This window comes from Schistocerca nitens, chromosome 8 (genome assembly GCF_023898315.1).
Source record: "Schistocerca nitens isolate TAMUIC-IGC-003100 chromosome 8, iqSchNite1.1, whole genome shotgun sequence".
Lineage (NCBI taxonomy): Eukaryota > Metazoa > Arthropoda > Insecta > Orthoptera > Acrididae > Schistocerca > Schistocerca nitens.
Genome location: NC_064621.1, coordinates 399,637,798 through 399,709,886, shown reverse-complemented (window position 1 = coordinate 399,709,886; position 72,089 = coordinate 399,637,798).

Here is a 72,089-nt window from a genome sequence, read left to right as displayed (position 1 = left end):
GTGACCGTGTCCTTCCTCACGATTTCCCTAACGTCCAAGCGCCCGCTCTTCTCGCAACCCCCGTGGGTCCAGCACATCTGTGACAAGCGGTTTCGCCTCCATTGTGCACCCTCGACATCGTCTCCTAGTCTAACCTGATATGGATCCCACATATGACGCAAACATCTGCAGTTATTCTTTGAATAGCAGAGGTCCAGCGAACCTACCTCCCTTTGTGCAGCTCGCTGTTTGAATTGCGGCGAACGGGGCGACTTCTCCGCTGAAACGGGATTCTATGGACCACAAAGGCCTCTGCCTCGTACAGTTATGCTGAATGGGTTCGTTGGCGCTAGAAAGTCACTCTTTCTGCTGTGAGAAACACTCCGTTTTTCCACCTCCCTCCTCCTCCCCTCGCCGCCAGGTCATAAGCGTTACGTGGAGATCAGCGCTGTAGTAGTTGTAGCATGCAAATACTAAGGCAAACATTGTGTTGGCAGCAAAAGGAAGATAATTTAGATGTAGATACCATCTCCGGAACACGACTCACTTCCACAAGCTACTTAATTTTGTTTCAGTTCAAATTGTTCAAATGGCTCTGAGCACTATGGGACTTAACATCTGAGGTCATCAGTCCCCTAGAACTTACAAGGGAACCTCCCCATCGCACCCCCCTCAGATTTAGTTATAAGTTGGCACAGTGGATAAGCCTTGAAAAACTGAACACAGATCAATTGGGAAAACAGGAAGAAGTTGTGTGGAACTGTGAAAAAATAAGTAAAATATACAAACTGAGTAGTTCAAGGGAAGATAGGCAATATTATGGACGGTTGGAACACAGGAGCTCCGTGGCCTCGTGGTAACGTGAGCAGCTGCGAAACGAAAGGTCCTTGGTTCAAATCTTCCATCGAGTGAAAAGTTTAATTTTTTATTTTCAGTTTATGTGACAAACTCTTATGTTTTCATCACTTTTTTGGGAGTGACTATCACATCCACAAGAAAACCTAAATCGGGCAAGGTAGAAGAATCTTTTTACCCATTCGCCAAGTGTACAAGTTAGGTGGGTCGACAACATATTCCTGTCATGTGACGCACATGCCGTCACCAGTGTCGTATAGAATATATCAGATGTGTTTTCCTGTGGAGGAATCGGTTGACCTATGACCCTGTGATCAAATGTTTTCTGTTCCCATTGGAGAGGTACGTCCTTTCGTCTACTAATCGCACGGTTTTGCGATGCGGTCGCAAAACACAGACACTAAACTTATTACAGTGAACAGAGATGTCAATGAACGAACGGACAGATAAAGAAAGTAACATCTTCAGTCGATGGAATGCTTGAACGAAAGACCTCTCGTTCAGCAGCTGCTGACGCTACCACGGGACCACGGCGCTCCTAAGCTCACAGTGTCCATTATGTTGCTTATGTGGCCCATGGACTACTCAGTTTGTATATTTTGCTTATTATTTCACAGTTCCACACAACTTCTTCCTGTTTTCTCAATTGATCTGTGTTCAGTTTATCAAGGCCTATCGACTGTGCCAACTTATAACTAAATCTGAGGGGAGTGCGATGGGGAGGTTCCCTTGTTAGAACTGCTTAAACCTAACTAACCTAAGGACCACACACACATCGATGCCCGAGGCAGGATTCGAACCTGCGACCGTAGCGGTCGCGCGGTTCCATACTGAAGCGCCTAGAACCGATCGGCCACTCCGGCCGGCTTGTTTTAGTCGAGACTTTGTGATAATGCATTCATTTTGTTATTGAATGAAGCTATAAGGTAGGGTAATAAACCTTGGGTCGTCACCGATGCGAGAGTGAGACGTAAATTACCACTCCCTTTGTACGCGATTAGTTTTGGGTCTGGTTACTTTTAATGTAACACCTTTCAATTCCCGGGTTCGATTCCTGGCGGGGTCAGGGATTTTCTCTGCCTCGTGATGACTGGGTGTTGTGTGGTGTCCTTAAGTTAGTTAGGTTTAAGTAGTTCAAAGTTCTAGGGGACTGATGACCATAGATTTTAAGTCCCATAGTATTCAGAGCCATTCGAGCCACACCTTTCAAGCTGTAATTATTGGTGGTAACCAAGATGGCGGTGAGAGACAGGTTTAGGGTTCCCTTCCTGGAAGGTAGATGGCGGTTACGACCAGCCAGGTAATGTCAGTCTAACAGATCTGGAGTGTTCCCTCAGTACTCGCTCTTTGTAGCAATGGTCATTTAGGGTGGCAGTAGGAAATAGTGCCTACTCTGACAGTCTGCTGGTTCATTGCCGAGTCGCAGTTTTTAAATAGGAACTTTCAGAATCATTTAGCGTGACTCTTGGTGTGCTCGAGCAGTCCGCTTAGTTAGTGTCCCTCACAGAGTACTTCGTGATAGGTACCATGCTGCAGAAAGTCTGGCTCTAAGGCTTCACGCACTTACAGCAGTAGTGAGCGCCTTTGAAAACAATTACGAATTTTACTGTTCGCTAGACAAGACTCACGTCATCGGAAGACTGTGTGCGTATCACTGTGCGATGCTATGGTCTTCAGGCTAGGTAGCACGCCTTCATGCTCCATTCTTTCTCCTTGTTGCTACTATTTCTCCATCTCATTTCAATCCTACATTCGATTCCTTGATATGATTTCGTAACTTTTATTTTGAATTGATGCTTGATTACTTGTAAAATTTGACACCGAATACTAGTGCACTATTTCCTCCCGATTTCAATCTTTGATATTCGTTTTCCTGTTTGTTTGTGAATCTGATACACAGAATACATTTCAATTAATGAGTCAAATATATCACATTTATGACTGTGGATCGGCCCTTCCTGTTCATATACCTCCTCATGATAAGCCTTGACAAATCGATATTCAATCTGCGTGATTCATGCAATCACGTGGTTCCAAGGCCACGTGGTGCGGTATCACCTTCTTTTAGAAGTCCTTGTTAGAGGAAGTGGGGGGCAGGTGAGAAGTACCGAATTCAACTTGTCTGTCACTTATATTAACAGACAAGTAACTGTGGGTGTGGGTGTGTGAATTCCTAAGGGACCGAACTGCTCGGTCCCTAGACTTACACATTACTTAAATTAACGTATGCTCAGAACAACACACAGACCCATGCCCGAGGGAGCATTCGATCCTCTAGCGGGAGGTGCCGTGCAATCCGTGACATGGCGCTTCTAACCGAGAGGCCACTCCGCGCGGAGCAGGTACGTAGGCTAAATAATACATCAGATTATGTGCACATTGTCTTATTCCATTTCCAGTGCTATCCCACAATATGTTTGCCATTGAAACTTTCAATTCAGTCGTTTCCAGACCTAGGCACAAGGTGCTTCCGTGATAATGATGAGACCCTCTTATATCTGCCGTCCCTTATCAAGTCGTTCTTACGATCGCCAGTAGTCAAACCTGTTCCAACACCCCACTTTTGATGTGACTGGTACACAACGTACAGAATACGATGCATTTAGATTTTACTTAAGCTCGATAAGGGAGTGCACCACAACCACGAAAAACACTCCCATATCGTAACACCACCTCCTCCGTACTTCGCTATTGGGACTACACATGATGGCAAGTAACGTCCTCGAAGCATTCTGCACACCGAAGCCTTTCCATCGGATTGCCACAGGGTACAGTGTGATTCCTCACTCCAAATCGCTAGTTTATAGTCACTCACAGCCCAGTGGCGCTGCTCAGTGCACCACCTCAACCTTTTTTTTTTTTTTTTTTTTTTTTTTTTTAAACCCTGAGTACGGAAAGATGTGGCTTATGAGGAGTTGCTCGACCATTGCACGCCATTTCTTTTAACTACCTGCGGACAACGTGATGCGTGGACTGGTGGTAGTATTTTGGAACTCACGAGTGATTCCTGCCGCTGAATGCATGCGGTTTTGTACGGGGTGTTCAAAAAGTCTGTCCGCAGTGCCGTATGAATGTTGGCCGCGCGCCTGCCTGGGTTACTTCCCTTCAAGTGGACTCTCCCAACATTCCACTGTCTCCACGTTTAAGATTAGTTCTTTTGTTCGTTTGCTTCGTTTTCGTCACTGTTAAAATGCTAACCTTTGAAGAACGTGTGTTTTTAGTCAAACAAATGTTCAAAGATGGCGGTAAATACACAGTTTCAGTTCGTCAAACATTTAATCAGTTTGTCCGGAGACAACACTCCCACATCGCCATACTGTGCCAGATTTGATTAACAGATTTCGAAGTACGGGTTCAGTGACAGATCCTCCGAGAAGTGGTCGTCCTAGCGTTTTGTCTGAGGATAAACTACTCGATATTTCCCATAAAATGTCCATGAGTCCGAACAAGACAGTAAGAAAACTCGCCAAGGAAATCGACGTTAGTGTCGGAACGACTCACGCAGCTCCAAGGAAAAAGTTAGAACTTTTCCCATACAAAGAGACAGTCGTGCAAGAACTGAAAAATACTGATCATGCCAAGAGACTGCATTATTGTCAATGGTTCAAAAATTTCGTTCAACAAAATGGAAGGGATATTCTTAATGAAACATTTTTCACTGATGAGGCATGGTTTCATTTATCCGGGTACATGAACCCGCAAAATTCTCGTATGTGGAGTACTGCAAATCGACTGTGTAATCATGGGGGACCACTTCCTTCTATGGCAAAAGGAGTTTGGATTGCAATTTCTAGACGTCGGATTGTGGGTCCCACATTTTTCAACGAAACAACAAACGCGCAACGATACTGTAGTGATATTCTGTACCCATTCATAGGAGAACTTGTGTTAAGTGAAATACTGAACGGTTATTTTCAACAAGATGGTGCAACCGCGCATACAGCTCGCGTTTCAATGTCACTGCTTGCTGGTGTTTTTGGTGCTCGCGTAATTTCACAGGGGCGTTGGCCTCCACGATCGCCTGACCTAACACCACCTGACTTTTTCTTCTGGGGTGCAGTGAAAGCAACTGTTTATAAAAATCCAAAATCCATCGATGAATTGAAAACTCCAATATCCACCTTCACTGCTTCTGTTACAGAAGAAATGTTACAGCTTGTGTCTGGAAACATGATTAGACGAACTGAATTGTGTATTCAACAACAGGGGAGACATTTTCAACATTTAATCTGAAAATTTGTAAGTAAAAATGAATATTCAATAAATTAATAACTTGTATTTCACTGAGTTTCATTTCGGTATATTCAATGTGGCATACGGCAGGCGCTGCTAACAGTCATATGGCACTGCGGAGAGACTTTTTGAACACCCCTTACAACCACCGTCTGCAGTGTCGACGCTCCCAGTCTGTTAGTACATGACGTCTGTCGGATCTTGCTTTAGCTGTGGTTGTTTCTTCGCGTTTTCCCTTCACAGTCACATCACCAACAGTCGATCTGGTCAGCGTTTGGAGGGTTGAAGTGCCCTTGGTGATCTGTTACTCAGGTGACATCGAGCGACTGGTCCACGTTCGAAGTCAATGAGTTCTACTGACCTACCCATTCTGCTGTTACTGCTCCTCTACTGACAACATAACTCTCTCCCTCCCTCCTTTTCCACTGGCGGTCCGCCTCACGTGACATCTAGTGGCCAGTTTCACATTACACAGAGGTGTCCGGCTAGTTTTGATGAGATAATGTACGTACCTAAACAGTTCATCAACGTTCTTCAGCTCTGTCGTTCTGCAAGCCAACCGTCTTATTATTGATATTTTGAACATTGCTGCACTACAGTAATGGTTACCGTACAGCAAGAATAAAAGACAAACAACCATTTGGAGTGAACGAAGGTTTTCAAATAACCTTGACAACGGTTTCGACGGATTTACACTCGTCTTCTTCAGAAGGACAAATAAACTTCACATCCGCCGGCCGGTGTGGCCGAGCGGTTCTAGGCGCTTCAGTCTGGAACCGCGCGACCGCAACGGTCGCAGGTTCGAATCCTGCATCGGGCATGGATGTGTGTGATGTCCTTAGGTTAGTTAGGTTTAAGTAGTTCTAAGTTCTAGGGGACTGATGGCCTCAGATGTTAAGTCCCATAGTGCTCGGAGCCATTTGAACTCTATAGGTGGCTTTTACTGATTGAAGTGCTAATATGAAGTTAGTTTGTCCTTTTAAATTCGTCGAAATCGTGGTCAAGGTTTTTAGAAAACCACCATTTATTGCAACTGGTTGGCTCTCTTTTATTCCTGCTGTCTTAATTTTGCATATTTTCTTTGCACACGATATGATAGTGGAATTAATTACATCTCCTGGTTCTCAGCCGTTTTTTCAGTTTTCTTTCTGTGTTTTGAATGGGGTACCGGTGCTTGTGAATAACTGTGTGTGATGCATTATTTGTGTTGAATTCAGATCTAACAACCGATATGGTTTACACCTCAGTGTCTAAACATGAGCCAATAATGGGCAGCTCAGAAAGACCAAAATATTCTCAGGCAAAGTAGGGATTCTATTAAACAAGGAGAAAGGAGAATTAAACACGATAAGAAAATGTACTGTCAAAAGACATTGCAGGAACTACGAGGAGGTCTAATGTTCGGTTGTCACTGGGCGCAGGTGGCCTATGACTTGCCTAAGGAATGTACAGGGTCTCCATAAAATACCCCAATCACTCAAAAAAATAAAAAATAAAATCATAATTTGGAAACCATTATAGGTAGAGCACGGCGGTTTGTTGTAAAACGTTTAGCAGCTCTCGAAGTGTGTGGCTGTGCGGCACTCGTCCATCATAGAACATCAAGGTAATACTCGAATAATGTCCATGTATTGGTCACCTTTGCAGCGTTAACAACTGTGTTTGCTTCATTGATTCATGCAAGAAGGGTAGCAATATCATCGATAGGTGTTGTGCACCCGATCTTTGTCGTAATCCCCCTCCCCCCCACCCACAAAAAGAAAAATGCCAATGGAGCGACGTCGGGTGGACGCGTGAGCCATGCAATGAGACCATCATTACACTGCGCGTCTCTTTAAAGTTTTTGAACCCTCTCCCTATGCATGTTTTTTCCGGTGGTACCCTCCCATACACTCTTCGATAAATACGTAGCACCGTTATCACAGATTTGAATTCTGCAAACCAGGTGGCATACTGCTCCTTCTCCTCGTTTATCGTCATTTTGGTGCACTCCAAGTCAAATCTACAACAAGGGGAAAGAAGAACTTTGGAAGCTGCCAACGTTTTACGGCAACGACGGTCCTCAATCGCTAATAGTTCCCAAGTTATGATTTTTTTAAATGATAGCGGGACTTTTAGACGCTCTGCACTATGAGATGGAAGGCGTCAGAGGTGCGATCAGAACATCTGATTTACTCCAGTGCCTAAGGGCGTTAAACCTGGGCGCCCGGGAGTAGAAAGGACGTGAACACAGAGAAAAATCTTCTATAGCTTTGGGTCGAAGGATACCGCCAAAACAAACTACGCCAGGTAAAGATTCATATACTGAGGTGACAAAGATCATGGGATACCTCCTAATATCGCGTTGGACCTCGTTCTGGCCGGTGTAGTGCAGCAATTCGACAAGTTCTTGGAAGTCCCCTGCAGAAATATAGAGCCACGCGTTCATAATTGAGAATCTGCTGTTGGTGCACAATTTTATGCATCAACTGACTTCCCGATTACGTCGCATAAATGTTCGATGGGATTCATGTCAGGCGATCTGGGTGACCAGATCTTTCGGTCGAATTGTCCATAATGTCCTTCACACCAATCTCGAACAATTGTGGCCCTGTCACATGGCGCATTTTCTTCCATAAAAATTCCATCGTTATGTATTAACATGAAGTCCGTGAATGGGTGGAAATGTTCTGCAAGTAGCCGAATGACCCAGTACACCCCATGATCAACACAGTCCATATCATTATGGAGCCTCCACCAGCTTGCACAGTGCCTTGTAGACAACTTGGGTCCGTGGCTTCGTGGCGTCTGCGCCACAGTCGAGAACCCTACCATCAGCTCTTTATCATCATCATCATCATCATCATCATCATCATCATCATCATTATCACCATTCGTGACAGCGGTTAGGTAGGACTGTCTACAAAGTGAACTCTGTAAAAATTGGAACTTTGTATGGGCGTTGCTGACCACACAGTTGAGCGCCCCACAAACCAAACATCACCATCATCAGCTCTTTCCAACTGGAAACGGGACTCAGCTTCAGTCGTCGAGAGTCCAACTGATACGGTCACGAACCCGGGAGAGGCGCTGCAGGTGACGTCGTGCTGTTAGCAAAGGCACTCGTATCGGTCGTCTGCTGCCATAGACCATTAACGCCAAATTTCGGCACACTGACCTAACGAATACGTTGGTCGTACGTCCCACATTGATTTCCGCTGTGCTGCTTGTCTGTTAGCACTGACAACTTCACGCAAACGTCGCTGTTCTCCGTTGTTAAATGAAGGCCGTTCGGCCTCTGCGTTGTCCGTGATAAGAGGTAATGCCTGAAATCTGGGACTCTCAGCACACTTTTGATACTGTGGATCTCGGAATATTGAATTCCCTAACGATTTCCGGAAAGGTATCTCCCATGTGGCTAGCTCCAACTATGATTCGACGTTCAGTGTCTGTTAATTCCCGTCGTGCGGGCATCATCACGTCGGAAACCTTTCCACACGAATCACCTGAGCACAAGTGACACCTCTGCCAATGCACTGCCATTTATCTCTCTGTATAAGCGATACTACCACCACCTGTGTATGTGCATATCTCTATCCTATGACTTTGCCACCTCAGTGTATGTTCGATTGCAAGTCCAAACGACGAACGACACAGGGAGAGGCCGCCACACTAGTAACCTTGTTACTGACAAGGGAACCTCCCCATCGCACCCCCCTCAGATTTAGCACAGTGGATAGGCATTGAAAAACTGAACACAGATCAATTGGGAAAACCGGAAGAAGTTGTGTGGAACTGTGAAAAAATAAGTAAAATATACAAACTGAGTAGTTCAAGCGAAGATATGCAACATTATGGACGATGGGGACGAGGGAGCTCCGTGGTCTCGTGGTAACGTGAGCAGCTGCGGAACCAAAGGTCCTTGGTTCAAATCTTCCATCGAGTGAAAAGTTTAATTTTTTATTTTCAGTTTTTGTGACAAACTCTTATGTTTTCATCACTTTTTTGGGAGTGATTATCACATCCACAAGAAAACCTAAATCGGGCAAGGTAGAAGAATCTTTTTACCCATTCGCCAAGTGTACAAGTTAGGTGGGTCGACAACATATTCCTGTCATGTGACGCACATGCCGTCACCAGTGTAGTATAGAATATATCAGATGTGTTTTCCTGTGGAGGAATCGGTTGACCTATGACCCTGCGATCAAATGTTTTCTGTTCCCATTGGAGAGGCACGTCCTTTCGTCTACTAATCGCACGGTTTTCCGATGCGGTCGCAAAACACAGACACTAAACTTATTACAGTGAACAGAGATGTCAATGAACGAACGGACAGATAATAACTATGCAAAAATAAAGAAAGTAAAATTTTCAGTCGACGGAATACTTGAACGAAGGACCTCTCGTTCAGCAGCTGCTGACGCTAACACGGGAGCACGGCGCTCCTAAGCTCACAGTGTCCATTATGTTACTTATGTGGCCCATGGACTACTCAGTTTTTATATTTTGCTTATTTTTTCACAGTTCCACACAACTTCTTCCTGTTTTCTCAATTGATCTGTGTTCAGTTAATCAAGGCATATCCACTGTGCCAACTTATAACTAAATCTGAGGGGAGTGCGATGGGGAGGTTCCCTTGTGAGTGAATGCTTTACTCGACTGCGGGGCTCGGCCGCAGTAGGTTAGCGCACTAACTGGAGGACCGTCAGAAGAAGCAACACGGGAACACCGCTGCTGTCAACGGCGGCCGCCGGCGCTGTTTAGCTTGGAGCGTGGCGGCCGAAGATGAATGAGCGCGCCAGCAGTCGCGTCGCTTAGAGCGCCAGCTGAGATGGTACTTAGCCGCCGCATCGTAAACGCCCGCCGTGGTAACTGATTTATTGAGGAGATACACGACGTAAGTACCGCACAGGAAGAAACCAGTGATAGCTGATAGCGTGAAATAAGTAGAAATAATTCAAAAGCCAAGATCGCTTAAATACTGTTTACTGGATAACCGGTTTCAACACACTAAAGGTGCCTTCATCAGATCTGAATGTAGTTTAACGTTTATAAACCATTTGGATATAACGGTACATGAGGCAGACCAGCTGATAGAAAATCATTGTCGCAAAAAACTAAAAAACAACTGTGATGCCGACCGTTGTTACTCGAGCAAGGGTCATGTACCAAATAGTTTTATCTTGTGACTTCGGTTTTACATATCTGATGGAAAAAAATGACAATTAGAGCAGTTGTTTCTTAGTTTTTCATGACAATGATTTTCTATCAGCTGGTCTGCCTCATATATCGTTGTATCCAAATGGTTTATAAATGTTAAGCTACATTCAAATCCGATGATGGCACCTTTAGTGTGTTGAAACCGATTATCCAATAAACAGTATTTCAGCGATCTTGGCTTTTGAATTATTTCTACAAGAAAGTGATCTCCCCACTACGCACTATGTATTCACCGCGTGAAATAAGTGATAGCGATCGAGGTACAGTCGAGGTGGAAAATGGAATTGTCTTTTAGTAGCCTCATCTTAGAAAACCTGTGAATAAACAAACACAACATCGGAAATTACCATTCTATAATTATTTTTGCTAGTTATTGCCAGAACCCTCTCCTCTCCCCCTCCCCCCTCCCCACCCCCCGATTGTTTAACCCTCTTACTACTAGGTTTTTTTTGTTTTGTCTCGCTCAGTACCACTGGGTTCATGTAGAACCCAAGTAATTTACACAGGTTATACAGGCAGTATTTTAATGAACTAACATAAATACATACATTACAGTTGTTCAGTGTACCCGCAATGAAATTTGGAAATTTGTGGTAAGGTCTTATGGGACCAAACCGCTGAGGTTATCGGTCCCTAATCTTACACACTGCTTAATCTAATTTACGCTAAGGACGACACACACACCCATGACCGAGGGAGTACTCGAACCTCCAACGTGGGGAACCATGCGGACCGTGACAAGAGGCCCCAGACAGCGCGGCTACCCGTAATGATTCTATTTTCATAAATATTACATTCGATACACAAACACAAATTTAGATTGGGGTTATACTGACCACAGTCGTGCTCAGTGCAAAAAACTATGAATAAATTTTACAAGGGAGATATGATTTTTCCAGTGTGCGTATGGGGTCATATTCACCCCAATGTTACTAGGAAGGATACAACAGATAATGCAAGAAACCCTAACAATATGTATAGAAATAAGCAGGAAATAATACACTCCTGGAAATTGAAATAAGAACACCGTGAATTCATTGTCCCAGGAAGGGGAAACTTTATTGACACATTCCTGGGGTCAGATACATCACATGATCACACTGACAGAACCACAGGCACATAGACACAGGCAACAGAGCATGCACAATGTCGGCACTAGTACAGTGTATATCCACCTTTCGCAGCAATGCAGGCTGCTATTCTCCCATGGAGACGATCGTAGAGATGCTGGATGTAGTCCTGTGGAACGGCTTGCCATGCCATTTCCACCTGGCGCCTCAGTTGGACCAGCGTTCGTGCTGGACGTGCAGACCGCGTGAGACGACGCTTCATCCAGTCCCAAACATGCTCAATGGGGGACAAATCCGGAGATCTTACTGGCCAGGGTAGTTGACGTACACCTTGTAGAGCACGTTGGGTGGCACGGGATACATGCGGACGTGCATTGTCCTGTTGGAACAGCAAGTTCCCTTGCCGGTCTAGGAATGGTAGAACGATGGGTTCGCTGACGGTTTGGATGTACCGTGCACTATTCAGTGTCCCCTCGACGATCACCAGTGGTGTACGGCCAGTGTAGGAGATCGCTCCCCACACCATGATGCCGGGTGTTGGCCCTGTGTGCCTCGGTCGTATGCAGTCCTGATTGTGGCGCTCACCTGCACGGCGCCAAACACGCATACGACCATCATTGGCACCAAGGCAGAAGCGACTCTCATCGCTGAAGACGACACGTCTCCATTCGTCCCTCCATTCACGCCTGTCGCGACACCACTGGAGGCGGGCTGCACGATGTTGGGGCGTGAGCGGAAGACGGCCTAACGGTGTGCGGGACCGTAGCCCAGCTTCATGGAGACGGTTGCGAATGGTCCTCGCCGATACCCCAGGAGCAACAGTGTCCCTAATTTGCTGGGAAGTGGCGGTGCGGTCCCCTACGGCACTGCGTAGGATCCTACGGTCTTGGCGTGCATCCGTGCGTCGCTGCGGTCCGGTCCCAGGTCGACGGGCACGTGCACCTTCCGCCGACCACTGGCGACAACATCGATGTACTGTGGAGACCTCACGCCCCACGTGTTGAGCAATTCGGCGGTACGTCCACCCGGCCTCCCGCATGCCCACTATACGCCCTCGCTCAAAGTCCGTCAACTGCACATACGGTTCACGTCCACGCTGTCGCGGCATGCTACCAGTGTTAAAGACTGCGATGGAGCTCTGTATGCCACGGCAAACTGGCTGACACTGACGGCGGCGGTGCACAAATGCTGCGCAGCTAGCGCCATTCGACGGCCAACACCGCGGGTCCTGGTGTGTTCGCTGTGCCGTGCGTGTGATCATTGCTTGTACAGCCCTCTCGCAGTGTCCGGAGCAAGTATGGTGGGTCTGACACACCGGTGTCAATGTGTTCTTTTTTCCATTTCCAGGAGTGTATTTTCATTGTTGCTGGTGTTTTATATAACAGCTGTTCAACATAACATTCATCATTCAATTTTCATAAATTTTGCATTCAGGAAACAAACGATCAATTTAAGCTGGGGTCAAACTGACCATCAACAAACTTTAAGGTGTTCTAAACATAAAAGAGAACGAAGCATCATTGAATACAATTGACTAAGAGAGAGAAAGTCATATTTTGAAAATAATAGTTTTGAAAACAAGGGAAATACACATTTCCAACGTGCTTATGATGTCATATTGACCCCGGTAGTATTGGAGGGTAAAACTATGTATAAAAGTGCTTCAAACGTCTGATAACTTTACAAATGAGTTAATATCTTAAATATTCCACGTTAAGCACGTACATCCGTTATTACTGAAAACGGAAAACCTTATTTATGTTGGTGTTGTTTCTTTCGGATTATTCACTTAAAGACTAATGAAAGAAAAATGTAAGCACCACCGCTGCGGCCACAGAAGGGCTAATCGGACCCGACTGATCGCCGTGTCATCTGCAGTCGATTGCGTCAAGCGACATGCGGTGTGGATTGGTGTCGAGAGGTCAGCAAACCACTCTGCCGGCCGTTGTCGGGCTAGCAGTCCTGGTGTCGGTACTTCTCAATAAAGTTTCGTAAAGTTACGGTTATCTTCAGTGGTATACGTGGATAATCTCTGGAAAATATTTTGCGAATGGAGATAGCGGTAAAGAAGTAATAAGTAAAATGTCATGCCTGATGGTGAAGTTTTACCCTATTAATAGCGAAATGTAGTAAGCAATGAAACTTTTTCCTTTCGTTATTCTGTGGAAGGTGTCAGCAAGAAAAAGTTTCGAGAAGGTTTTAAATTACGTGTAAAGTTCGTTAGAAATCGCTAAATGCTGACTTTCTCAAGTTCTGGTGAATATAGTCAGGGTAACTGTCGTGCCGCGGGTTATGCTGCCTGAAGACATGTACACAGTTTCTGACAGTAATGTTGGTCTCATTGTGTTAAGCCTGTAGCGTACGATTGTACTTCTTATTGAACAGATAATGACAACACTGTCAATAATGTTATGAATTCTCAAACTTCGGTTGCCCCTGCAAGCCATTAGATAGGCAACTTGCAACTGAAATTGGATGAGGGAGTGACCATCTTGCCCACTTCGTAATATACAGGGTGTTTGTTTTAATTTAAGACCACTAGATTTCTTGAAAACTACGTATTGTGCGAAAAAAGTGGTCTAGGTGAAAAGGAAGCATTAGCAAGATGGACATCTGCCTGCGCTACAATTGGTCATCTCCTAACCACCCCTCCTGCGTGGGCAGGGTCAACTTTGTATTTTCAAATGGAATCATCCCCATTTTTATTGCATATTTGGATTCTAGGCCAAAAAATACGTGCGTTTCACCCAAACAATTGCTTCTCATTCGTGGTAGATGACGCTATAATCAACAAATATCAAGAGTTCCCGTTTTGCATTTAAGAACCGTCGTATTTATACCACATTTCATTTAATTGAGAAATGTAAACATTTTTTGGAAATTTGATTGTACAGTAGAATATGGCTAGCCATTTTAATGTCTGGTTATAAAAAAAAAGAAACGCTTAACGTGATCCAGGAACAAAGAAATGGACGTAACAAGTAGTGTTCTGTCCCCAACACCATGCTTGATCGGTGAGTCCCCTGGCAAAGGTTCACATCTATATCGTAAATGAAATGTGGAATCAAATGCCCCGGTTCTTAATTACAGACACAGGCACACTTGATATTCTCCACTACAGCGCCATCTAGATGAATGTAAAAGAATAATTTGAGTAAATAGTACATATTTTATTGGCGTAAAATCGGAACAAGCAATAAAAACGGGCGAGGGGTTCCCCATTACAAAAAAAAAGTTCATCGTGCCGACGCAGGACCAGGTGTACCACAGACAGGTGTATCCTTTACCATTATTATCTCTTCACCTAGAATAGTTATCTTCGTACGAAAGTCGTTTTCGAGATATTTAGTTGTCTCAAGTTAAAGAAAACACCCGGTAGATAACAAAAAATGGTTCAAATGGCTCTGAGCACTATGGGACTCAACTGCTGTGGTCATAAGTCCCCTAGAACTTAGAACTACTTAAACCTAACTAACCTAAGGACAGCACACAACACCCAGCCATCACGAGGCAGAGAAAATCTCTGACCCCGCCGGGAATCGAACCCGGGAACCCGGGCGTGGGAAGCGAGAATGCTACCGCACGACCACGAGATGCGGGCAGATAACACCAAATGTGATTCAAACACAAGTTATTTCTTATTATGGTTGCATTTATCTTGCTATGCTGTACTCTCTCTCTCTCTCTCTCTCTCTCTCCCTCTCTCTCTCTCTCTCTGTCTGTCTGTCTCTCTATCTCGAAACAAACGTGAAAAACCGGGCAGATGTAACTGAAAGAAATGAGATTATTAGGCCAGCAGTGGAAAGAAGAATGAACATATAGAGAGAGGAATGAAAATTGCTTTCTTTTCTCCTCGCTTCATGTTACCAGCAGCGTAACGACCTCTGCTGAACTACCTTCACGTGCAGCACGGCGATTACGGTGTGCAGCTAGTGATTAAAGAAAGAGCGGCCCGACGTAACGACTCGAGCCACAAGTTTGGAATTTACACCGGTAATAACAGGCCCTTATTTGGCACCAGACGTGCAAAGTAACCGAAATCGTCTTTGTAGCATTTACCACGAAAAAGGGTATCATCGTCACTCCCAACCCTGCGTCCCAGTGGACCTCCAATTACAAATGTGGCAACACTATCAGCCACTCGATCAAATAACCCACCGTAATCGAAGCGCAGCAGGTCAGGAGCGTAACGGTGTGCTGAATGTTCCGTCTTGAGGCCACAATTCACTTCCTTTCTTTTGAATTAAAATCCATATATTACGTCTTCTCGTAACTGCGCGGCAAGATCTATTGAGATGACGGAAACAAATGTACATAAGGAGTAAATGCATTCGAATTTTGCTAGAGATTATTTATCTTGACCTAGGAACATTAAGACGTAGTGAGAGGTAAAAAGATGCCATAAAATAAAAATTTAATTTTCTTCCCGATATACACTTCCCGGTCACATTATTGTGATCAAGGCGTCATCGTGTGTAACCACTCACAGACAGCAGGTGGCAGTGCTAGCAGGGGAGGGAGACGCCGGAAACAGGGCGCTTGTTGTCGTATCGCGGAAACGGAGCAATTTATTTGACATCTGTGATACGCCCGCTAAACTCGCAGGGCATAACAGATAGATAAGATTGTGGAAAGGTCCAAATAACGTGGCGGTCAGTTTCACTTCAAACTTGTAATTTATTGTAATTTAGTAACACATTTAAACCAAAACGGCACATAGCTGAACCTTTACAACTACGAGTTTCAAAATCCACTTCTTTCACGGCTGAAGGCCTCCAAACAATAAATCTTAAAAATCAACAAGATAAATTTCAAGTGACTGAAGACACGCAGTTAAAATTTCAATTAATATATATATATATATATATATATATATATATATAATGGCTAGGCTGAAAGCCTCAAGGAAAAAGTGGATAGAACAAACGTAAACAAGGTGCAATACCAACGGCTGAATGCTACAATTAAATTTCAAAATTTTGAAATATATTACCATAATCTTTTAAGGCAGAAGGCCGCAATGTTTTCGCTTAAGGGGAAATTTTAAGAATAAGACTTTAAGCGGCTGAAGGCCCACAACTGATTTTCCAAAAATTCAAAAAACCTTAAACCTTTAAGTTTTAAGTGACTAACAGCGCGCTAAATGAAAACAGTAACTTTCAGCAAATATCTACTTGTCAGACTTCAAACTTACTTATACGGACTGAAGGCCCTTGATTTACACGAAACACAATAATTTTATTTTTCCTTTAAAGCATTGTCTATAATAGATTACCAACAGATCATTAAACACCCATGAAAAGGACAACGGCACTCTGACGCCACCGGAGGGGGGGGGGGTCGGGGTGGGGGCGGGGGGAGGGGCGGGGGGGGGGGGTGAGCGCTGTCCTCGGAACATTAACGTTCACTTAGGTGAGACAGGTGGTGGGCCCAACTACACTTGATCCGTCGGTAACCCAACCAAGAGACAGTCACGGACCGACCGACCAAACGACTTGCTAGCCACCAATCAGTACATGAAAACTCAATGACTAAACTGTTACGGATGTGACTATCAAAAATGAAGTATGAATTAAGCTGTCAAAACTAAACAACATATAGACTGCGACAACAGGTGAGGAAAGGACACTGCCTGAAATTACTTTAGTGGTCAGGGCAAGTAACCAGAACACTAACGGCCACAAGGCAGAAAAATCTGCTCGTACACTTGAATTTGAAATAAGGTAATATAGTTAACTCCACCCAAAAAAGACACTGCCTGAATTTACGTCAGTGGCCAGGACAGGTAACTGGAACCATTACGGCCACAAGCAGACAATTCCGCTGGTGCACTTCAATTGTAGTGAACCAATATAGTTAATTCCACCTCACGTCAGCTCGATTTCACCACTACAAACACTCAGTGTTGCTCACAGGAAAAGGTCCCCAACAGCGAACCACCGAAACGAACGACACAACATGAACGGACGTGGCTTGGGTACTTAAGACACCACTCAACTTTGACGTCCTGGGTCGGTGAGCCATGAAGCTCATAGCGATCGGGCAGCTCCACACACGCTCCGACACTGCGCAGGGACCGACAGCGGACCCAGCCGACTTCACCGGTCGGAGATATCCTCCCTGGTCCTCACGAAACGACCGACTGCCCGGACACCCCCTAGCCGGAAGCTATATGTGCAAGACCAAAGATGGTACACGGTGCAAATATCGATACACATCGCTGCTGCTACACGTAAAAGGAGGAAGAACCATGGCATAACCGCAACAACGGTGGGAACCAAACACAGATAGACAGCCAAGTTCAAGGAAACGCATAGTTCGGAGTGAGCACAGCTCAATCAAAAAGCGCATGATTATTGACTTTCGTAAGAAGGATGAAAGCTTATCTGAAATAACTAAGTTTTTAAACTGTTCTCATGCAGCCATGGTTAATGTTGAGAGGTGGCAAGAGCCCCCTCTCATATTACTGTCTTACTCTAATTCGATCTTCCTCTCTAATTGTATGCGGTGAAAAGTCGCTATTCCTTCACACGCTGACTTCCCACGCAGCGTCTCTCGTCATCCAGGTGGTCCGGTGATAGGCGGGCTCTGCTGATCTTAAGAGGGTTAAGCCGACGGGTGTGAGGGAGTCGAGTGAATGCTTTCCAGACGCCGACATTGTCATAAGAGTGGCGGCGACACGCCCACAGGGGCCTGACGGAGCGGCTGGGCTAGAGATTCCGTTACTTCGCAGAAACATTGTGAAAACCGTTTCTGGCGGGCTACCAGCGAAGCGTGGGAATGACTTGTGTTCCCAGGCAGTCTTGGCGGGCAAATTCCCGCGCTTTCTGCAAAATCGTAACTGTGATTGGCTTGCTCAGGGCATTGCTCCGTGTCGTAGCAAAATCGGCGCAGTAATTGGCGCCAAGAATCTCCATTGGTGGAAAGGTAGTGCTTCGGCAATAGAGTGGAATTTTCCGCCGGTTTTCGAGTTGCTGACTGGAACGTTTAACCACGGCCACTGTCGTGGGGGCGGGAATGTTCTGTGTTCGGTTTGTACGGGTGCTCTTGTGAGAGTCGGCTCTCGCCTTTCAGTCAGAGTAGGTTACAAGACTGAGCTCACGGTGCTCTGGACAGCCTGCCTTCCGTTGGCTGTCTAATATACTTTTATTTAACTGTAACTGTTTGACGAAGTTGCTGAAGTTTCGACTTCAACGTAACTTTCCTAGTACAGTTGGCAATTGAGCGTTCTGCGTACAAGCGGCCTATGTTGTCTGTCTTGAGCAGTTTTGGGTAAAGTTTACTGTATCAGAGTTACTGTGTGACTACGCTTGTTGAAATCAATCACTGTACCGTCAGTGATTGTGTGGCGAGCCTTCTTCGTCTCCCTCAGAGGCGCATTTGTATGGCTAGGAAGTCTTTAGTCAGGAACAACCAGACCAGGGGTTTACTCGCGACATTATCATCACCACAACGGGACGTCAGAGCAACCAGCCATCGCCTCCGGTACGCCAGATCGTGTTCTTGCAGTTAAGAAGACAGCTTGGTAATGTATGTCCGCACCACCGGCAGATTAGGGATTTTCCTAGGTGATAATCAGAGCTCAGCAGAGCGCGCACGTTCGTCTTTTTCTAACTTTGTTCTGTGTTGAGTGTTCATTGTCTGAGTTCTCACTACTGTAGCAGCAATTAATGTTGGGTTGACTGTGTGTTTCTCTTAAGATTTGAGTTGCAAGGAATTGGCTCCACATACCACTTCGTCATAAATGTCACAATCTAGTTTAGGGACAACTTCACCTTCACAGCATTTATTTGAGTATCCAATTTGAGCCAATTTGAGATATTGTAAATGTTTCATGTGTTTTGTTTATTATTTTGAGTTTAGTCATAATAAATGATATTGTTATTTTGGACAGAACTGTCATTCTGTTAATCAGTAGAGCAACCCTTTCATTTCTCACTACTTTTATGAAACCTTCCTTTATTTAACTTATTTATCAAATTAAATTATTGCAGGTGCCAAACTCTTTTCTACTCCACTTGCAGGGTCGATTACAGTCAGTTAGCGTTTCTTTTTAATCCGTGTGCAACAGCAAAAGTCGGAGTTAGAATATGGGGGGGGGGGGGGCTTAGAGCATCATAGATTCTAGACGAATTTAGTGTTAAATACACTGCTAGCCCCGGCACCTCGCAAAGTGTACCCTGCCCGCCAAAATGGCGCTATCGAAACCCGGTACCGAGGCAACTGTGGTGGACCACGGGCCATAGAGGACAGGAGTGAACGACGGTTGCAGAGATGTTTACGGATGGATACATCTGCCCAGGTAAACCAAGAGGCTACCAACTGTGTCCCCTGCACGATCGTTCAGCGAATGTTGCGTATGGGCCTACGCCAAAGGCGCCTGGTTCTTACTCCAGTGCTGAATGCCGCTCATCGTCGAAGAAGGCTGGAATTCGCACGGCATTGCCGCAACTGAACGACCACTGAGTGGCCACAGGTAGCCTTTTCAGATTAATCACGTTTTATGCTCCATCAGACAGGCGGCCGTTGATGGGTCCGGTGTAAAACATCTGAAGGCAAACACCTGCAACAAACGTTGGAAGGATCTTGGATGTGGGAGCGTTACCTCTTCTGCTTGTCTTCATGCTTGCCAAATTCTGTCTTGGCCAACAAGCTCACGAGATCGCTCCACAATTCAGAACATTTGGAGCATTAGGGACACAGCCCTCCAACCAGGTCGGGGTTCTCACGATCTAGCGCGCCAATTTGGCATGGTATCCATCAGGAGGAGATCCAACAAATCTATCAGTCAATGCCAAGCCGAATAACTGCTTGCACGAGGACCAGAGGTAGTCCAACATTTTATTGACTTGCTCAATTTGTGAAGCTCTTTCTCTTAAATGAATCAAACAATTTTTCTGAAATTTCAATCCTTTGTTTATCTATCCATGTGTATCACATCTACTGATTTCTGTCTCATTCGAATATTTCCTTCACGCTGCATTGTTTCCTTTCTTTCTTTCTTTTCCTTTTTGTCTTGTCATGTATTTACCAACAACCGATCACAGCCGACAAAGTATCCGACGAAACTGTTGATGTGGTATTAACAGTTTCAGTACGATGGCCAAATCGCAGCTAACATGTGAACAAGTCACTACTCTAGTACACAGTAAGGTGGAAAGGATAGCAATTCATAAAGTCACCCAGAGCCTTCGTGTGAGGGGTAAGCGTCTAGCGCCAGCCGCTGTGACCGAGCAGTTCTAGGCGCTTCAGTCTGAAACCGCGCGACCGATACGGTCGCAGGTTCTAATCCTCCCTCGGGCATGGATGTGTGTGATGTCCTTAGGTTAGTTAGGTTTAAGTAGTTCTAAGTTCTAGGGAAAAGATGAACTCAGATCTTAAGTCCCATAGTGCTCAGAGTCGCTTGAACCATAAGCGTCTAGCGCATCAGTAGGTGAATCAACCTTCCGCAACTGATGATGCAAAGTCCGACGAGGGGCGTGCCTCGGAGACTACTGCGACGATACCTAATGGTTTTCTGCTGCTGAGTTGCTCTTCTAAACAGCATCTCATACGAGCAGATTAGTTGCACATTTACCTGTGGTTACTCGTACTTTGGGTGCTTCGGCTGCACACGTCTCTGTTTCAAAACAATAGCTCAATGCAGTCATAGAGTCGAGCCGAGCAAATCTCCTTTCATGCCCCGCAGCTAATTCGCTGCAAATAATAACCTGTAGCTGTTATCCAATAGTCCATGCATTCGTTAGCATTTCGAGTTAATGAAGTACACACAAATACAAAATAAAAGTTACATGAATAATTTAATAACAAGGGTCCCATTCTAATGTCTGTGATGTAGGCGACAGAGAATTCTGTTGAATAATGTTTACTCAGGAAAGGACAGGAAGGGACAAGAAGTTGTCCTGCGATATTCAGTTAAAATACAGACAGAAAATATCCTTATCAAATGCAGTGAAGTTACGTTGAGAGCGTTAAGAGAACGGTAGCAAAACCCCCTAATGAAATTAAATAAAAAATACCCCGAAACAAAGTCCATTTCGTAATAACAATACACAAAATATTCACGAGCTCAGTGACAGTGACAGGGCATGATGAGTTACTAATTATAACATGCAATACAAATAATAGTAATTAATACTCTGTCTATCATCAGTTCCGTAGTACGAGTCGAAAAAGTTGGAGTCCTACTTTGGAGCACATTCAGGCCTCTCGAAATATACAGTTCCTTCAGAGGTTAAGGTATCGTAGCGGCCGTTAACCGTTCAGAATCAAACACCTCCGCGATCGAATACTACTCGTTACCACGTGCAGGTCTGCCTCCTTCCAGAGCTCGCGTAAAAGTGTCTCTGCACCTGATCTCGCGTGAAGTGGCCTCGTGACGTCGTCCTCCCGTCGACTCTCACCCAGCCAGGAAAGAAACTTCAGCTCTCCTCAGTACCGGCCTAGACGGGCGAATAACACGCCCACATATTCGTAACGTCACACTAACAAGTCGTTCCTAGCCATCCTGCTTGAGCATTTCTGTGGTACTTACAGCACGATGCCGGCCGCGGTGGCCGTGCGGTTCTAGGCGCTCCAGTCCGGAGCCGCGCTGCTGCTACGGCCGCAGGTTCGAATCCTGCCTCGGGCATGGGTATGTGTGATGTCCTTAGGTTAGTTAGGTTTAAGTAGTTCTAAGTTCTAGGGGACTGATGACCACAGCAGTTGAGTCCCATAGTGCTCAGAGCCAATTGAACCATTTTTTTACAGCACGATGATGGCAATAGCAGGGGATCAACGTATAGACTATGCACATAGTTCCTCCTGGAATCTTCCCCACAGTGTGTGAAATCCGGCGCTTTTGCGTACGTCATGCTGTGGGCAGTTTTTAACCTTGCGATAATCCGGCTACATGTGATGTCGTCCACACGTGTTCACTGTGTCATCCTGCTTTTCTACTACTCGAAAATTGTGTGCCAGTCACACACGTCATACTGTTAGAATCATTGTACGAAAGACCTCTACACTCATGGACAGCTGTTAGTACATAAATCATTCTTGTCCCGATGAGCCACGTTTGTCTTGCCACAGGTGTTGTCCACGTTGTGTCGTAAGCGTTCTGCATAGTTTTTGTCGATCTCAGTATCGACTGTAATGACTGCAGACAGTGCTATGTTATACAATATGCAACAGGTCCAAGAGCGAGCCATGAAACTGAGAGACGAAGAGAACAGAAGTCGGATTAAGAAGGGCTTAAGGCAGGGATGAAGTTCGTCTCCTATTCAGTCAATATGTATATCGGAGAAGCAACATTCAAGGTGAAAGTATAACAATAAAAAGATTGGCTGATGACATTGTTGTCTAAGACAGGAAGAATTACAGAGCCTTTTAAGTCAAATGAACATTGCGTAATAAGCAAAGCACAATATAGATTGAGAATAAATCAAAGGTACACTAATATACTGAGGAGTAGCAAAAATGAGAATAGCAATAAATTTTACATAAAAAGTGGGGACCATTAGACGAAGGAATTCTGCTATCTTCGAAGCAAAACATACAAAAGAAATTTGCAACCAAAATATCTCTTTTATCAAACACAGGCCTTAATTGAGAAAGAAAATTCTCAGCATGTACATCTGGCCCACAGCTTGACATGGATGTCAAAAATGGACCGTGGAAAAGAAGAAAACAAGAGAAATGGTTCAAATGGCTCTGAGCACTATGGGACTTAACTCCTGAGGTCTTCAGTCCCCTAGAACTTAGAACTACTTAAACCTAACTAACCTAAGGACATCACACACATCCATGCCCGAGGCAGGATTCGTACCTGCGACCGTAGCGGTCGCACTGTTCCAGACTGTAGCACCTAGAACCGCTCGGCCACCCCTAAACAAGAGAATCGAAGCGTTTCAGCTGTAGTGTTACAGAAGAATGTTGAAAATCAAAACGATTCTTAAGAAATAAGTAGACTCTTCGTGAAGTAGTGAAAGAAAGAAATATGTGGTAAGCAGTGACTAGATGAAGGGTTAAGAATGTGTTAAGTCATCAGGTATAACTCCCATACTACTAGAGGAACCGGAGAGAGTATACTATGTATGGGAATGCTGAGACTGGACTACATTCAACAAATAACTGAACATTTTGGGTGTAAGTGTTACTCTTATATGAAGAAGTTGCTACAAGAGAGGAAACAGTGGTGGTAGCATCAAACCGGTCAGAATACTTTGCTTTAATTAAGTTGTGCCATTAACATTTTTCTCCCCTGTTTCATTTAGTATCTCTTCATTAATTATATGATCTTCCCACCTTTTCTGAAATGTTTATCGTTCACATTTCACTTCCGTGGAAGACAACACCATAAACATATTCAGAAAAGAAATTCTAATACTTAAATTTATGTTATTTGTTAAAATATGACTCTTTTACAGAAAGGCTTATTTTGCTACTGCCATTATGCCATGGCCCACTATTTTGCTGCCAATATGGTAAAACTCTCCTGCTAGTTGCTACGCTAATTCTGTCAGTACTGACTGGTTTAATTAGACTACATTGTTTTGCCCTCGAGTCTTCCCAACTCGCTATCTACTCAGTGCAACTGATCTTCCAAGTACTTTCATCGGAAAAACTTGAAATATTTATGCTGCCGCCGGAAAATTTAATTGTCTTTTGAAATTTCTATTTAGTTGCTGCGTCTACTGGCTGAATAGCATCGGGAGTTGGCTACAACCTTGTCTCACTACTGCATCCCCTTCATATCATTCGATTCGTATAACAATAGTCTGATCGCTCTGCAGGTTATATATAACTTCGCTCCCTTCCTTTTACCACTGCTATTTCAGAATTCCAATATTGTCAAAAGGTATCTCTAGACTACAAATGCTATAAGACTAAGCTCGCCATTTTTCAGAATATCTTTTAACACAATTCGTAGGGGCAGTATTGCCTCGTGCCTTCTTACATTTCACCGGGACCCAAACTGATCTTCCTCGATGTCGGCTTCAACGAGTCTTCCGGTTCTTCTGTAAATACCTCGCATTGCTATTCTGCAACTATGACTTCTTAAGCCGATTGTCGACTACATTCACACCTATAAATACCTATTTTCTTCGGAACTGAGATTATTACGTTCTTGAAGCCTGAGTGTATATAACTAGAGGCTATTCGTCTGTCTCCCTGCTCAATATGTGTCCTGCATACCAGATGAAAGAGCTTTGTCATGGCTGGTTCTCTCAAGGATTTCAATAATTCTGAAGGAATTGTGTCAATCCTTGGTGCCGTGTTTCGACTGAGGTACTTCAAAGCACTTCTCATCTTCATCAAGCTGCTCTTTCCTTTCCGTGATATTATCCTTAAGTTTGTCACCTTCTGTATATTCCTTCTATGTTTCACACTTCTTTCTTTACTTTGTTCTGACTTGCCATTTGTGCTTTTGATATTAATACAGATGTTTTTCTTATCTCCAACGATGGCTTCAATTTTCCTATGAACAGCATTTATGTTTCTCATAGTCATCCATGCTTCTACAACTTCGCATTTTTCCTGTGGCCATCCCCGTTTCTCATTTTGCAATTCTATTTTGTCTCATATATTTACATGTATTCACTTCCTCTTGCTTTTCTTATTTTCTGTTTTTCTTTCCTCCCTTGCTCGATTAAAACCAATATCTCGTATGTTACCCATGGCGTATTCAACCACAAAAGCATCAGTATTACCTATAATTATAACCACTGTTTTTTTTACCTACTGGGAAGAAAGAAGGTTGGATAATATCAAATCAACTTCTGAGGATGACTTACGAACATTAATGAGGACATGTGGATCTGGCGGACAAAGATTTCCTATCTTTTGGCCTGTTCTCGTGACGTACCAAGGGAAGCACTACTGCCTTCATGAGAGTAGTGAGGGCCGAGTAAGGGCCGGCCTTGTAACCAAATAGGCCGCACATTTTAATATAAATGCGCCACCAGGTCCGGCACCTGTCCACGCCGCCATTACAATATCAATGGCCACCACCCTGCTCTTCCCTTCACGGCATCCCGTCCTCTGCTCAAGGGCGTGCTTTGGCGCTGCGCTGGTCGGTTACAGCGAACTGCCTTAGCCCACACAACTACTAGTGTCGACAGTGGAGTAGGTTTCCGACCTGGCTACTGAAGAAACACGGAGCTATACAGCTCTAAAAAGGAAGTATTCGAATGGGACGGAAATTGATAGACGTGATGTTCGTACACAGACAAACAAACACAGCGTAATTGGGAAGATTTGTTCAATAGAAAGAGCTACACAAATTATGGAAGTCAATAATACGTGGGTCCACCTCTGGCCCTTATGCAATCAGTTATTCGACTTGGCAGCAATTGACAGAGTTGTTGCATGTCCTCCTGAGGGATACCATGTCAAATTCTGTTCCGTTGGAACGTTAGAGCATTGGATGGCCCTGGCCATAATGCTGCAAACGTTCAAAACTACGGAGAGATCTGGCGGTATTACTGGCCAAGGTAGGGATTGGCAACCACGAAGACAAGCAGTGGAAACTCCACCGTGTGCGGGCGGACATTATCTTGCTGAAATTTAAGCTCAGGAATGCTTCTCATGAAGGGCAAAAAGACGGGGCCTAGAATACTGTCGACGCACCGCTGTGCATTAAGTGCGCCACCATTCGCTGGACATCGGGGCTTAGTTCGAAGTGGGACTCATCAATGAAGGTAATCCAGCTTCAGTCACTGAGATTTCAGGCTGAAGACGTGTCTGGAGGCGCCCTCGACAGTGGCCCACCAAGCTGACTGTGTCTGCCATACGGTCTGACAACCACTAGTGACGGCCTAGGGTATCATTTCTTTTCATAATAGGACACCCTTTGATCGCTATCCATGTCGCTCTTACAACACACGTCCGTCGACGGTATTCTACGCCCTTTTTGTTGTCGTTCTTGGTAAACCGTTCTGGGCTAACATGTCAGCAAGACAGTGCCCACGTACACACGGTGAGAGTTGCGACTGTGTTCGAGTTTGCCAAACCGTGCCTTGGCCGGCAAGGTCGTCGGGTCTCTCCCCAATTGAGACCTTCTGAAAAATTAAGGGCACAGCTCTCCAACCATCTCGGGACTCTGACGATCGAATACGACAGTCGGATAGAATTTAGCACGACATCCCTCAGGAGGGCATTCATTAACCTTGTCAATTAATGCCAAGCCGAAAAACTACTTGCAGAATTGCCAGAGGTGTACCAACGCGTTCTTGACTTGTTCAATTTGTGAATCTCTTTCTCTTGAATAAATCATCCATTTTTTCATGAAATTGTAATCATTTGTTTGTGCATGTACAGCACATCTACCGATTTCCGTCCCATTAGCGAAAATTCTTTCGTGGTGAGTCGTTTCTTTCTCTTAGAAAGTAATAATAGTGAATGATAACCATCTCAGTTGTATAATAGCATATTTACTGTGCCACAATCGGTTACGTTCTTATATCAGGTTACCGAGTTGAGTACATGACATAAATGTTCTGATTGTCGTTTCATGACTTAACACAACCCGGCAACTTGAAGATGTTCTAAAATCCAAACTGTCACAGCATAGTAAATGTGAAATTATACAGCTGATGTGGTTTTCATTCATCATTAAAATTTGTCAGCTGTGGTTCTCAACATGTAGTCAACAGGTTCAGCTGTTGGCCACTACCCACAAATTACATGGACGAGTATGCAACAGAATTGGCACTGTCTTTTTAAAGGTAACTGAGAGGGTTTTATCGACCAAGAGAGAACGAAATGCCGGCCTCTGTGGCCGAGTGGTCTAGGCGCTTCAGTCCGGAACCGCGCTGCTGTTACGGTCGCAGGTTCGAATCCTGCCTCGGCCATGTATGTACGTGATGTCCTTAGGTTAGTTCGGTTTAAGTAGTTCTAAGTCTAGGGGACTGATGACCTCAGATGTTAAGTTCCATAGTGCTTAGAGCCATCTGAACCATTCTGAGAGAACTAAATAGCCTCCACACAACCAGTTTGGCCTCTAGGCGTCCAACAGTGTAGTGTGGGAAGAAGGTGCTCAACGGGATATCTGAAATGAAGCGTGGATCGATGGCATCTTGTTCTCTTCAAAGACGAGTCGCAGAGTCGCTGTCGGCTGGTGATCGTTGTAGAAGAGTGCAGAGGTGATCTGGTACCAATAGACGCCTGGAGCACGCAGGTCCACTCGCCTTGATGGGTAGTCATGGTTTTGGCCTCTCATCGCTTTTGAGGGTAATTCGCAGTAGCTTAATTGTCCCTTCAACCTATACTTCGTACCTACTGGCAACATTTCGAAGATGCGTTCGTCTTTCAGAAGGACGACGCACCACAACGCGCCCACATAATGAATACCAGCCTCCAGGAGTTAGGAATCGACGAAATGGAGTGATCTGCGATATCTGCTGACATGAAATTAGACGAGATGGCTTGGGTCCAGATATAGCTGGCGGTATGTCGTGACTGGAACCGTATACTGAGAGACTGGGTGATCTTAGGAGGACCACCAACCAAAAGTGGGACATGCTCGAAAGGACTGTCTCGATCACCTTGTACACGACGTTGCAAAGAGGATTCAAGTATGTGACTACACGATATTGACTACTACATAGCAGTAGATCTTGATTTCATAGAGCGCGCATTCCAGCAGGTTGCTCTGACCGGTCCTGATACCGGATACCGGCTTCGAAGCTTGGCTCATGGCAGGAATGATTCCTCGAGACCGGAGCAACGACTCTGAAATGAGTCGCAAAGAATGAAAGATAAATAGATAAAATTGAATAGAAAACGTATAGGTAAATCTTTAATATTTCGATGGAGATCTGCATCACATCACTTTTCTTAGCCATGTAGTTCTTGTTGTGACCAAATGGGTATCATGCTGCACTCAGCAATTATAGGGGAGACCAGGGTACGTTTATGTACGGAGCACGTTTACGCAGAGCACTTTATTCAGCAGCTATTCTTGCTATGTTACTACCGCCTGATGAAGGTTAGTATTGCCAACTACTGAGGACTCCCACAACCTCCATGGCACCAGCTGAGTGAACGTCCTAGCGCAAGGAACATATTTGTGTTTTTGGGCAGTGTAAGTAATTTTGTTACTCAAATGTTGAAGACCCTAGGGATCATACCTTTTAGATTTGAGAATAGATAAATGTATGTTCGTTTACAGTAGATTAATCTACAAGGTAAATTTGCATAATTTCAAAGAAAGAATGTTACTACTGTAGTTTCGAAACTAATGCAAATACGGCGATGGGGCACATTTACGCAGTCCTGTTGGGGGACGTTTATGCATTATTTTGCATTGCCATCCCAAACGATACCCCAGTCAAGAAACTAGCACTTGGAAACGCAATCTAAAAAAAGTATTAAGGCAAGAGGGATGAAAGTTGGAAATTACTAAAAAGCTATTTGAACCTAATGAATCTCAAGCAGTAAGAATTAATTATTGAGGGCAAGGACTGATAGGATCAGCAAATTGCTAAATGCAAGATCAAGGAAAAATGTGGGTAGACTTTCTTCTGATGTCATCATTAGTGTTATGCCCAAAGATAGGTTTTCAACATGGTTGGTCTCTTAGCTCTCCTTTTTCCGGTCATCCTCTTCAGAGCTGCGTAATTCCCGCATCCCTTTATGTCACCTATCATCTTGTGTATCCTCCTTCATCTCAATCCTCTCTCATGCACCAGCTCTTCCAAAACCTCTGTAAGCAAGCATTCCCGTCTCAAGGAATATCCCATCCAGTTTTTCTTCCTTTCTCTTACAGCCTTCAGCAGTCTGATGAAGAGAGCTGCCTTTGTACTTACTGCCTGAAACGATACAACCAGTTAAAACCAAATCAAGAATCATTCCAGTGTCTTAGACGTAAAAGGTGCGCTCGTCACGATTGTGCCACTGGAAACACGTTATTTTTTTGCACATAAGTTGCAGCTCTGGCAATGATGGCGAATAGGATTTTAATTAACTTTCAAACTTGTATGTAGGTTATATTATGTTAAAAGGGGTAAGTTCGCCAAAAATTTGTTTATTGGTAGCAGTTTTTTTTGTATTTTACCATTTGATTGCTGTAAGTAAGATCGTAGCTTTCTTTACTGCCAATAGAACATATTTTGAAACCTTCACTAGTGTATGTTATTTACTCATTATTGTGTCCTATTTATGCATGAACGTGCTCCTAGAATTGCGTAAACTTGCCCCGCACCAGAGCACGATTATATACTCGACTTGAGCCTACATAAAATTATGTATATGTCTGAATTTATATTTTAATAACCATGTTATAAAACCGTATAATTTTAAATACGATAAGTCTAACCACAAAATTTAAAAATTCCGAAAAGAAATCCGCTTAAATGCGTGTCTCCTCTACTATAAATACACTACCGTATATTTGATAGTCTGATTTCCGACGACTAAATGCGATTCTTGTACCTTCTTCTAACGATCCACTACATTTTAAACCATTATCCAAGCTCGTAACTTGTCCACGTGACATAAGGCTGGGACAACACAGGCAAGTAGATAGCTGAGGCAACTAAACCCTAAGAACCATAGCAGCACTACATGAAATACCCAAACTAACTGCAACTATACCAACTACTTACAAGTTGTATTTTAGCATTTATGCTTTGATATTATTTTGGGACAATGACCATCATTACACTCTGAGTGATAATGTTCAAGTGACTCGTTGTATAAATAGTAGTTAATTAACTTTGTAATTCAGATGTATCTGACTAGGACGAATGCTGCCAACCACGCTGTTGAGAGCCCTAATTTCTCACAAAAGTAGCTAATCATAACTCAAACATCACAAAAAATTAAAAGTTCCATTGATAGATATCCACGTTTCTATTCTCTGCAATTATCCCTTGTCAACGTGTTCGCCGAGGGAAGACGCCAAGCATCAGAATCTCTACACGCCTAACAATATGGTTGAAGGAGGAAGTCGGCCGTATGAAGGTATAATGTAGTTGTAAGGACAACACCTCGATTATCACCGGCTGCACGTCTGAATTAGTCACTCATGCAGTTCTGGCTCTTAATATAGAATAAATGCTCATCACAGTGTGTTGGGGAAGCCTTGTGAAGCACTCAAAACACATGGTCGGATGTCAAAGCAACGTCGTTCATGTACATATCATCGGGGGGTATGTAAATCATTAGAGTTGAAATTCTCTGTGACAAGTGAAACGGGCACCAGAGTGCATTAATGTTGTTGCCAGGCCTGGTAGTGCATAAAAGGGGCTTGATCACTGTGACCGGCCGGAGTGGCCGAGCGGTTCTAGGCGCTACAGTCTGGAGCCGCGCGGCCGCTACGGTCGCAGGTTCGAATCCTGCCTCGGGCATGGATGTGTGTGATGTCCTTAGGTTAGTTAGGTTTAAGAAGTTCTAAGTTCTAGGGGCTGATGACCTCAGAAGTTGAGTCCCATAGTGCTCAGAGCCATTTTTGATCACTGTGACGCTGTCAAGGACGCAGAAATTCCGCATACCCGTTTGGCACAGCATTATCAGCGCCTGACAGAAAGGGGCCTCATTGTCAGTTTCCATTTGGCCGGCTGGACGAATTGTACAAGGCTCCCCTAACCACCGCAACACAAACGATTGCTTTTGGAGTATTGCCGTGATCTGGAAGCATGGACTGCTGATAAATGGCTTCGCATTCTGTTTAGCAATAAATAACGGTTCTGCCCTACACTGGATGACCACCGTCGGCGAGTATGCCGCCAGTGCTTAGCATAGGCATAGCGTTACTCGTGGCCTCATATGTTGGATAGCCGGGGGTATGACTTGAGATCACAGATCACAGATCTCAGCTCGTAGCGATTTAGGGAACGCTGACGGCACAACGGTACGTCACGGGCATCCCGCGTTCTCATTTGTTACATCTTATGTGATACACTGAAGCTCCAAAGAAACTGCTATGCGTATTCAAATACAGAGATATGTAAACAGGCAGAATACGGCGCCGCGGTCGGAAACGCCTATATAAGACAATAAACGTCTGGCGCAGTTGTTAGATCAGTTACTGCTGCTACAATGGCGTGTTATCAAGATTTAAATGAGTTTGAACGTGGTGTTACAGTCGGCGCACAAGGGATGGGACGTAGCATCTCCGAGGTAGCGATGAAGTTGGGGTTTTCCGGTACGACCATTTCACGAGTGTACCGCGCATATCAGGAATCCGTTAAAACATCAAATCTTCGACATCGCTGCGGCTGGAAAAAGATCCTGCAGAAATGGGACCAGCAACGACTGAAGAGAATCGTTCAACGTAACAGAAGTGCAGCTCTTCCGCAAACTGCTGCATATTTCAATGTTGGGCCATCAACAAGTCAGCGCGCGAACCATTCAACGAAACATCATCAATTTGGGCTTTCCGAGGCGAAAGCCCACACGTGCAACTTTGATGACTGCACGATACAAAGCTTTACGCCTAGCCTCTGCCCTTCAATACCAAGATTGGACTGTTGATGACTGGAAACATGTTGCCTAGTATCTAATTGTATCGGGCGGATGGACGTGTACGAGTATGGAGACAACCTCATGAATCAATGGACCCTGAATGTCAGCAGGGGAATGTTCAAGCTGATGGAGGTTCTGTAATGGTGTGGCGCGTGTCCAGTTGGAATGATATGGGACCCCTGATACGTCTAAATACGACTCCATCAGGTGACGCGTACGTAAGCATCCTGTCTGATCACTGCATCCATTTATGTCCGTTGTGCATTCCGACGGACTTGAGCAATTCCAACAGGAGAACGCGACAATCTACACGTCCAGAATTGCTACATTGTTGCTCCAGGAGCACTCTAAGTTTAAACACTTTCGCTGGCCACCAAATTTCCCAGGCATGAACATTATTAAGAATATCTGTGATGTCTTGCAACGTGCTGTTCAGAAGAGATCTCCAACCCCTCGTACTCTTAAGGATTTATGGACAGCCCTGCAGGATTCATGGTGTCAGTTCCCTCCTGCACTACTTCAGACATTAATAGAGTCCATGCCTCGTCGTGTTGCGACACGTCTGCATGCTCGTGGAGGTCCCACACTATATTAGGCAGATGAACCAGTTTCTTTGGCTCTTCGGTGTAGTACCGTGATGGAATTTATGAATAGGACAGTGCTCGTCCACACACAGCTGTTAACCCTCCGCAATGCCTGCATGATATTGAGTTTCTGTGACCAACAAGATGTCCATATCTGTTCTCGATAGAACGTTCGTGGGAGCAGCCCGGACCTCAATTCCGTCCCAGTGCCAGTATTCAGGATATCAATGACCAGTTACAAGAGTTGTGGGCCAGCTTTTCTCACGAGAGCATTCAGTGACTTGATGACATCCTCCCGAATCGAATGGTTCCATACACCCGGGCTACACGGTGTGCAACGTCGTACTGATAAGTGTGCTATTACTGCCAAATTCTGTGTAAAATTGACTCGATTTTGTAGTCATTGAAATAACAGCACTTACCCTATCCATTCGTGAAGTTCCATTTCGTTTCAATACCCCTTGTGAGTGCTTCACTATTCTTCTTTTGTCAGACAGTTTGTATCGTCATTGTCAGCGATTAGGCCTTATTTTAACGCGGAGATGTTGATTTCAGACATTTCTTAAAATATTTTGCATAAGTTCACTTTCTGGGGTACGTTCGCATCGCACCCTTGCATCAGGCGGTCGGATTTATTTTGACGTACGGATTCCTGCTGGAGCAGTAGCGACAGTATATTTAACCCAGAATAACATTTTCACCCTGCAGCGGGGTGTGCGCTGGTATGAAACTTCCTGGCAGATTAAAACTGTGTGCCGGACCGAAATTCAAACCCGGGACCGTTGCCTTTCGCGGGTAAGTGCTCTACCATCTGAGCTATCCAACCACGACTCACGACCCGTCCTCACAGCTTTAATTCCGCCAGTACCTTGTCTCCTAACTGTGAGGACGGGTCGTGAAAGGACACTTAGAAAATGTAACAGACCTACTAAGGAGATTGCCTACACTACGCTTGTCCGTCCTCTTTTAGAATACTGCTGCGCGGTGTGGGATCCTTACCCGACAGGACTGACGGAGTACATTTGAAAAGTTCAAAGAAAGGCAAGAAGTTTTGTATTATCGCGAAATATGGGAGAGAGTGTCACAGAAATGATACAGGATTTGGGCTGGAAATCATTAAAAGAAAGACATTTTTTGTTGCAGCGGAATCTTCTCACGAAATTCCAATCACCAACATTCTCCTCCGAATGCGAAAATATTTTGTTGACACCGACCTACATAGGGAGGAACGATCACCACGATAAAATAAGGGAAATCAGAGTTCGTACGGAAAGATATAGGTGTTCATTCTTTCCGCGCGCTATACAAGACTGGAATAATAGAGAATTGTGAAAGTGGTTCAATGAACCCTCTGTCAGGCACTTAAATGTGATTTGCAGAGTATCCATGTAGATGTAGATGTAGATGAGTCGTGCTTGGATAGCTCAGATGGTAGAGTACTTGGCCGCCAAAGGCAACGGTCCCGAGTATGAGTCTCGGTCCGGCACACAGTTTTAATCTGCAAGGAAGTTTCATTTTAGTATATTTAACGTTTGATTTTAGTTGTCTCAAGAACTTCTTTGTTTGTCTGGCTGGGGGTTGAGGGATCAAATAGCGATGTCAGCAGTCCCTCATTCATGGGATATGCCATATGGAGTTAGTGACATCAGAATTCTGACTGAGTTGTGATAGTATGCAAGGATGGTAAAATCTAGGCATTTGAACGTATTTTTCTGACAGAGATTGGAAATAACTAAATCGGAGACAGAGGTATATGGGTCAGGTGGGCTACAGGCCATAGCAGACTTGGGCCCCATGACATATGTATCACGTTTATGAGGTCCAATGTTCTCTCGTTCGTCCAGTTTTGTGTAGAAAACAAATTGCTTGCTTCTACGTCGGTAACCGTGTTTAAAACTGAAAACACTGCTTACTTTACGTGGTCTGGAACTGCAGCGCTGTCGCAAGCAAGGTGTGGGTGAGGTGGAAACTTTTACTGGCGAGGAGAGAGGAAGGAATTGCCCGCCATACGAGATATTCTCCATCCTTGGTGAACAAAATCGGCAACACCTGGGCAATACCTCGGCAAATACCTTCGACAGTCTACTCCATCAGCAATATTGCCCGACAAGACTGCAATATTGGCCTGTATAGTAGCCACATTGCAGCAGTGTTGCCGGCAACACTATTTTGGCACCACATTGTCGTGAGATATGGCCGTTGTAAAGTATATCGTCTTAAGAAACTATACTTTCTAATGAAACTTGTATAGGCAATAAGCATTATCCACTGAAAGTAGTTTGCGAGGTGCCGGGGCTAGCAGTGTATTTAACACTAAATTCTTCTAGAATCTACATATGTAAATGATGCTCTAAGCCCCCCTATTCTAACTCCGACTTTTGCTGTTGCACATGGATTAAAAAAAATACGCGAACTGACTGTAATCAACCCTGCAAGTGGAGTAGAAAAGAGTTTGTCACCTGCAATAATTTAATTTGGTAAATAAGTTAAATAAAGGAAGGTTTCATTAACGTAGTGAGAAATGATAGGGTTGCTCAACCGATTAACAGAATGAAAGTTCTGTCCAAAATAACAATATGATTTATTAAGACTAAACACAAAATAATAAACAAAAACACATGAAACATTTACAGTACATCAAATTGGCTCAAATTGGATACTCAAACAAACGCTGTGAAGGTGAAGTTGTCCCTAAACTGGATTGTGAGGTTTATGACGAAGTGGTATGTGGAGCCAATTCATTGCCACTCAGATCTTAAGAGAGACACACAGCTAACCCAACATTAATTGCTGCTACATTAATGAGACGATGAACACCCAAGATAGAACAAAGTTAGAAAAGACGAACAGGCGCGCTCTGCTGAGCTCTCATTATGGCCTAGCAAAAATACCTGCTTTGCCAGACCTGCGGACGTACATTACCCAGCTGTCTTCTTAGCTGCAAGGACACGATCTGGCGTACTGGAAGCGATGGTTGGTTGCTTCGACATCCCGTCGTGGTGATAATAATGTTGCGAGTATAGCCCGAAACAATTTATCCTGGCCTGGTTGTTCCAGACTAAAGACTTCCTAGCAATACAAATGCGCCTCTGAGGGAGAGGAAGAAGGCTCGCCACACAATCACTGACGGTACAGTGATTGATTTTACCAAGCGAAGTCACCAAGTAACTCCGATACAGTCAACATTAGCCAAATCTGCTCAAGACAGACAACATAGGCCGCTTGTATGCAGAACGCTCAATTGCCAACTGTACTCGGAAAGTTACGTTGAAGTCGAAACTTCAGCAACTTCGTCAAACAGTTACAATTAAATAAAAGTATATTAGACAGCCAACGGAAGGCAGGCTGACCCGAGCAGCGAGAGCTCAGTCTTGTAACCTACTTCGACCGAAAGGCGAGAGCCGACTACTCACAAGAGCACCCATACAAACCGAACACAGAACATTCCCGCCCCAACGACAGTGGCCGTGGTTAACCGTTCCAATCAGCAACTCGAAAACCGGCGGAAAATTCCACTCTATTGCCGTAGCACTACCATTCCACCAATGGAGATTCTTGGCGCCAATTTCTGCGCCGATTTTGCTACGTCACGGAGCTATGCCCTGAGCAAGCCAATCACAGTTACGATTTTGCAGAAAGCGCGGGAATTTGCCCGCCAAAACTGCCTGGGTACACAAGTCATTCCCACGCCTCGCTGGTAGCCCGCCAGAGAGTGTTTTCGCTAAGTTTCTGCGAAGTAACGGAACCTCTAGCCCAGCCGCTACTTCAGGCCCCTCCGGGCGTGTTTTTTGACAATGTCGGCGTCTGGAAAGCATTCACTCGACTCCCTCACACCCGTCGGCTTACCCTTTCAATATCAGCAGTTCCCGCCTGTCACCGGACCACTTGGGTGACGAGAGACGCTGCGTGGGAAGTCCGCGTGTGAAGGAATAGCAACTTTTCACCGCATGCAATTAGAGAGGAAAATCGTAAGATAGAAATATGAGAGGGGGCTCATGCCACCTCTCAAGTTTCTAGTGGCAACATATAGTTCTTTAGATATGACGTCAACCACTAGTTGGCAATACCATCTGACGATGAATGTATACATTGGAAACCGGCGACGGTGCTTTTACGATGAAGGAAATCAAAACCAAATTGTGGCTGCTCGCTGCTATACGTCGTGAACGTGCTGAAATGCCGTTGAGAGTGCGGCGAGTGGGACTGGATGTGGTGCGGTGCGGTTTCGCGGCCGGCGCTGGCAGCTGCGGCGCGGCTAACGAGGCTTAATTGAACGCCGACAGGCGGTGGCGCGGCGCCCGCAGTGCCGGAGACTGATGGCGGGGGCCGATTCTGCGGGCGGCGGCGGCGGGGTGGGCGCGTCAGACAGCGTGCCCCGTCTGCCCGCTTCTGCAGCCCTCACAGACAGCCTGCCGTGGCGAGAGCGCAACTAGCAAATTGGCGCCCGGTTCACAGGGCACTGCCCGCACAAAAGTAGAACCATTAGAAAACCAACTCGAGATGGGAACATATTATATATCTTGGCGACAAACAGACCTGATCTTTATGAGGAAGTTAATCTAGAAGAAGGTATTAGCGACCATTATGTCATTGTGGCTTCTATTTCAGTGGAAATTGCTGACAGTACGGGTAATGTAACTGATGATGATAAACAGAAGGCCGAAATTCTAAACCTAGCTTTCGAAACTCGTTTACGGTAGAGGACTGCAGCACCATTCCCCCCCTTCAATTATCGAACAAACGCAAGGGTGGTTGACATAGTGGTTAGTGTATCTGGGATTCTAAAACAGTTAAGATCCTTAGACGCCAGGAAGGCATCTGGCCCAGACGGTATCCCCATAAGATTTTATGTTGACTATGCTTCAAATATAGCAACATTCTTATCCATCATCTGCTAGAGATCATTGAAACAGCGGAAAGTTCCACGGGACTGGAAGAAGGTCCAGGTCATGGCAATTTATAAAAAGGGTAGAAAATCGGATGCACATAATTACCGGGCAATTTCACTGACATCGATTTGTTGTAGAATAATGGTACATATTCTGTGTTCAGACATAATGACCTTTCTAGACTCTAAGAAGCCCATCTGCAGAAACGAGCATGGTTTTAGGAAACAGGGGTCATACGAGACACAGCTGGCCCTCTTTGTGCACGATATACAACAGGCTCTAGATACCAGCTCCCAAGTTGATGCCATATTTCTCGACTTTCGAAAGGTGTTCGACTCAGTTCCACATTGTCGGTTGCTCTAAAAAGTGTGCGCTTACGGCCTATCCGATGACATATGCGGTTGGATAGATAGTTTTCTAACAGACAGGGAGCAGTATGTTGTCCTGAACGGGGTGACTTCAGCAGAAACAAGCATAGCTTCAGGTGTGCCCCAGGGCAGTGTAATAGGTCCTCTGCTTTTTACGATTTATATAAACGATCTGGTTGATGGTATTGACAGCGACATTAGACTGTTTGCCGAAGATGCTGTAGTCTACAGGAAAATAGTATCACACGAAAGTTGTGAACAAATCAATAAGGATTTGCAAAAAATTAATGCATGGTGTAATGACTGGCAGTTATCTCTCAATATTAGTAAGAGTAACTTAGTGTGTATAACAAGGAGAAAATTCCCATTAATGCAAGAGTACAAAATAAATGCCCAGTCTTTGGAAGCAGTAACATCCGTTAAGTATCTGGGTGTGACTATTCGAAATGATCTCAAATGGAATGATCAGATTACACAAGTAACGGGTAAGGTGAACTCTATATTGCGGTTTATTGGTGGAATCCTGAAGCGATGCAATCCTTCAACAAAGGAAATAGCTTACAGTACGTTAGTTCGTCCAGTCGTAGAGTATTTTTCGTCTGTATGGGACCCTTACCAGTTGGGTCTGACTCAAGAGATTGACAGGGTCCAAAGAAGAGCGGCAAGATTCGTGACTGGTACATCTAGCCATCGCGAGAGCATTAGAAATCTCATAGAAAGTTTGAAGTGGGACACACTTGCAGGTAGACGACGCGCTAAGCTCTCCGCCGAGGATGTAGAACATATATCATTACCACCAACTTTCAAATCACGCAATGATCATCATTCAAAGATAAGGAAAATTAGAGCTCGCACCGAGGCGTTCAGACAGTCGTTTTTCCCTCGCGCGATCCGCTTGTGGCACAGATGGGAGGAAATATGACTTTGGCGCGAATTGTGCCCTCCGCCACACACCGCTTAGTGGCTAGCGGAGTATATATGATGTAGATGTAGGTGTACCAGAATGACGACAGTGGCCGTCCCATCGTACTTATCGAAAGCAACAGCACTATTAGACTGCAGGCCACTAAAATAGCGATACCATCAAGCCGTTTCTCATTTTCTCCAACAGTGGCTCCTGTTTTCCTACGGGCGGCATTTGTAAATGAAAATGATCTGTATTGTAGCGCAGTAATACGAAGTAGGCAGAAGTAAAGGCATTTAGATCCTGTGTAAAAAAAAAAGATTACACATTCAGTTTCTCAATGAGAAATCGTATTTGAATAAGTGGTTGTTTGAAAAAGCTTCTACCACTCCATGGAATTCTATAGCGACTGGATAGTGCGTTGTCGGGACTGCGGTTTATGGCTGCTCGCGGCAGTCGCGATTGCATGGCTGTCATTCGTATACGGAATCGATGGGTTCGGGAAAGCCAGGATCCCAATATCCCCACGCGTCCAGCGCCCGAGAGTACGAACGCGTGCACAGATTTTCAGCCAGGAGATCACTGTTACGATTTTCCTCGCAGCGTAAACAGAGAGAGGCGCACCGACGGTGGTGCGCCATACACACCTTTGAACACGGGATTGCCACCACGACGTCACCAGGCTTTAACTTCTTTCACCAGCAAACTGAAGTTAATCATTATGAGTGCATGATATCCAGTTAGTCGAAAAGTTTTGGGCGAGAGAAGTCACTTCCCCAATATTTTAACACAAATATCTCCCGCATTCTCCGGTATAGATTGAATTCCTGTTTGAATTCTCAAGTCTATAAAACAAAATGACCAGGCAGCTACACTTCCTATTCATACTCTGTCTGCCTCTCGACGTCGAAGTTAGCACGTGGAATAAAATGCCTGCGGCCCTGCAAAATTCCGGCGATCGGCGACTCTGAAAATTCTTGCAACAGAGGCACAATCACACTCTGTGGGGAAGCCGTCTTGGTTGCTATGACGTACTCACTCTGCAGCATGGGAATTAGTGTCCAAGCCATGTATTAATTTTGATAAAAGTTCGGAAATTAATATCTCAAAATAGAGCATGAACGACCTTCGTGCAGACTTTACTGATTTCCCAGGATACAAAGTTTCCTATGAGTTACGACACATCAAATAATGTTTCGAGCCACAGACAATGGAGAAATTAAAATAACCAAAGAATTAAATGTACCTTTTCCATTCATGAAGTTACATTTTTCCGTAAATGATCCTCATAGCTACATTGCAGGATACATCATCCTCTTGTGTGAGATGATATATTATCATAATTAACACATTCCGTATTCAAATGGCAGCTTCCAACTATACCGCTAATTAAAGCTCCTCTGCGACCATGCTCTGTGCAGTTCCTAAATAAGAACTAAGTAAGCCCATAGTACACGTAATGTTCCAATCTACACCCAGGACCTTTTATATCATGAGTCGAACATAAATCTTTCTCTGTCTCTGTCTCTGTCTCTCTCTCTCGCTCTCTCTCTCTCGCTCTCTCTCTCTCTCTCTCTCTCTCCCTCTCTCTCTCTCTCTCTATCGCAGTCGTAATGAGACTCTGATCCATGTACATCACTTGTGCGGATCCGCATAAAAATCTGAGCTAATACAGAAAAAGTAGCCAGAACAAGGCAAGTCCCGGTCCAGTGCACAGCATTACGACGGATGTATCCGTGTGTCGAGGTTCCGAAGAGAACGAATGTTGCCAGATGGCATACGTCGCGGCAAAGCCCACTAGTCTGCTCTAACAGCCACGGCAATTTCTGGGATGACATGGCAAAGAGCGAGTCGGTGAAGTCTGCAAATCTTCCCACAATTGACTCCACCTAGCGACGTTTCCCCCAAATATTCATCGACTGCAGAATTGTTGGTGTTAAAATCACATGTGCTTTTGTACATTGTGAATAGTGCGCACGTATCATATGATTACCGTCTCAGGTAAGCAACACAGAAAGCACATAATGCTGAAAATATTGTTTTAGTATTTGAATTCGTACTACAGTTCTGCATCTCGCGGATAGGCGTGAAAAGTGTTCAAATGTTCAAATGTGTGTGAATTCCTAAGGGACCAAACTGCTGAGGTCATCGGTCACACACTGCTTAAACTATCTTAGCTAAAAACAACACACACACACACACACACACACACCCATGCCCGAGGGAGGACTGGAACCCTCGACGGGAGGGGCCGCGCAATCCATGACATGGCGCCCCTTAGCGGGCGGCCGTGAAAAGTGTTTTGATACTACGTTTCGGCGATTCATAATAGACTGAAATACACTCATTATTCCTTCCAGATCCCTTATTGCTGTGTGGTATTCTATAAGAATGAAAAGGGAAATACTAGCGGCATAAGATACCACGAATTTCCGCTTGTTAACGATCTACGAAATAAGTGATTACGAGCAATTTATCGAGAAAACTGCAGGCCATATACGCTGTCGAATTCATTACTAATCTGCAGTCAACATTTTATCCGGGTGGACAGTAAATCCGAAAACAGGTAGGGTTCCCAGCAATTTGCAAATTATCGTCTCCATAAAATTCCAGCATCAGCAGTATCTAGGTGACAAACTGAATAGCAGCCACATAATCACCCGGTGTATCGTAAACGTGAAAGAAATGAAAACCCTACACAAGAAACCCGCACAAACATGCCATTCAGTGCATTCAAGGAAGCTAGAGTTCGAACAGGAGACGAAGTGCTTAGCAAAGTAAAGGCCGTAAAAAGAACACTGGTGACAACAAACTAAAACATAGATACTGCACTAAAGAGCCAGGAACGAAAATTCCCGTGCTACCAGAGAGACTTGCAGAGTACGAAAATAACGAATATCATAAAAACATGGAATCATTAACGTCAGAAGACAGTAAGAAGTCTAAAACAGGCAACGGCTGTGGCCGACGGTCTTCACTTAACGACCGATAGCAGCGGCATTTGCGTATCGTTGTTAGTGCTAACAAATAAAAAATGCTGCCCGAAACAACCGCAGAAATCAGTGTGCGACTCACGACGCACGTATTCGTTAGAACAGTGAGGCAAAATTTAGCGTTAATGGGCTATGGCAGCTACGAACAACGCGAATGCCTTTGCTTACACCACGAAATCGCCTGCAGCGCCTCTCCCGGGCTCGTGACCATATCAATTGTACCATAGACGCCTGAAAACCGTAGCGCAGCCCCAGAAGCCATAGACCCAAGTTCCTAAAAAAAAAAAAAAAAAAGAGGTTCAAATGGCTCTAAGCACTATGGGACTTAACATCTGAGGTCATCAGTCCCCTAGACTTAGAATTACTTAAACCTAACGACATCACACACATCCATGCCCGAGGCAGGATTCGAATCTGCGACCGTACCAGCAGCGCGGTTGCAGACCGAAGTGCCTAGAACCGCTCGACCACAGCGGCCGGCGAGACAAGTTGCCAACAAGGCAGTATGCAAACTGGTGTGGCCTGTGGTTTCATGGAATGGGCTGCGTTCTTTGCTCCAACTGAACAGATCATTGACTGGAAATGGCTATGTTCGGCTGCTTGGAGAATATTTGCAGCTATTCATGGACTTCATGTTCCCAGACAACGATGGAATTTTTATGGGTGACAATGCGCCATGTCATCGGGCCACTGTTGTTCACGCTTGGTTTGAAGAACATTCTGGACGATTCGAGGGAATCATTTGGTCATCCATCGAACATTTATGGGACATAATCGAGAGGTCAGTACGTGCACAAACTTCAGCACCGGCAACACTTTCGCAATTATTGATGGCTACAGAGCCAGCATGGCTCAATATATCTGTAGTTGCTTTCAACGACTTATTGAGTACATGCCACGTCGATTTGCTAACCTACATCGGGCAAAAGGAGTTTCGACACGGTATTAGGAGGTGTCGCATGACTTTTGTGATTGCTTTCGATTGCAATGTTAGGTCAAAATTTCAAATCAATCGGTGGAGAACTTTCAGAAATACATGATTTTGAACAAACAAATGTTTACATTTTTATTTACATAGATTTTTGAGAGTCAGCTCCCAACATTTGCACCATCATCCGAAACTCTATCTGCATTTCGTAAGAATATCACGGTGTCACCTTCCTTAAACGCAACATCATTTGTGACCTCTTGCGTTGAGCTAAACTGTTATCTGGTATGTACCATGAGCAGTAGCGGTCTTATAACATTATTTATTGGGACTCTGCACGCTATTATACATCAGGCAGTCAGAAGTATCCAGATACACCCAAGAAAACCAGAACTGTCGACTATGTGTAACAAAATGCGGACACGCCAGTATCAAATAAGGCAACAAGTTTTTTTTTGTCAGTACAGAAGCAGTGACAACACAATGGGTGATTCAGGAGAGCTTCGTAGGTGAAAAAATCATTGGGTGATGATGATGATGATGATGATTGATGGTGGCGGCGCTAAACAGCATGGTCATCTGCGCCCTTGTACACTACTGGCCATTAAAATTGCTACACCAAGAAGAAATGCAGATGACAAACGGACATGCTTTGGACAAATATATTGTACTAGAACTGACATGTGATTACATTTTCACGCAATTTGGGTACATAGATCCTGAGAAATTAGTACCCAGAACAACCACCTTTGGCCATAATAACGGCCTTGATTCACCTGGGCATTTAGTCAAACAGAGCTTGGATGGCGAGTGCAGGTCATGCAGCGTCAACACGATACCACAGTTCATCAAGAGTAGTGACTGGCGTATTGTGACGAGCCAGTTCCTCGGCCACCATTGACCAGACGTTTTCAGTTGGTGAGAGATCTGGAGAATGTGCTGGCCAGGGCAGCAGTCGAAAATTTTCTATATCCAGACAGGCCTGTACAGGACCTGTAACATGCGGTCGTGCATTATCCTGCTGAAATGTAGGGTTTCGCAGGGATCAAATGAAGGGTAGAGCCACGGGTAGTAACAATCTGAAATGTAACGTCCACTGTTCAAAGTGCCGTCAATGCGAACAAGAGGTGACCGAGACGTGTAACCAATGGCACCCCATACCATCACGCCGGGCGATACGCCAGTTCGGCGATGACGAATACACGCTTCCAATGTGCGTTCACCGCGATGTCGCCAAACACGGATGGCCCGCATCTCGTGGTCGTGCGGTAGCGTTCTCGCTTCCCACGCCCGGGTTCCCGGGTTCGATTCCCGGCGGGGTCAGGGATTTTCTCTGCCTCGTGATGGCTGGGTGTTGTGTGCTGTCCTTAGGTTAGTTAGGTTTAAGTAGTTCTAAGTTCTAGGGGACTTATGACCACAGCAGTTGAGTCCCATAGTGCTCAGAGCCATTTGAACCAAACACGGATGCGACTATCACGATGCTGTAAACAGAACCTGGATTCATCAGAAAAAACGACGTTTTGCCATTCGCGTACCCAGGTTTGTCGTTGAGTACACCATCGCAGGCGCTCCTGTCTGTGATGCAGCGTCAAGGGTAACCGCAGCCATGGTCTCCGAGCTGATAGTCCATGCTGCTGCAAACGTCGTCGTACTGTTCGTGCAGATGGTTGTTGTCTTGCAAACGTCCCCAGCTGTTGACTCAGGGATCGAGACGTGGCTGTACGATCCGTTACATTCATGCGGATAAGATGCCTGCCATCTCGACTGCTAGTGATACGAGGCCGTTGGGATCCAGCACGGCGTTCCGTATTACCCTCCTGAACCCACCGTTTCCATATTCTTCTAACAGTCATTGGATCTCGACCAACGCGAGCAGCAATGTCGCGATACAATAAACCGCAAACTCGATAGGCTACAATCCGATCTTTACCAAAGTCGGAAACGTGATGGTAGTCATTTCTCCTCCTTACACGAGCCATCACAACAAAGTTTGACCAGGCAACGCCGGTCAACTGCTGTTTGTGTATGAGAAATCAGTTGGAAACTTTCCTCATGTAGCACGTTGTAGGTGTCGCCACGGGCGCCAATCGTGTGTGATTGCTCTGAAAAGCTAATCATTTGCATATCACAGCATCTTCTTCCTTTCGGTTAAATTTCACGTCTGTAGCACGTCATCTTCGTGGTGTAGCAATTTTAATGGCCAGTAGTGTATTAATGTTATACCGAAGTCGCTTTTCTCAACCTATGGAGGAAAATCAATAAAGTGAAAAACTACGTGTGATCCCGCCACAGGGAATGTAAAGCAGCCCCAAGAAGGTGAGGCTCAGAAAAGCCAATCATGGGATACCACGTTAGTAACAAATCAGTCAGGGACATTTCTGAAGTAGAAACAAGACGAGGCAACCTCTGCTAGAAGAAGACCAACAGTACCTAGCCGGCCGGAGTGGCCGAGCGGTTCTAGGCGCTACAGTCTGGAACCGCGCGACCGCTACGGTCGCAGGTTCGAATCCTTTCTCGGGCATGGATGTGTATGATGTCCTTAGGTTAGTTAGGTTTAAGTAGTTCTAGGGGACTGATGACCTCAGAAGTTAAGTCCCACAGTGCTCAGAGGCACTTTTTGAACTGTACCTAATGTAGTCACTGACTGGGTCTGTCAAGCATTGCGAAGCGTGGATGTGAAACAAGCATGAAATCAGCGGAAAGAACTACCCGTGAGTTGCAAAGTGCTGCCGGCAGTCCAGAGAGCACAATTACTGTGTGTAGGGAGTTAAAAAAAGTGATACAAAGGTCGAGCAGCTCCTCAAAGCCACAGATTTCTGCAGCAAGTGCTAAGCGGCTCTCGAAGTGGTGTAAAGAGCGATGTTACTGGACACTGGATGATTGGAAACGAGTAATTTGAAATACGCTGTACCTTGGAAATTCGGTGAAGGATCTGGGTTTGGCGAATGCCCGGAGAACGATAGCTGACATCGTGTATAGTGCCAGCAGTGAAGTACGGATGGTTCGGGGATGTTTTTCGTGTTCAGGGTGTGGTAGCCTTATCGCGCTTAAGAAAATGGTTAATGGAGGATGATACGAACACCTTTTACAGAATTTTCTACATCGGACAGCAGAGGATCGTTTCGGAAACGATTACCATTTGTTTCACCTCTACAATACACCCTGTCATGAAGCAAAATCTGTGAGGCAATGGTTTATGGACAATAGCATTTCTCATATGCTCTGACCTCCCCATCTGCCCCTCTTGAACCCGGTGGAACATGTATGGGATGAGACAGAACGTCGACTTCGCCCCCAGATAGGCTCTTCTTGAGGAAGGGTGTCCTCACAGCCATTCAGTCGCCTTACTAAATTTGTCCCCATCAGAGTTCGAGCCGTCATAAATCTCGTAATATCCACTAATCGGTGCCGGTTACGTTTGATCATATAATGTAGCATGAGAAGTAGCTACATTTCGTGGGACATCGGACGCTTATATAGCTTATACAGATTCCTCCCTCTCTGGAACGAATCGTAAGTACTGTTTGCTACTCGGTAGCTTAGCAGTTCGGTTATTCTGTACGCTGATAGGCTAGTAGAACTGCGTCAAATGCTTTGTAGAAGTCAAGAAACGCGACGTCAGCCTGAGCTCCGCTATCTACTCTTCCGGATCTCATGAGAGGACGTAGCAAGCTGTATCGCAAGTTATCAATTAACGATATTTCCGCCGAAACAAAATTAAATAGACTCTAAAATTCTGACAAAAGTTGAATTATTTTCACCTTGACGGAAAACGGGAAACTCCATGAGAGGAATGAGTCATCCAGCGTCTCGACTGCAGCTGTGTCGCAACGCTGGAAATCGTCCAGGGAGGCTGTTTAGTGTTTACTCCGCTGTGCGACGACGGGAGACCGTCTGATGCAACAAAAGTCATCATTGTGCCACAGCACCAAGGAAGCCTTTGCCCGTGGAGACGTCCCGGTTCCCCTGTCATTTGAACTGGTTGGAACCTTCCGCCATCTCACAGCAGAATGTCCACTATCTGAAACAATCTATGGCGAAGATCTAAATTAATGGTAGTTATTAGGGTTCAAAAACCATCGTGCGTACGTGATATGAGTTTGTAGCAGGTTTCCTAATTCAATATAGTTGTCGCGGTTTTGCTAAATCAATGTAGATGAATTCTGAGAACATTCCTTAAACGTAAATGATGACTAACTGAAAACCTCAGCTGCCGACAGGTGTTGTTGATATACCTCGATGTGGACAGCTGAAAATGTGTGCCCCGACCGGGGTCTTCGTATATATAGTTAAAGGCTACCCAGCCATTGACCTTCGTCTGTGCGAATGCGCACATGTTGCCCAAACTCTTACGGGAATCGCCAAAGCGTCCACGAGTGATGAGTGGGTGGGCAAATGTCTATAAGGTACAATACATATGTAGAATTGTGGACAGCTGGGAATGTGAGTCTCACGGGGAGCGTGCAAGGGATAAGTCCCTGCAGTCGCACTATTCATCTGTGTCCTCGGTGGCTCAGATTCATAGAGCGTTTGCCATGTAAGCAGGAGACCTCGGGTTCGAGTCCCGGTCGGGGCACACATTTTCAGATGTCCACATCGACGTATTTCAACAACACCTGTCGGCAGCTGAGGTTTTCAGTTAGTCATCATTTATTCCAGGGAAAAGCTGCACGGTCATTAACAGTTACTGTTCTTTCGAGAACAAGTTACTGTCTTCGTATATTCCCTAAACAGTCTCTTCTCTTCCTCTCCAAGTCCTCGATGAGTCATCCATCTTTGTCCTTCATTCAGTACTCTAATTTTATCGACTGATCTGACGTCACTGTCCTTCTCCTCGTAACCAGTGATAATCTTTTCCTCTAGTCAATCTACATGGTGTTCCCGTAAGAGCGTGCAAAAATTTAACAGGACAGAGAGGAATCTCCACTGAACAATTTGAGTAGGGAACCTGGGGTCGGAGAAGCCAGCTTAAGGAAATCGTCGGAATAAAATCACGTTACTGTGTACTGTCTTATTTACATTGGTTACAGTTAACTGCAAATACCATCATTGATACAATGAACGTATCATTTCTACTGTATCTTACAAGTGTCCTGAAACTGACGGACAACCTCAATGCAAGCATGACAACGGCGACCATGGTTGTGACGCACTCTGACAAATATCCCTGGTGTGTTTCGAATCACATCACAGGCAACTACAATTCTGGCAACTAATTCCATCTGCGTATACACTGTGATATCATACACAAGTGACTTCAGATATACTCATATGAAATAATCAAGAGGATTCAGGTCAGAAGACCTCGCAGGCCATGGATTAGGACCTCCTCTTCCAATCCAGCGACCACGAAGTACAGCACTGAGATGGTTGTGCATATCCATACTGAAGTGAGGCGGTGCAACGTCATGTATCTTCTCACGGCCAGCCATGGGTACGTTGTCCAACAACTCTTTGCGTGAACCTCAGCTGCAAGTGGCCATTCAGACGGCCGGGTGGTCCAATGAGATTACGCCTACAATGCCGGCCCAGATATTCACAGCAAAACGTGCTTGATAGTGTGACTTTACTACAGCACGAGTTTTCCTCATCCCACACATGGCTGGTCGTGCTGTTCGAAACAGGATGACGATCAAATGAGGTCTCGACAGTAAATAGCACGATTTGGATGAAATCTGGTCTATCAATCCATTGTTGGGGCAAACACTGACGTTGTGCTTCCCTTGGTGCAAATTGAGTCACAAGCATTGCATGGACTCGTTGTGGGCGATACGTAGCGCTCATTTCACGTGTAATACGACGAGTACTTGTAGTGGGGTCCGATGCACCGAGTGCCAGCATCTCCTCTTCAAAATCGGGTGTGTGAGTGGTCCTCATGTTGCCAGGTCCCTCGTTTCTTCATTCCAATGAACCAGTCTCCCGCATTCGACGATCGAGAGAAATAAACACTCGTCTTGGCGGATGATGCCTCTTAAGAAGTCGTTCCCTGTACAGTCTTTCAGCAGCAAAAGCTTTGCAACGTCCTTCCCCATACACAAAATGTTTGTAAGTGAGTCCTGCGAAACTGTACCGGTACTGCTCCATCGTATTGTACTGTACGTCTCTGAATAGCACTGAGTAATGAGTGGGTCTGCCGTCGATTCATAGCACGTTCTGTCATGGGACAATGTAAATACGATACACAGAGCCACCTTATAGACAAGTAAAGAAAACTTAACCTGTATCACGACTTCCTCGTTATCAAGCTCGTCCTCCTTGTTTCCTCGCAGGAAATAAAGAATGCACAAGCGAATAAACAGCACAGTACGTGTAAACTTGTACGATGTTAGATATAAATAAGCTGGAAAACAGTAATGCTAGACAAAACGGTAGACAAGTTTACTTCCATATCTCGTTAAGCTGGCATCTCCGACCCCAGGTTCCCTACCTCAAACGGTTCAGTCAAGCATTCTCTATGTCCAGTTACATTTCTGCACGCTCTTACGACAACATCCTGTGTATTACTAAACGGCTAACCAGGTGCACGGTGCAAATCCCAGCTGCAGGCTGCCTGCCTAACCGCTTTCAGGGGCACCAACAATTTATTTCCAATATTTCATATAATTATTTACCGAACTTAAAAATTTACTGCCATAATACACTCGTTAAGACGCATTATGTTAAAGTTTTAACAAAGTAAGACAGTTATTACAGTAGAAACTGTGTATATTACGTACAGAGCCAGTGCAACTCCCGGCGCGCGCGCGCAAATTACCCACACTATACACATACAACATTCGAGACTGACAGCACTTAGTGGCTTCCAATAAGCTTTACACGTAATACCAAACCTCTATGAAAGTTTTTCTCGCTAACACCCCACCATAGAATGAATTTTTTCGCATACTACATTTTCGCTGTTCATACGGTAAAGCTTCAACGTTTTAATTTATTATTTCTTTATTAACAAACGCTATTCGCAACACATTTTGCATATAGTACCAAGAAATACGTTTTAATTTACCTGCAAAATTATATTTTTGTACGACACACTATTGAAGAGATATGACGCCATTTACATTGAGACACATGAAAACCTAGCTTTTCCTTAAAACGGAGTGCAAAATACACAGACAATACTTTCCCAGTATTTCATAATGAGAGCATTTAGCGACTTCCAACAAACTTTAAATGTAATTTCAAACCTTTTCTAAACTTTTTCTCTCCTTCATGCTTAATGACAAATACTTAACGCCGGCCGGAGTGGCTGTGCGGTTCTAGGCGCTGCAGTCTGGAGCCGAGCGACCGCTACGGTCGCAGGTTCGAATCCTGCCTCGGGCATGGATGTGTGTGATGTCCTTAGGTTAGTTAGGTTTAATTAGTTCTAAGTTCTAGGCGACTGATGACCTCAGAAGTCAAGTCGCATAGTGCTCAGAGCCATTTTTTGTACAAATACTTAACACATTAACTCATTTGCACAGTAATCAGACGTTTGGAATTGTTTCAACATGGTAGTTCGATTCCTTAAGGCATCGGGAGAAGACGGTTTACTAGTGCGTAATAAAGAGGCTGAGTCATGAAACACTCATGCTTCTGAGTGCATTTTATTCCAATGAAATGAATATTTAACAAGTTCTAAAAAAATATTGAGGACAAACTTTACAATTAAATTTTTACTTATCTGATTAATCGAGTAACTGTCATTCAGTCATCGTACATAGCCGATTGTTGACCAGAGTTCTCAGATTTTTCTGGTTCGGTGATAAAATACATTCTACTTATTAATCGTACAATTTAAATCAAATATTGAGCTGACTCTTCGTATTGGCTGAAAAAATGTTTTGTTATCTTCCAAAAACATTTCATTCAGCCACTCTCCTTTAATGCCATTCCACAACAATGCCGCAATGCCGTACAACGGAGTATAAAAAGAGGTGTACTCGACAAAGATGGAGTTATGAAGAAACATGTAACAAGATATAAAAACAAGTTATTAAATATTTACTCTTAAGACAATTGATTTTCGAAAACATTTTGAGTTTTGATAAGGTTGTATAAAATATTACAGCAGTAGAAAACAAACTAATGTACTCGTACATTTTAGCTTGCATTTTTAATAACATAATAAAAAGAAAAAAAATTGTATGTGACAGAATTGCACACATAAATCGTACAAAACTTGCCGCCAGTACATATAGAAGACAGAATACGATTATAAAACAAAATTCACGGACCGAAAATACGCCGTGAAAACAAGTTAACAGAACGATACCATTAACTGAATTTTAATGTTCACTAGATGCCAACATCATACGTATATACATCTATCGACACAGAAAAATTGTAAAGTTGTGACAAAGATCCTTAGAATTTGCCCCAGGGACTAAGGGTGTTCTGATATTCGGCTTCTGCTTAGAGAAGGTGTTCCACCTATTGAAATTTATCAGAGTACCAAGTCAAAGAATGGAGACGGAAGTTCGCAAACCGTGTGCCGTCTTTGGCCAGTGCTCCTCGATCTGTTTAGGTACGTCGTGTTGAACGCCAGAATACACTACAGAATTTGAAATTTTCGAGACCTGTAACGGCCGAATGAACTGAATTAGCACTGGAGTAATTGTAAACATTAGGAATGTTGCAATCCAACTACACAAGCTGTCTGCGAGAAGGGTGTCCCTGACCGTTGCCTGAACTGAAACTTAGAGCTACTTAAACCTAACTAACCTAAGGACGTCATACGCATCCATGACCGAGGAAGGATTCGAATCTGCGACCGTAGCGGTCGCGCGGTTCCAGACTGAAGCGCCTAGAACCACTCGGTCACAACGGCTAGCAGGAAATCGGTGGTACCGTTTGAAAGGAACCATTTCGTCCCTCGTTTGAAAGGAACCATTTCGTCCCTTGGCTGGAGCGACTTACGGAAATCATGGGGAACGTAACTCTGGATGGTTGGAAGCGCATTTGAACCGTCACCCTGTTTAGTGCGAGCACAGTGAGCCAACCATTGTGCCTGTAAACGCTTTATGATGTAGAAGGTAATGCCATCAGTGCAAGAACTGTCACCAGGCTCGAAATCTGGCTCGGGTACCAAAGTTCTCAGATCTGTTGTCACAGTTGGAAACAGATGAGACACAAATATATGTAGGAGTAGACAAGACACAAAGAACATTCAAAAAGTGTTTGAAAAGTAAGAAGTCAGAAAAAGCTGTGAAGAAAATTGTAAATTTGTGGTAAGGTCTTATGAGACCAAACTGCTGAGGTCGTCGGTCCCTAAGCTTACGAACTAATTAATCTAACTTAAACTAACTTACACTAAGGACAACACACACACCCATGACCGAGGGAGGACTCGAACCTCCGACAAGGGGAGCCGCGCGAGCCGTGACAAGGCGCCCTATACCGCGCGGCTACCCCGCGCGGCAGTGTGAAGAAGAAGATGAAGTTTTGTTGTTAGGTAGTTCACATGGTAGAGGTGTTGGCCAACTGTTGCAGGATGAACTAGGGTCAGGTTAGCAGGTCACAAGTTTTTTTAAACCTAATGCAAGTCTGGGTCAGGTGATAGAGGATGTAGGTTAACTTTGTAAAGACTTCACAAACAAAGACACTGTGGTAATAGTGGGGGCGGGCAACAGCATAGATAGGAACCCTAATTATTCAATTGAGAGTGACCTGGTAAAGGTAGCTTCAGCAACGAGACATACTGGTGTTGGGATTGTTTCTGTGCTGAGGCGCCATGACCGGCCTCATTTAAACTCTTCTGTTAAGAGAGTTAATTTAGAGGTGGAGCGGCTGCTTGGATCAGATGTGGGGTCTCGTATCGGTGTGGTTCTTGTTGACTCTATCAGCAGGTGGGTCTCCACTAGGCATGGCCTTCACTTCAACAGGAAAGGGAAGGGAAAACTGCCTGGGCTAATAACAAATAACTTAAGGGGGTGTACTGTCACAAATGGTAAAGTCTCAGTGGTTACAAGTGACGGATCGGCAGTTTTTTTTTTTTTTTTTTTTTTTTTTTTAAAGGTAGGGAGGGCAGAAATAAAATATGTTCAGAGACCGGCTGAATATAACATTCACATTGATAAAACAGGCAGCCAGAAAGAAAATTTTAATGTACACAATTCATGCAGACAGCCTCTGATTGAAACTAGAGATACTAAAAAATTGGCAGGAAAATTAGGTTCAACCAGTTGTAATTCAGCCAGTGCACAAAATCAGTTATCGTTATTGCATCAGAATATCTGAGGACTAAGGAGTAAGCTTAATGAGTTGCTTATTTGTGTTGAAGAATTAAAGTTGAGCAAACCAGTTGATACAATCTGCCGCTCTGAACGTCATGTGACCACTGGTATAGGTATGTTAAATATTACAGGCTTCAAGTTAGCGTCTTATTTCTGTAGACAAAATACGGAGAAAGGAGGAGTTGCCTTATTTGTCAGAAACTGTTTTGATTTCAAGAATATTGATATTAATAAATTTTGCTCAGAGCAGCACTTAGAAGCTTGTGCAACAGAAGTAGTATTTCATAATAAATCCTTTATTATAGTATGTGTATACAGATCACCTTCAGGAAATTTTAACCTCTTCATAAAAAATCTGGAAGCTCTGCTGTCCCACCTCATGGCAAAAAACAAGGAAATGTGGTTTCTGGTTATTTTAATGTGAATTTGTTGTAAAGGTCTATCAGTCAACAATTATTGTAGTCAGTAACATTATCATTCAATTTAATTGCTACTCTGAACTTTGCCACTAAGATATGTAAATGCTCTGAGACAGCTATAATATCTTTGTAGATAAATCTAGGGAAAGAAGTCATATCACAAAACCAATAGTAAAAGGGCTATCCGATCATGACATGCAGCATCTTGTGTTAAATGTTGAAATTTGTCGGGATGAAAAAATCTATTAAATCTGAGTACAGGAGGTTAATAATTAGTCAAAAATTGAGAAATTCAGAGTTTTTTCAGATGCATGGCCTGCAACATAATCTGATCTGAATCTGTGTGACATTTAGCTCTGGGAATGTCTAAAAAATCGTTTTTACACTTTTGGTCTCTACCTGGTCTCAAGGCCAGTGTAATCAGGAACACATTGTTCAGATTCCAGCAGAACTGCTGTGAGCAACTGTTGATCACGTCTTTTTACAGATGCGACATCTCGTGGACATCTACAATTCTGATACTGAACAAATCGTGCCTTACACACTTGTTTGTCCTTTGCTGCCCGCCTCTCATTCCTGATACACTGCACATGGAAACATTTCTAAACGTTTCTTTTGCATTCACAGCGCCAGATTTGCACCTGGTGACCAAAATTGGAACTAATTTTTTTTCCAGCATACATCGGTTCCGCAATGACGCATTAGCACATCTATCAAATTCCGCTGTCATACGATAATTACAGCTCACAATGGATCACTGTGTGTAGCCGCACTTTAATTATAACCGCCTGGTGCACTGTACGAGAAGCTTCACAACTGCCCGGAGCCAGCTAAATGGCATACGACTGTCATGCTGCTGCTGTGGAAAGCCGGCATTGCGAAGATAAATCAAGCTGACTAATGGTATAGGAGCTTCGGGGCATTGTTGTCCGTCACATGTGGCGGTATTTGTTTGTCGTTGTAGCCTTCACTGTTTGTGTGTACTTTGGTGTGAAATAGTATGCTTGTTGCTACCTGTTTTTGTCATGAAATACGCTGAAACATTTTAGAAACCAACGTTGCTTCAAAGAAAGGGGAAGCCAGCCAGACCCATTGAGCTCGAACTAACTGGTTTCTTGAAGCAACAGCCAGATCGACATTACGTCGTTTTTCAATGGGATATTCCCTCCTTTGAAAATGATGAAGTAAAGTTCCACCTGAGAGTGTTCGTTTCTGAAATTAAAAAACGCAAAAATTCCAGTAAATGCAAGTGTGGCGCTTATCCTAACACATCGCATGGACACCTTTGAGTAGAGGATAGCCACTACCACATCCTACAGTTACCAAAGCGGCACAGGGACATTTTGCACATCCTCCGCTGTCTCAGACCACATCGAAACCTCATCAATTCAACTGCCAAATTAAACATTTAAAGTTTTTCCTTAAACATAGTTTTGCATACAGCTTGTGCACATTCAGAATCGTTCTAATAATGTTCCTTCAAGTGCGTCCACTGGTTGTCGACAGTTCGTAGAGTGGCTTAACTGTGGATAATTGTTAAATATAGTTCCCCTATGTTTCCATTTCGAGCTAATTCTTTGAGAATTTCATATTTTAAATTAATATTCTGACTGACAAATGAGTATACAATGCGTATAAGATAAGGGATGAGTCAATTTTCGTATAGATATTTAGTGGTAGACAACGCAGTATTTTTGGTGCAACAAAATAGCCATGTTCGTTACGGGCAAAGTTTAGTGTTGCATCAGATGCCTGGTTAGAATGAGTACTCCAGGTTCCGAATACATTTTGCACCAGACGTGGCTCTCTTTTCGACAAAAACCTATTTGTTGGGACAGCTGACACGGAAATCGTTAGGCAGTATGTGTTGGATTCCAGATTATCCTACCGCTATCATTGTGGACGCAAACAGCTGTGTCTATAGGGAAAGGGCCAGCGCATTCGGCGTATTATCTGGGACGTCACGTATGCTGAGGTCACGATTCAGGGTTCTCCACTTGGAAATGATACGTTCGCTTCGTCAGGTTACGGAGCATCACTCATTTGGAAGAGTAACAGCACTTCCTTTGCCACAATTGCAGCTACAAGCTAAAGACAAGGGGAACAAACAAACTGATCAATAAAAAAACTGGTGTGGAAGTAATAACGTCGTAACGGAAACGAAATTAAAGTTGGCGGTGCATGTAGTCAGACGAACATATAGCAGATTGGCCAAGGCTGTTCCAAGCGATAAAAAAATGTAGAGGATGATGCGGAAAATGGGTAGTTGATATTACAAAATAATGATCTGAAAACAGTAATGCTTGAAAAAAACCTGCGGTCAGAAATGGATACCGGAGGTTGATGATGATAATGACAATTACAAATAGAACTAATAACGTACTGATAATAGTTCAACATCATAACATTTTCAGGAAAGAGAAAAGAAGAACCGATGTAGATGAACTGAAAGATTCCTGTACATACAGTGCTTACAAACTATAGCCAGACAACTGACTACAGAAGTCAAGAGAGAACAGCATGAAGTACTGAGTCTTAGTTATCACTATTTCCTTAACGGCTTCGACACTGAACCTCTGCTTTTCATCAATTCATAAGCCATTTGTAACCGAGAACACACTACCTGCAGTAGCATTGGTGGGAGGCAGCTAGCACAAAGATAGTTGTGAGCTGCAAATTCTTGCTGCAGTTATCTTGAGATGCAAGGAACGTGGAAATACTAGACCTCGTTCAGTATGGGTAAATCGAGGAGTTTATTTTCTTTATTCTTTGGGTAAGACCATGTTTGCTCTTCATTTGGTTATGCTACACGTTACTTAAAAACAGGCTGTTTCAAAATACACAGGACGGTTAACGAAAAACGGGACAATATACGTCCAGTACGTATTTTGTCGGGACAACGGGACACTTTAAGCTAAGTATGGGACGGTCCCGTAAAATACGGGACGTATGGTCGGTCACATGGTACGAATTCACTTATGTAGATTTTTTCTACAAATATCATTGATACTTTATGATTTATTTGTATATATTTTAAATTTTTTTCTTTTAGTTATTTGTGTTATAATTAGTGTAGCTTTTTTAACTTAATTGGAACATAGGGTTTTAGGTTACATTCAAACTGGAAAGGGTCCAAATGGCATTTTCTGCCGGGAGTACCCTTCTGGGGTGGGGGTGGGGGGATTCTTACCCATGGTCAAGTCTTTTTATTTCAAAGTGGTAGAGAGTAGCAATCAGTCGTCGTTTCCGTTCTAGCTTAATTAGACCAGATCCAGATTTCTGCTGGTAACCGGCCATTATCAATGCTAAAAATACAAGAAGTACTTAATCAGAGGATGGTAAACAAAAATTATCTCGTGATATTAACTATATCGCTTGAACATTAATTTACATACTAATATTACAGAGTGGTTATGCAAGCCCTAGTGCGTCTATACCTATTGTTCGGCGTCCTGTCACAGTTCATTAAAGACCACTGTGTAATGAAGGTAGGCTTTGCTGAGAACACATCGGTTGGCTGTGTGGTGTTCTCAATATGAACTACGTAATAGGTAATCTTCGTAGTAAAGCAATTGTGATCTCTAATAAAAATTGAAATTTGCATAGGACTAAAATAAAACACAAGTAAAATTACTAACTTTGCTGTAACATTTACTAGCAGTTAACATTAGAAGATACAAAAAACTGCCAGATTCACTCCTTGTGAGCCAATTATTGTGTTAATCCTTAAAACCATAGGTAATGTCAGTTTTATAAAAACTGGAGGCACATGATGTATACTGTGACTCCTAGCGGCTTGTAAACGAATTTTTTGTTTTATGAAACTGCCCTTACCTATGCTTTTAAATATTAACAAAATAATTGGCTTAGAAGGAGCGAATCTGGCATTTTGTACATCTCCTAATGTTAACTGTTAAATGTGACAAGAAGTCAGTGCAGCAAAGTCAGTAATTTTATTCTTATGTTATTCGTGTGCAGATTTTCAATTTTATTGGAGATCATAATTGATTTACCGTGAAGGTTACGTATTACATAGATCATATAGAGCCAACCAATGTGTTCTCTGCAAAGCCTATCTTCATTCCACAGTGGTCTTTAGTGAACTATGACAGGAGCCCGAAAAACAGGTGTAGACGTGCTGCGGCATGCATAACAACTCTGAAATGTCGTATGCAATTTAATGTACAAGCGATATAGGATATGACATGAGTTGTAATTTTTTATTCTATGCTCTGACTACGTACTTTGATTGAGGCTAGGTACTGACCGACATTTGGATCTGCTCTAATAAAGCTAGAACGAAAACGACTTCTGACTGCTAACCTTTATCGTTTTGAAAGTCATATCGAACCGGGTGCCCTGAGATAGATAGTCCACAAGGCTATCCACAAGAGCATGAGCTACTGACATAACCAAACGGAAGCGACTTTAGCGACTTGCGCGTTAATGGTGAAATGATGAGGACAACAGATATACACACACACACACACACACACACACACAGTCACGAGCGGAGAAAAATCGCTGACCCGGCGCGCAATGGAACCGGGTGTCCGGTGATCGATGGTCAGTAACGCTATCAGCAAAATCATGAGCTACTGACAGTGGCTTAATGACTCAACTGCACAGCGAGACAGCTACCTAGCAGGCAGTTATCCCGCTGCCACCTCGCGCGTCGGCGGCCAGTGGACGGCGGGCACAGCTGTTGAGCCGGACGCACAGCAGATTCGGCTCCGACAGCTGCGGTGGCGCGCTGAAACCCGCGTGGCGCGCGCCATTGAAGCGCCCCCCTCCTCACTAAGACAAGTACCGAGAGGCACGGAAATAAAAAGAGAGCGAGCTTTTAATGGGGATGCAAATATTAACGGCTGCGGCGTCGGCGGGTCGAGTGCTGCGCCGGGCCGGAGCTGCGCCGTGCTGCGCGGTGCCGCGGCGTTGCTGCTGCTGCGCCGGCCGCGTGCGGCGTTGCCACGTGTAGCGCCCTGGCCACACTCAACAAGTCGCGGCCCGACGCCGTCCCGGCCTAGCCTATCCTAGCCACTAGCCGGCGGGCCGGCCGGCCGGGCGTCACGCGCCGTGCGCACGCCACAGCACAACACAACACAACACGGCACTGCGCCGCTGTGCACTGCACGGCCCGGAGAAGGCCGTGTCGTTGCACCAGTGATCTCTGCACTACCTGGGCGTACAGTGCGATCGGAAAGTCGCGCGCACGAAAACAAATGTGTCTGTAAATCTCAGCTGCATTGCATTCGATCAGCCACCGCGAGATAGCGCCACAGGTATTAGCGGATACAAATAAACTCGTCGATGTAACTGGTACAGTTCACATGATTTCTGAGTAGAGTTGCGCTCTATCAAAACTAGGGCTCGGTAGGTCTTGTTCAGTGCGAAGGTTTACCGGTAGTAGTGGTAGGGAAAGAAACACAAATGAATGTTACGTATCTTTGACACTCTGTCAATTGTTGGAGGCGATCTGAATTGCTACATTGTTCTCAAAAACCAAGTTGCCAATATCGTTTGTAAATCTTTTTGTTGATTACTGCATTCGACAGGTGTGTGCTGCAGTCATGGTAATCAATGAAAATATTTACAAGCTATCTTGGTGAACCTGGTTTTTCAGAATAATATCAATAAATCCGTAAGAGAGGAACTGGGAACCGTCCGCAGCTCGTGGTCGTCCGGTAGCATTCTCGCTTCCCGCGCCCGGGTTCCCGGGTTCGATTCCCGGCGGGGTCAGGGATTTTCTCTGCCTCGTAATGACTGGGTGTTGTGGGATGTCCTTAGGTTATTTAGGTTTAAGTAGTTCTTAGTTCTAGGGGACTGTTGACCATAGATGTTAAGTCCCATAGTGCTCAGAGCCATTTTTAGGAACTGGGAACCGATGGTTTCCCTTTGTTTGTTTGTTTCGTTGCTTGTTTTGCACATTAGTAGAACTGCATATCATTCAGTGTTAGTTCATTGTGTATTTTATATCCATACAGAATATAAACTGCGTTTCATGAGTAATCACATAACTTGTGCGCTCTTTTGTAATCAAAGCAATTTCTTTTGACGCAAGTACAGTTAATATGCACAAACATAAAATGGATATATAATTATTGTTATTCTGTACTAAATAAACCGGCCGGGGTGCCCGAGCGGTTGTAGGCGTTACAGTCTGGAACCGCGCGACCGCTACGGTCGCAGGTTCGAATCCTGCTTCCGGCATGGATGTGTGTGATGTCCTTGGGTTAGTTAGGTTTAATTGGTTCCAAGTTCTAAGGGACTGATGACATCGGAAGTTAAGTCCCATCGTGCTCAGAGCCATTTGAACCATTTGGTACTCAATAGAACGTTTTTCATCATGATCAGAGACTAGAGTTTCATGTTATTATTGCTAATGCGAAAATTGCTTATGAATAACAGAAACATGTTTTATGCAAGTTCGACAACGTATAGAAGCAATGTTTGATTTATTGTTTTGCGTTTCTTTTTTCGAGGAAATGGCGTTTTCTTGCACTATATGATAAATCTTCATTTTTTCTGCATCTCTCTGATTCAAATTACAAATCAACAGTTTGCGAATAAAACCTGAATAAAACATGACAATTTCAATTTCGGTATAAATACTCTTTATTTTTACGTAACAGACTGGAGAACAAGTATGTAGAACAAAAATGTTCCGTAGGTTGCCCGGCTCTTTATATATGTCCTCAGTCAATTCCTAGAGGGTTCACAGCTTCTGATTTCTAAGGGAACCTAGTAAGACGCTGATCGCATACATAAGGAAGGCGATCGTTATGAGGTAACCCCCGATATGCATGCAAAAGACGTAACATATAGGTAATACGGGTACGACCTTAACTGACCAAAGCTGCTAGGCAAACTGCCGTAGTCTAGGCTTACATATGAATGTCTAAGGTAGGCTACGATAGTTTTAACACTCTATTACTCAGTGCACGGGTTAGCAAACATGCAGTTTTCCCATAACCGAGGAGTTGGACGCGTTGATATGGGGGGCATCATTGTCGGGGATTTACGGACACCACATTTGTCAGGTAGAAGTTGTGTTCAACAATGGCGCTCAATTTAAAACTGTTTCTACCGGACCCTGTGTGGACATCTAGGGACAAAAATCTTAAACGTATACATATTTAGATTCTTATTAGCACGTAATTAAGAACTTTACAGCTGTATGTCCAGATTCTTTAACCATTTGTGAAAATTTCGTTACACTAATATGTATCGCACAAATTACCAGTTATTGTCTAAATGTTCGAAGTGAAGCAATTTTCCGCAGGTGCAATGTGAAATTCTGCTGTGAATTCAACAAGCCAAAACTGTGTTTTAATGTTTACAATGAAAGCAATGCTCCACAGAATCAATTTAGATAGTTGAAAGAATCATTGCCACCACGAAACTGATGACAAAACTAACATAGTGGTCTTTAACATGAAGTAAGCAAATTGTTCAAATAATATTCGATGTTTTATAGTCTATAAGAAAGCCAAAAGCATTGTCTGGTTTTAGAATATGCCAGATATACGTGATCTTAGACAGCATAAGTCTATGCAGTAACAATTATATTTAATTCTTCCGAATCGATATATGGATAGTAAATGTTTCACTGAGCCATTGTCTTCATTTTACATTTTAAAACAGAGCTTTTGCTTGTCGAATTAAATCACAGCAGTATACGATATTGCAGCTGCGGAAACTGCTATAATGTAAAACCTTTCATCGTATTTATAAAAAACTAGTAGTCTGTAGAATGATTAAGGAATCTGGACATCCAGCTGCAGTAATACTTAGTTAACTTAGTTTGCATTTATTTTAAGTTCATATGATACAGTTGCGTCTATTTTTTTAATAGCTGTACAAGTCTTTGGTGCTACACAAAGAATAAATAAAAAAACGTATTGACCATGACACTGACACTGGTAGACGTACTCGATTGTGACTGAGCACATCCTGAAGTCTGATGACAAGTTCTTTTCAGATCTATGACGTATCAGTAATTAAATGTGCAACCTTGCAACCTGAGCAAGTATCCGTATGAAACACGCAGGGCCGAGTTCGCTTGCCATTGCTGTGATTAGCTTAACCGTAGAACACTAAAGGGAGAGAATGTTACATTGCTTTCTAAACCATTATAGAGTTTAATACTACACATTTTGATCAAAGAAAGTGATATATCTAGGTTCCGCTTTAGTTAATAACAGTTATTATATCTCCAATGTTATGTTACATATTGAAATAAGCACAAAATTTCCTGTTTTATACCCTACTGCAATCGTAAATTTTACGACGGTTTACTAAGCTAGGGTTAAACAACACTAGATCCATCCGCTATAGCGCTGCATATTGTTACTTAACGTCCGCAGCTCGTGGTCTTGCGATAGCTTTCTCGCTTGCCGCGCACAGGGTGCCGGGTTCGATTCCCGCCGGTCATGGATTTTCTCTGCCTAGAAATGACTAGGTGTTGTGTGTCCTTCATTGTCATTGACTCACAAGTCACCGCAGTGGCGTCAAGCAAAAACGACTTGCAATACGGCGGCCGAGCTCTCCCGGCCAACAATGTCATATGATCATTTCATTTCATTTTTTTGTTACTTAACCATACGTGTCTGCAAATCTCTGGTGTCTACAAGTCTCCTCTCCCGCCTATCTCCGATGTGGTGTCACCGCCAGACACCACACTTGCTAGGTGGTAGCCTTTAAATCGGCCGCGGTCCGTTATTATACGTCGGACCCGCGTGTCGCCACTATCAGTGATTGCAGACCGAGCGCCGCCACACGGCAGGTTTAGAGAGACTTCCTAGCACTCGCCCCAGTTGTACAACCGACTTTGTTAGCGATGGTTCACTGACAAAATACGTTCTCATTTGCCGAGACGATTGTTAGCATAGCCTTCAGCTACGTCATTTGCTACGACCTAGCAAGGAGCCATTATCAGTTGCTATTGATGCTATAAAGAATATACAGACAAGAGCTACGTTCAACATTAAAGGATTAAAGTTAAGTATTCCACAAGTTACCTCCTTTTTTTCTGAAGTCTAAATTCCTTGTCCTGTTCCAGACCTCACGCCAGCCTGCGTGAGCTTAAACGCGTGCCTTTCGGCTTCCTCTTACATTAGTGGGTTGGCCCTCCTGCCAATCCACAACATCCGAACGTCGTTGTAGACGCTTTTTGTGGAAATTAATCGCCTACATATGGGAATCACTCATTCTGACGCACGCTAAACTTTCTAAGGTGAGTGACGTCATGTGCATTCGCCTTCCAAAAGCTTGAGTGCGCTACTGGTCCAATATTATATTCTGTATGATAAGTCTTCATGAAGCTGTACAGATGTTAAAATTTCACGCATATCATGTTCGTAGTGCGCAGGAATTCAAGACATCGGGAAAAGAAAAGCGTCTAGCATTCTTTGGGCTACATGGTATCGGTCATTGGTTGACATCCATGGAGTCGCGGAACTGGTTTGTTGACATCCATGCAATCGCAGAACTAGACAGTATTTTCTTCAATAATGAGGCCTGCTTTCAGCTTATTCGATACATGAATGATTAATACACAAGGATTTGGTCAACCAATGATCCATACGTCTTTCATGAAAACACCTTGCACTGTCAGAAAATTGGAGTTTGTCTAACATTCTGCTTGGTGTCTGTTTGTTATATATCGTGTCTCCCTACCACTTTCGCGTAACGACGCTCTGAGCATGTTTTTTAGGGAATTGACTAGTTTGAACCTGGGACCTGTTGCTGGTAAGGAGACGTCAGACCACACATGACATGTAGAGTTCAGAAGAGTTCAGTGAGACTAGCTATGGTATAACTAAATACTTAATGATTTCAGCGTCAGCTCCACTGCACTCCCTGTAAAAGAATCTTAATACTAACTAAATTTAGTGGAAGGGGTTCAAGGCTTTCCTATTTTTAATTAGCTGGTAAAATAACGTCGAAAAAGCAGTTAAGTTTACCATTGGAAATTTTATTCTACTCACAAAACATTGTTTATAAATTGCACTATTTATAAAAGGAAATGTTTTCATACAGGGTGGTAAAAACCAACTGCGTTCAACAAAAATGTGAACGAATATTCCCTGAATGGGTTTCCAAGTCCTACAATGGATCGAAGGATGACCTATGCCATTTCACATCTATAATCTAGGTTTAAATTACGTTTCACAAAAGAGAAAACTATCAAAATGGTCTACAGTGACCCTCAATTATCTTTAATTACTTATCTAACTTGTCGTAAATTACAGTGGCTGATGTGGCTTCTCAATAATTATATAACAGAAAAATCATCGCGTTTCAGATTTTAACTTACGTAGCAAATGTGAATACCGTGAGCTTTGACGATCGACACTAGTATTACGCAAAATGGGGATGTAACAGATGAGACTTCTGCAGTTCTGAGTGAAGCCTTATGCGCTAAAAAATGCGGCATCGCGTGCGTTCATTACCTTGTCGGTGTTCGTCAGGGGGCGGCAGGCAGCACAGCTCCGCTCACCTCGCCGTCTCGGAAGCAACTCTCTCCTAACTTCTCCTTACTACAGTTTACCGAAGTTGGTTTAAAAAAACTATCTGGCTGTGTTTTCATCTGACCAATCAGGATCTCAATGTTAACCTTAAGCTCCGCCTACAAAAATTCTGTCTATCCAATGAGAAACGTTATACTTTTCGTGGCAGGGCAATGTTTTTAAAGTTTGAAACGTAACAGATACGCGAAAAAGTCTCACGCTAAAACTTGCAGCTGGTGTGGTCCTTTTAGTGTTATCGTAAGATCTATACTGTTCTTCTGGAGGGCTCTATCTTTTAACATGGGCTGGGGGGTGGTCCTGACGTAACAGAGACGAGAAAAAGTCTCACGCTATAACTTGCGGTTGGGGTGGCCCTTTTGGTGTTATCGTAAGATCTGGAGGGCTCTAGCTTTTAACATGGGCTGGGGGGGGGGTGGTCCTAGCGGTTTGCTGGCGACGTGGGTGTCCGTCCCTTATCGTAGGGCCTTCCAGCTTAACACGGTTCTGCTCGCGGCTTCTGTTCTCGTTTCTCCCCTCGGAGCTGCGTCTGTCTCACGGTGGGAAGGTATGACATGCATTTAGGCATTCTTGTGTTAGTCTGTGGTATTCCATTTGCTCACTCGTTACTCGTATTACTTTGGTTAATTTAATGTCACGATTTATTCGGAGCTATGTGACATACTACTGGATTTGCTTATCATGTCAGGGTTTTCATGGAAGGTGTTGGATTTGCCTGACACCTTACATGTGTTGTGCCGCATTGCGCGTCGTCGATTAGTGGACCCTATTTTCTTTGAAACTACAGTGACCGGTGCTGTGTACAAAGACATCGTTACAAAGTTAACTTTTTTTTCTTGAGACAGACAAACGCGTTTCAGATTGCAGTCGTTATATCATGGCTTATAACAGTAACTAAAGCAGGTAACTGACCGCTCAGCATCATATTGCAATATTGCATTTAAAGAGGCGAACATAATCTGAAAAATTGCTTTCATCACGCAATTATGAATTTTAAATCTCTCTCGTGATTTTGTACCTGCATATGGTAACAGAATGTTTAATGCCCCTGAAATATTTTGTGTGCTGGGTTTCTTTACTGTTTGTACTTTACGGGAAGCAAACAATTGCAACACTCTTCCAGAAATCTGTCGTACATTGTGACGCAGCCTTTCCATAAGAATTATATTTCCAGTGACGTATCAGCTATACAGATATTCGTCATTTTGCGTAAAAGTGAAAGTAGTCACGTCCACACCGATAAATAATAGAATCTGGTTCTTAGCTGGTTTTATGTTGGCTTCGTTGTCTTCTTCGGTGTATGATTGTTGACAAAGGCTTTGTCAGTTCGAAGAAATGATCTGAAAAATTTAATTTGGATTATCAAAATGGCTTCTTCTCGTAAATAAGAGTTCCCATAAATTTCTATCTTATGTATTTTTTCATGGTTAACAAGCAAACTGTTTCACAACAGTAAAGAAGCTTTCACAGAAATACAACTCCCGACGTCTGCACAAACATTTCTCTCTCTTACATCCGTCCAGACATGTCTCTCCATTACAACCTATTCCACCCGCCACTAATGCACGAGTTAGCACTATAGAGGTACTGCAACTGCGAGCAAAGAGTCCCAGCATTTACGTAATTAAGTTTGCTTTACTCAAGTTCTTGCGTAAATTTAGTGAAAACACTATTGTAAATAACTTCACAAAATTAAAATATTTAAGTTTCTTGTTAATTATTACAGAATTTTCCAATGCGTAAAAAATGAAAATAGTAGTTCACGAAGTACAGCGTATCGCTTACATAGAAATCGCTTTATACAAAGTATTATTTCTACAGATGAGGTGATCGGTACCCACCAGTATCGAAGGGTTCCTAATGAGTATTAGGCATGATCACATCACAGTATGTATGTGTGTTTTCAAGACAGACCACATATAGCACCCATAAGTGCAGATAATTTTCTTGAAAACTCGATATTTAACCCCTGTTAACGATGATATATACTCAGATGACAGAAGTCATAGGATACCTCCTAATACCGTGTCGGACCTCCTTTTCCAAAACGTTGTGCAGAAACTCTATTTCCTAGATAACATTTGGCAGTTACCTCTCACGAGGGGTCTCTGCACACGAACATGACCATCACCTGGCACCAGAGTATATCTGGGCTCATTTGTGAGTAACACGTTTCAACGACGACTAGGTTGCCAGTTGACATGGGAATGGCAGAACTGAAGGCGAGCTGCGAGATGATGTCGTGCCAAGTGGAGTACTCGAACAGGACGTCTGGACCGTAACACAGAGGCTCCAGTGGCCTTTCTGAGGTCTCCTTGAGTATTCTGATGCTAGCTGTACGAGGCCGCAAAATTGAGATTCGGGAGGACGACGGTTCAATCCCGTCTCCAGCCATCCTGATTTAGGTTTTCCGTGATTTCCCTAAATCGTTTCAGGCAAATGCCGGGATGGTTCCTTTCAAAGGGCACGGCCGATTTCCTTCCCCATCCTTCTCTAACCCGAGCTAGCGCTCCGTCTCTAATGACCTCGTTGTCGACGGGACGTTAAACAACACTAACCTAAAATTGAGATGGCCCGATACCGATCTTCACGTGGGGCTATAATGCGTCAGCGACCTTGTCCAACTTGCTCTCTGTAGCTTGTCCACAACTTATGGATGACATCTGGAGAGACATTGGCGTCTGCAGCCAATCTATTGGAAGTCCACCCTTCTTCGATCAAACAGATTTCCGTTGCAACTTGCACTGCATTAAATTGTCACGCTGCCTGTGCTTGATTGAATACAACATCCACAAACGACAAATGCCACCTGTGGAACTCACTAGAGATCACTGTGACATCCGTACTCACTTCCTTCTGAGAAGTCACCTGATGCTGTAATGCATAACACAGCCGATAGAAAGCGAGTGACTTTAGTTGTTGTCTATATTGAAAGAGAAAATCTCAAACTATCGAAGAAGACCATAGGTACAGCCGTCCGCCTCCGGTAGTTGAGTGATCAGCGTGTTCAGTCAGAGAATTCAGCTACCCTCTGTAATAAAAGAAACTGAGTCAACGGATCAATGAACTACCTGCACGGGTGTCGTCGGACGTCCGCCACGAACAGATTCAACGAACAATGTGACGCCGACACGGGAGCTCAGCGTGCTCGGTCAGAGGGTTAGCTGCCCTCTGCAATAAAAAAAAGAACTGAGTGAATGGATCAACTAAGAACTTGAATGGACGTCATAGGACGTCCGCCCCGAACACATAGAACAAACTATAACGAACAAAATGAGATCAAAATAAATAAATAAGTGGTCAGCGCGACAGAATGTCAATCCTAAGGGTCCGGGTTCGATTCCCGTCTGGGTCGGAGATTTTCTCTGGTCAGGGACTGGGTGTTGTGTTGTCCTAATCATCATCATTTGATCCCCATCGATGCGCAAGTCGCCGAAGTGGCATCAAATCGAAAGACTTGCACCCGGCGAACGGGCTACCCGATGGGAGGCCCTAGCCACAGACATTTATTTATTTATAGGTACACCCTTTATCAAGATAGATTTATCATACCGGAAGTTGACACACGTGTATCCTTAATTGTTTTGATCAGTGTAGTTCCACAAAACCTACCACTGTCTCGAAAGCAGAGGACACTCTTCCCTTCTTTTCGGCTACTAGATGGAGCCAGTGTCGTTACGCAACCACAGTGTAAACTGTAAAAAGTAGATTTTCTTGCGTAGCTTATTGTGGCTTTGTACTGAAGTGATAGCATGGCATTATAGGCGGGGAGACACCATCTGGAGCGCTGGGCCTCCTGGTGCAAGTCTGTCAAGCCTCTAAGGCGCCACCTCGACGATTCCGCGTCTTTTGTGATGAAGACGAATGAAATGACAGTAAAAACCTCTCAGACCAAGCGAAGAAAGTCTGCGACCAGGCCTGGAACCGAATCCAGGACCGCGCGATCAAGAGGCAGCGCCACAAACGACTACACCACGAGCTGCGGATAGTTTGCATTAATCGGCAACGAAACAGTGAAATGGAAACCGCGTTACTGGTGCAAGCAGTGCGAATTTGGACTAGGTGTTACCCCATAATGTGAATTGGTTCAAAAATGGCTCTGAGCACTATGGGACTTAACATCTGAGGACATCAGTCCCCTAGAACTTAGAACTACTTAAATCTAACTAACGTAAGGACATCACACACAGCCATACCCGAGGCAGGATTCGAACCTGCGACCGTAGCGGTCGCGCGGTTCCAGACTGAAACGCCTAGAACCGCTCGGCCACTCCGGCCGGCCTAATGTGAACTGTATCGGACGACAATGTTTACTGATACGTGTACATTTTACTTGTTTATGAAGTCGTGTTGCTGTCAGTAAACGAATAAAGTGAATAAGCAGCTACGAGAATTAGACGGGAAATGAGATGTCGGCAAGGGGGTCGGGAGGATAGGGGGATACGGGGGTACAAAGTGATATTTGCCTTGTGCGCCACTTCCACTGGTTATGTCACCGTCTACAGCGCCTCTCTCCTTATTTCGCGCTCCTCTACCTCGCCTCAGAATGAGTGGCGATTGCAGTGCAGTTATGACAACAAATACAATGAGATGACAAAAGTCATGGGGTACTTCCTCGTATCGTGCGGTATCTCCTTTTGCCAGGTGTAGTGCAGCTGCTCGACGTCGCATGGACTCAACAAGTCGCTGGAAGTCCCCTAAAGAAATATTCAGCCATGCTGCCTCTATAGCCGTCCAAAATTGCGAAAGTCTTGCAGGATTTTGTACAGCACCTGACTTCTCCATTACATACCACAGATGTCCGATGGGATTCATGTCGGGCGATATGGTCGGCAAAATCTTTCGTTCAAACTGTCCAGAATGTTCTTCACACCAATCGTGAACAACTGTGGCCCAATGACACGGCGCATTGTCATCCATAAACGTTCCATCGTTCTTTGGGAACCTGAAGTCCACGAATGGTTGCAAATGGTCTCCAAGTAGCCGAATACGACCATCGCCTGTCAATGATCAGTTCAGTTGGACCAGAGGACCCATTCCATTCCATGTAAACATAGTCCACACCATCATGGAGGTACCACCAGGCTGCACAGTGCCTTGTTGATAACTTGGGTCCATGGTTTCGTGTGACCTGCGTCACATTCGAAGCCTACAGTGAGCTCTTACCAACTGAAATCGGGACTCATCTGAGCAGGCCACGATTTTCCAACCGTCTAGGGTCCAACCGAAACGGTGACGAGCCAAGGAGGGGCGCTGCAGGCGATCGTCTGCTGCCATAGCCCGTTAACGCTAGTTTTCACCGCACTGTCCTAACTATAAGTACGTCATACGTTCCACACTTCTTTCCGCACTTATTTCATACGGTGTTGCTAGTCTGTTAGCGCTGACAACTCTACACGAACTCCGCTGCTCTCGATAGTTAAGTGAAGGTCGTCACCCACTGCATTGTCTGCGGTGAGAGATAATGCCTGAAATTTTGCTTGACAGGGTAGGTCTCAGACTACTGAATTCCCTAACGATTTCCGAAATGGAATGTCCCATGCGTGTAATTCCAACGATCATTTCGTGTTCGAAGTGCGACCATGGTCCCGTCGGTAACCATTTTACACGAATCACTTGAGTACAAATGACAGTTCCGCGAATGCACTGCCCATTTATATCTTGTGTAAGAGATTCTACCCCCATCTGTGTACGAGTATGTGCATATCGTTGACACATGACTCTAGTCACTTCAGTGTATAACAAAGCAGGTAAAAATGTTTTGTTGAAGATGTGACTGGATAAGGTGGTTCTATTCCCTTGCAGCTACAGCGATTAAACACAAAATGTGTTTTAGGATTCCTCCATAAATAGATTTGAGTCGTAGAGGCGATAATTCTGTGGATCAATTCTACTCACATTTTAAAAAAAATGTGTCAGTTAGGTTGAGATTGGTCTAGTTTTTAACACAGTCCCGCTTTGGATCGGTGCACACTGAGCATCACTTCACAGTAGGTGTACTATCTCTGACTATATCACTGAATTGTGATCCTATAAAATATGGAATGTCCATTGTACCCTTTTCCTTGGACACTAATTTTCCAACCACGTATTTCATTCACGATGAGAGTCAGAGGGCGCCAGGTCCACTGAATAGTGTTTATGTTTTTCGCATAATTTCGCAGTTTACCTTTTAGACCTCCACTTACAGAAATCTCTCTTTTCTGACGACGGTAAACGAGGTTTCTTGTTCTTCCAGGTCTGTCAAGTCAGAATATTAAAGATTTTAATGTAACGAATTAAAAAACAAGCTGGCACACAGAAATAACATTCACCTTCATTATTAAACTGTTTTGTAATATACAATACGTTCGCTTTAAGTCACACTCGGGACAGAAGTACCGCAAGTAGTTCGTCTCTAATGATTTTGTTTCGTGCGAATCTATTGTCGCTGAAGTGAGACAACGGAACAGATAACTACTCAAACGAGCAAGCTAATGAACAGCTAGCTGAAAATTAGCACGACAAAAAGTTTTTACGTTGCAACCTAGATCTCTTTTAACTATTTCCTTTTCATTTGTTCACATCCTTGGCCCTAAAGGCTCAGAATTAATTCGCCATTTATCGTTTTACGCTTTACGAGATAATCAATAAGAAGAACTTGTTTTGCATCCTGGGCGACACTGGTCCTCACCTTTCTGGCAGATGACATTAGCGTCATCTCTTTTTGGCGAAGGTCTACTGCCTCCATTCACTGCTCTTATTTCCGTAGAACAGTGGGGGTAATCCTACATCTCTGTTTCCCGATCTTCTCTACTGCTTGTTGTAATACTGAACCCAAACAACTCGTCTTTTCCTGCGGCGTATACTTATTTTTTTAAGGATTTCAAACATCTTGCACCATTTTATGTTCCCGAACTACGTCAAAAAATTGTAGGTGAAGCCGGAGTTTATTCTATATACAACGTAGGTACTACTCACAAGGGAACCTCCCCATCGCACCCCCCTCAGATTTAGTTATAAGTTAGCAAAGTGGATAGGCCTTGAACAACTGAACACAGATCAGTCAAGAAAACAGGAAGAAGTTATGTGGAACTATGAAAAAAATAAGCAAAATATACAAACTGAGTAGTCCATGCGCAGCATATCAACATCAATGATAACATGTGCTCAAGATCCCCGTGGTCCCGTGGTTAGCGTGAGCAGCTGCGGAGCAATAGGTCCGTGGTTCAAGTCTTCCCTCAGATGAAAATTTTAATTTTTTATTTTCAGACAATTATTATCTGTCCGTCCGTCCGCTATATTTGCTGGATTCATATTGCCCACGGAATACATCTCACGTATTTAATGCACTCTCGTCCAAAGTAGCGAACAGTCAACTGCCAGCCAGGGAGCCTCGTCAGGAGGAATACTCTCTCTTCCGTGCGTTGTAGTCGACTGACGTCGTGTGTTTCGAAGTTTGTTTAGTTGTAGCGTCCCCATACTACGGCGCAGTTACCTCGCATCGGACGGACAGATAATAATTGTCTGAAAATAAAAAATTAAAATTTTCACTTGAGGGAGACTTGAACCAAAGACCTCTCATTCCGCAGCTGCTCACGCCAACCACGGGACCACCGCACTCGTGAGATCACTTTCTCCTTGATGTTGCTTATGTTGCGCATGAACTTCTCAGTTCATATATTTTGCTTATTTTTTTCATAGTTCCACACAACTTTTTCCTGTTTCCTCGATTGATCTGTGTTCAGTTTTTCAAGGCCTATCAACTGTGCCAACTTATAACTACATCTGAGGGGGGTGCGATGGGAAGGTTCTCTTGTCAGAGATGAAGGAATCAGCATAAAGGAGGAATTCGTGGCCGGCTGTGTCAGGCCAGACAGATACCCTGAATAAAAGTCGATTTTTTCCCCCAATGTTGTTTCCATTATGAAGCGTAAGTTCGGAAATGCCTCTGGTACATTTACCTTTCCTAAATCCAAACTGATCGCAATCTAACAGATATTCAGTCTTTTTTTCTGTTCATCTGTTTCATTATTGTGGCCAGCAGCTTGGATGCATGAGCTGTCAAGCTTATTATGCGATAGTTCTCACATTTACCTACCATTCCTATCTTTGGAATCGTTTGGATTATATTCTTCCGAAATTCCGATGGCGTGTCTCCAGTATCAGTCACTGTAACTTGAAGAATCTTTTGGTCATCACTTAGTGCTTTCAGAAAATCTGCAGAATTGCTAACCAATCTGTTGTGTGTAGTGTGGTGTCAGTGCCAGACACCACACTTGCTAGGTGGTAGCTTAAATCGGCCGCGGTCCATTAGTACATGTCGGACCCGCGTGTCGCCACTGTGTGATCGCAGACCGAGCGCCACCACACGGCAGGTCTCGAGAGACGTACGAGAACTCGCCCCAGTTGTACGACGACGTTGCTAGCGACTATACTGACGAAGCCTTTGCTCTCATTTGCCGAGAGACAGTTAGAATAGCCTTCAGCTAAGTTAATGG